Source organism: Tamandua tetradactyla, chromosome 11 (assembly GCF_023851605.1).
Source record: "Tamandua tetradactyla isolate mTamTet1 chromosome 11, mTamTet1.pri, whole genome shotgun sequence".
NCBI classification, from domain to species: Eukaryota; Metazoa; Chordata; class Mammalia; order Pilosa; family Myrmecophagidae; genus Tamandua; species Tamandua tetradactyla.
In genome coordinates, this window is record NC_135337.1 from 92,879,197 (window position 1) to 92,951,285 (window position 72,089).

A 72,089-nucleotide genomic window follows, 5' to 3' on the forward strand; every position below is an offset into this window, starting at 1 on the left:
ATGAGGGGTGGTGGGGGTGGGTCATGAAAAGAATTAGAAATATCTTCCAAGCCATTTGCTTCAGGGCTTTCATTTGCAGTTTCATCTGCTGAAACAGGATTAATAACTCTAGGGCTAATCCCTTCAGGAGGAGGTTGGGTGGCCAATTCCTCAAGGCAGGCTGGAGGTGGGGCGGCTATGTCCTCAGGGCAGACTATTACAGGGTTATCTAAAGAAGGCTCAGCATGGTCTAGGGTTTCAACCTCACCCCCAACATCATTATCAATCCATATGTCACCATCCCATTTTTCAGGGTCCCACTCTTTTCCAATCAATGCCCTCACTTTAACGGCAGACACCATGCAAGACTGAGATTTCAGTTTACGTTGTAAAGTTGCTACTCTAACAATAAGATTCTGGGTCTGATTTTCAGAGATCTCAAGTCTACGGCTACAGGAAATAAAATTTTCCTTCAGGATACTCATAGAAACCTCTACATCTTTCAGACAGCACTTAAGCTTCTTGTTTGAAGCCTTAAGCCCATCCCTTTCACCCTTTAATGTAGACAGTGTATCTAACAGCAACCAACCAACATCTCTATAACTCTTATTTCTACAAAACTCTGAAAAGGTGTCAAAAACATTATCCCCCAGAGTCTGGCTTCATACAAGCGAAGCATTAGGTGAATCGAATGATGATATTTTGACTATCTCCTTTGCCAACTCAGTCCATGGATTGGGAGTGTCATTCTGATTATGGGAATCAGAGTCCTTAGTGTCTCTGAGCCCAGTCAGAGTAGAAAACCATTCATAAAAACCCATATTTAAGATTCTGTTCCTTAAGAACCACTCCTGGTACCAAGATGTATTAGTTAGGGTTCTCTAGAGAAACAGAATAAACAGGGAACACTTGAAAATATAAAATTTATGAAAGTGTCTCACGTGACCGTAGGAGTGCAGAGTCCAAAATTCACAGGGCAGGCTGCGACGCTGATGACTCCAATGGATGGCCTGGATGAACTTCACAGGAGAGGCTCACCAACCAAAGCAGGAATGAAACTGTCTCCTCTGCGTCCTCCTTAAAAGGCTTCCTATGATTGGATTTAGCATCACTAATTGCAGAAGACACTCCCCTTTGACTGATTACAAATGGAATCAGCTGTGGATGTAGCTGACGTGATCATGACCTAATCCTATGAAATGTCCTCATTGCAACAGACAGGCCAGTGCTTGCCCAATCAGATGAACCACAACTTGGCCAAGTTGACACCTGTCCCTAACCATGACAATTACACAGATATTCCTTTTGAGTTTATGGTTTATTGGAGTGGCTGAAGGGAAGTACCTGAAACTGTTGAGTATTCCAGTAGCCTTGATTCTTAAAAATGATTATGTAGCTATATAACTTTTACAGTGTGACTGTGTGATTGTGAAAATCTTGTGCCTGATCCTTCTTTTGTCCAGGGTATGGACAGATGAGTGCAAAACGCAGATAAAAAGAAGTAAATAATAGGGGAGATAAGGAATAAAATAAACTGGGCAGATTGAAATACTAGTGGTCAATGAGAAGAAGGGGAAAAAGGTACTGGATGCATGAGTTTTTTGTTTTTTCTTTTTGTTTTCTTTCTGTAGTGAGGCAAATGTTCTAAAAATGATCATGGTTGAGAATACACAACTATGTGATCACATTATGAGCTACTGATTGTACACCATGTATGAGCTGTATGTGCGTGAAGATTTGTCGATAAATATATTTCTTTAAAAAGCTAAAGAATAGGGATCTTTTTTCAAGCCAATGACTAGTTCTATCTTTACTTGTCCTGCAGTATATGAAATACTGTACCAAAGTATTAAAAGACATGCAATATTTTATTGATAAATCTGTTCTTTAAAAGGAATACGTTTTAGGATGTCATCATTTTGATTTAAATCTTGTAAATGCTGATAATATGCACTGATTATTATATACTTAGTGTATTAAGGGGTCACTTTTTGCTCACATATATTATGTGGCCCATTTACAATAGGTTTTTTGATGATATTAAAACGGTAGTTTATGTCAAAAAATAATATATGAAAGAAAAAAGAATCAATAAAGACATAAAAATATAACACATCCATAAAAATGAGAATAATACATAACGAAAAAACAATTATAGTACTAATAAAAATATATAGAAAATATATTTTAAAAGGAGGAAAAGAAAAATGAATATTAGGAAAAATAGTTAAACACCTAGGCAGGTAGGGAGTTGGCCTGCTTGTACTTACCCCATCTCCCTGACAGGTGGTGCTGCTGAGGCACCTTCTCCCATCAGGCTCTCTCCTCCCAGACTGTAGCAGCTGGCTGACACTTACCATGTCTCACCAACAGGTGGCGCGCCCATGGCTCCTCCTCCCTCAGACCCACCCATCCTGATCTGAAGCAGCTGGTGGGACTGGGAAGCCAACCAGTGCCCAGGGGATCAGCTGACCTCCAGCAGCAGCCTCTGTCGGGGTGACTGCTTCCAGCTCCTGAGGGCCTGGCCCCCATGGTGGATGATGGCTTCTGCCTCCAGGCTCCCCACCAGTGCTCTCAACTGTGGACCAAGAAGGAGGGATTTTCCTAGTCAGCTGCTGGGACAGGCTGGAGCAGAAGGGTGGTCAGTTCCCTCCAATTACGCCTCCCTTTGTGCTGCAGCCTGCCCTTGGTGGCAAGCATGGTCAGCTGACCCACCCCACTCTCCCTATCCCCAAGACCCCCCCCCATGTCTCTCCTCTCCAAAACTCCCTAGAGACCATGTTTGGTTACTCACACCCCAGGGTCACGGTCCTTGTCACTTTCTCCCCACCCCCTATCTCATTCCATGGAGCAGGAATGAAAACATTCCACTCTGCTCCACCATCTTCTCAAAAGTCCATGTCCATGCTCTTTTAATCCAACCTGGTTGCACATTGGATATTTTGGTTAGGTTGTTTCAACTGAGGTGTGAAACACCCAATTCAAGGTGCATCTCTTGGCACTTGCTGGAGCCCTTTAAGAGAGAAAAAATTAGAAAGCAAACACCCACAGAGACATTTTGGAGGATGAGCAGATGCACCTTCTCATGTGACAGTGGGACACAGATGCTAGCAGCCTTTCCTCTTAAAAGATTATTCCTTTTTGATGCCTTAATTTTGACATTTTCATGGCTTTAGAATTGCAACTTGAAACTCAGTAAGTCCCCATTGTTAAAAGCTAGACCATTTATGGTGTATTTCACCCTGACAAACTGCACAAATCAAAGCAGTAGTCATTGATAATGTAACAGAGAGCAGGGCCATCATTTTAATCCACATAGTTTGAAGGATAAGGATCTTTGACAAATTTATCACAAATGAAATATCCTTTATGGAATAATGAAAATAATGATACTATCAAAGATTAAATGTTCAGGTGGTTTGGGTTTCTATCAGAACCCCAATTATATTTTGTATGTGCAGAAAAACATTAGACATTGGAGACTAAATGTGGAATATTACATTTAATTACTTGGCAATGCTATTTCTAATTGTGGCCTCCTACTTAAGTAGATAAGCACAAAACATGTCAGTGTGTGCACAACCTTTGATAAATTATTTTTTTCCATTAACATATACCATGAGGCACCTGGTTCTATGTGACAGAGTCATCGATAGATACTTAATTTTCCAGATTTTCAAAGATTTTATAAGTGCCTGATTTAAAGTACTTAAGCTAAATATTATATATTTTACTGCTGAATATTCATGCAGTGGATTGTGAATTTACACTGAACATAGAAAATATAGAGGGGTCATTTTTTAAAGAAAATTACAGACAAAACAGCTATTTATAACATTAAAGTTAGAAAGAGTGAACCCTCAAATATAGATAAATTGCACAATATCACTCAATGAGCTGATAAAAGTATCATGACTTAGTTTCCAGGGTATTGAATCATAATATTCATGAAGACTTCTGTAATATTAAGGCAAAATATCCAGTTATGAAGAGAGCACTTTTCAGCAGAAAAGTGTGATCTAAGACCTGCTTTATGTCCTTATTTCTAAGACTGTAGATTAAAGGGTTCAGTGTGGATTTGATGAGCATATGCTTGACTGAGGTTATTTCACTTGGCTTGAGTTTTGGGTAGTAGGAGAACTAAATACACTTCAAGACCTGTATCATAGAAGAAGGAAACTACTGGGAGGTGAGAACCACAAGTGAAAAAGGCTTTGTACTTACCCCCCACTATGGAAATTCTCAAAATGAAGGGTACAGCTTACAGTAAAAGAAAAGATCCCAGTTAGTGGAATAATGCCTAGAAGTCCAAATATAAAATACATCCCTGGGTCATGAAAGAAGGTGTCAGAACAAGCCAGTTGTGCTACCTGATTAGTAGTTCACAGAGAAAGTGGGAGGTTTAAAAATCTATAAAACAGATAGTAACAAAATTACAAAAACAAGTAATGGAGAAACCCAAACACTCGATAACCCCTATGCCAGCTGCAACAGGCCATTCCCTTAGGGATCTTGGTTACTGTATAGTATTGTGGGTGATGTCAGACTACAAATGCTCATATGCCCCCATGGCCAAGAGGTAGCTACCTAATGATCCCCCCAAATAAAGCTATATCTGAATCAGGCAGACTTTGTGGATTGTGACTTTTGTCTGAGTCTGAATGCTCACCAGCAGCTTTGGAAGAGCAGTGCAGGTGAGACAGGTATAGAAAAAAGAGAGACTGGAGAGGATGAGGAGTCCCAGAGAGGATGAAGAGTTGGTGCACATACCTTGCACAATGAGATAGTTCCCAGCGAAGTGACTGGGTACATGGAAAGGAATTGCCCAACAGGAAGAAGCTGTAGATTTGCTTCTTTTTAAAGTTGCAGGAGGATAAATTCTGGAACACACGTTTGGTTTCCTAGATCTGGGTACCCTGTAAAGAGACAAAAGTAATGCAGTGATTTTAAAGTACAAGTAATTATTTGGTTCGTTTTTTAAACTTTTTTGACGAATTAAATACTACTATACAGGATTTAATTATCCATTCTATATGAATGTATAATTAGCTATACATTTAGCTAAAAATTCAGGGAAACGTACTCTATCATCATTGTCCTTCTGCCATGGAGTAGACAGTCGGTCCCTTATACCAAGGATTTTCCTCCATTGAATCTGTTTGACTTTCTTTTGGTCAATCAACAAATATTTTTGACTAATCACTTTCTCCAACAATTCTTGAAGTCCTGGGAACCAAGTAAAGTTAATTTAAGATTCCTTGACATTAAGGCATTATATATATATGTGTGAGACAAGAATATCAATATATCATAACTGTTATTTCATGTAGTGATGATTGGTTTTAAGTAAAAATTCATATTTTTTTCATAGTGAACCCCTAAAGTTACTACAAATAAAATAACTTCCAGGTATCATGCCAATACCTTCAGTACCCATGAAGATAATGTGGCTCACGCAGATATCATTATGAATGTGTCTGAGTTCTCCACTCCAGTTCCCTCCTGGAATAGAGGCTGATGATCCACCAGGAATGACAGGGAGATAGAACCACACATGAGGCCTTGGAAAGACACAAGTGTATATTCTCAATTGGGTTTATTAAAGTTGACTTGAAAGGTTATAGGAGAAGCATTTACCTTTTCTGTGGCTTTAGGAGATGAAGCCCCAAAAAGTCTCATTAATGAAAAATTCTTTGGTCTCTTTGCTCCCTGAGAGATTTAATTCTTTGGGACTGAGAGAGAAAAACACAATCCTTGTGCTATATTTACCCATGCTCATGGGTAAATTGACCCTTGGAGACAATTTAGGAGCACAATGTATATATTTTTTATCCATTTAGACTCCTTTTCTTCCAGAAGAAATTAAAACCTTTAACTGTGACCTCTCATGTTTCAGGGTAACCAGTCATTGTTTATCCCATTCATGATTCCCAATGGAGACATTTTTATAACTTTTTATTTTGAAATAATTTCACAATTTCAGGACAATTCTAAAAATGATACACATCCCTACAGCTCCACAATACTCCAACCCCCAGATTGTCATATCTCAAATTTTGACATTTTGCCACATATACTGTGCTATTCTGTCTCTTTATCTATCAATCTACCATAAATCTCTCTCTTTCTATTTACCCACTTGTCATCATTATCAGCATATTTTTCTGAATATTTGTGAATAGTTTGCATGTATTACTTGAATGCATGATACTAACATATATATTTCCTAAGAATAAAGATATTTACTTATATAATTTTCTTAATTGCCATTTTCAAGAAATTTATCATTTATCTTAATCTTCTCCTCTGTATTTCAAATTTCCCAATAAATTTTGAACGTTTTTTCCTCCATTCTTAGATCCCATCCAGAGTTACGTTTTGCATTTAGTTGTCATTATCTCTTTAGCTCCTCTCATTCTTTTTCTTCCTTCTGTCCCTCCTTCCTTCCTTCTTTCCCTCCCTCTGCCTCTTTCTTTACTTCTTCCTGCCTTCTTTCCTTCCTTTTTCTCTTTCTTTTTAATTGTGGACAAATATATACAACATAAAACTTTCCATCCCGATGACTCCAAAGCATACCTTTCAGTGGGATTCGTCACATTGACAACATTGTAAAAACTTCAGCATTTTGAATAAAGCTTAATAAACATTCCTATCCAATTCTCTGTGTGTACTAGAGATCTTTATTTCTCAATGTGTCTTCAGTCAGTGAGGTGGAGTCCTTCCCTCTCAACCTGCAAGGTGTCTGTTAACATTTCCTGTAGAGCTGATCTCGTGGTGAAAAATCCCTTAGCTTTTGTTTATCTGGGAATGTCTTAATATCTTTCTGATGTTTCAATTAGAGAAATTTGGGTTTACAGAAAAATCATGCAGAAAATGCAGACCCCCCAAAAATCACCCCCCAAACACCCACGTTTTCCCTATTAGTTCTTTGCATTAATGTGGTACCCTTTGTTACTATTGATATAATAGTATTGTTATAATTATACCAATAATAGTGTCCATAGTTTATATTAGCCTTCACTGTTGAGGTCATACTGACTTAAGGTTTTGTCAGTTTTTAAAATATTCTAGTAACATACATAAAATCCATAATTTTGCGTTTTAATCACGTTCCAATATATAATTAAGTAGTATTAGTTGCATTCACAATGTTGTGCTACTATCATTACTATCATTAATGGAGATTTTCCATCAACACAAACAGAAACTTTACACTATTTAACCGTGAAAGCCCCTTTCCCGATGCCCACCCTGCCCCCTGTTAAACTATATTTGAGTATCTGTCACTACACTTGCTAAAGCAACTTTTGATTTCATCAACTTTGTTATTTTTTTAATCCTCTAATTCATTTATTTTTTCTCTAGTCTTTGTTATTCCTTCTTTTTCTTTACTGTGGCTTTGTTTGCTCTTTTATTTTTCTCCTCCAGTTGTTAGGTCAAATGTCTGATTTGAGATATTTTTCATTCTTTTTCTGTGTGTAAGCATTTAGAGCTATGAATTCCCCTTTCTGTGCTGCCTTTGCTGCATCCGATAAGTTTTGTCATGTTGGGTTTTCATTTTCATTTGCTCAAGTATTTTGTAATTTCTCTTGTGTTTTTTATTCACTGATTGGTTTTTAAGAGCCCACTGTTTAATTTCCACATATTAGTGAATCTTCCAGTACTACTTTTGTTTTTCATTTCTAGATTCATACCATTGTGATCATAGAAGATACATTTCATGATTTCAATTTTTTTATTTTATTGAGAATTTTTTTGTGACCTAATGTATGATATATCCTGCAGAATGTTCCATGTGCATTAGAGAAAAGGGTGCATTTCCTTGCTAGGTCATGCTCATATCTTCTATTTCCTTTTAGATATTCTCTCTAGATATTCTGCCCATTATTGAAAGAAATGTATTTAAGTATTCCATTAATGTAGAACCATCTATTTCTGCTTTGAATACTGTCAATATTTGCTTCATATATTTTGAGGCTCTGATGCTAGGCACATATATATTTATGATTGCTGAATTGGTCTCTTTATCATTGTGTACTGTTATTCTTTTTCCCTAGTACAAGTTTTTTTTCCTTAAAACTTATTTTATCCAGTATTATTGTAGCTACCCAGCTCCTTTGTTGTTACTATTTCTGAGATACATATTTTTTTCATACTTTTGCTTTCCATCTACTTATGCCTTTGGATTTAAGATGGGTCTCTTGTTAACAACATATTTTGTCATGCTTTTAAAACTTCTTAATCCATTTACATGTAAATTAACTACTGATAATGAACAAAAACTCTTATGCCATTTTATTATTGTCTTTGTATTTTATAGGTTTTTCCCCCTCTTCTTTTCCATTAATGCCTACTTTCACATTTTCTTAATTTTTTGTATTGTAGCTTGCAAAATGAGCTCATTCATGCTTTTTATAAACCAAAAAACTCTATCTCCAAATTTTAGGAAACATTCATTGGGAACTATAATTAACAATTAAGGTCTGACCCATGGTAAAATAATGCTTGGAAGAAGGTGTACTAAGGAAGGTGTGACATATTGGACAACCAATTACAGCCAAGTGCATAAAATTTGCAGAATAGAAGTTCCTTTCTGTTGGATTGCCTTACTCATGGGAATCAAATTGCTCAGAGAATATATTAACAACAGAAATATTGATTTAATGAGTAATTATTATAATTTAAAGTGTGAGAAAGCCTAAATATGGCCGCTATTCCTCTCATTGACGGCCTTGCTATTCTAGGAAGAAAGACATTTAATGCGTTCCTTCAGACAACCTATACATTGTGTCTCCTGCTTGTCCGTCATTACAGCTGAGTTCAGCTTCACACAGAGAAGAAAGAACCATGAAATTAGAGGCTTAGATAAGTTTTCTGAGCACCTGCTGTATAATACAGGTGTGGAGGCATGCAGAGCTCTCAGAAGTTGAAGTCTTGTGGTACAAAAGGGGATAACTTGATAGAAAACTTCCATCACATCAAAAATCATACACAGTTCTGTGCCATTCTCTCTCCTGTTCTTTCTCTCTGACCTGGCTCTCAGTTCTGAGTGAGTGTTATCTCTCCTTCCTTCATTCAAATTAGTCTATTCTGAAGTCTCAGCATCTCTCAATAGTTTCTCACCTAGCCATGTTAGTCATTTTTCTATAGCCATTACAAGAGGCTTCATTCTCTCTTCTCAGAGATGCACCTGCATTAATTTTCTTGTAAAATCATGCTTATTAATTATTTTGGTAAAAATTTTCAATCGTTATCTGTAACTAGGTCTTTAAAGATATTCATTTATCTTCTGATAGTTACTTAATGTTTCTATTCTTTAATAGTCATATTTGTAAAGTGAAGATTATAGTAATATCTACTTTATAGGACTATTAAGAGGCTTAAGTTAAAGGATGCAATGAATAGGAAGCATTTACAAAAGGTTTCATATCTAGTGAACACTGATGACATGTTCATTACTTTACTTTTCTGTAAATACATTTTCGTCCATTAAATTAAAAACAATTGTCGTGGTGATAAAATGAACTAATGCATATAAAACATAGAACGGTGCTTGGCATGTGGAAAGACCTTTATAGATTTTAGCTATTATAATTATGGGAAGATATTCAATCCCTCCTCCATGTATTTCATATTATGATAACATGTGAATTAATTGTCTTTGTTGTGATAAATGATTAAAAGAATGCATATGAATGTTACTGTTTTCCCATACTTATTTTGTATATTAACTGCTTTAGTATAAATGTAGATCATTAAAATAGGTCTTAAGCTAACAATGTTTTATTTGCATCCAATCCATTATGAGCAAATAAATTGGTTTTCAGTACTTACGATCATCTTTATTTTTCTATTTATAGTTCATTTGTTGGAAATCCAGACTCTTGACAAATGATATTGTTGACCAAATGCTTACTTTTCTTCTTTATAATTTAAAGGGAAATTTTATAGTTCCTATCAAAGGGTAACACCTGGATATTTTGGAAGATAAGCTTCATTGTTTACTTAATTATGTTCCTCGTTATGAATTTCTTGTCATCCTTCTTGAATTGCTTTGGACATTTCCATTTTCTCAGGGATCAGTTATGTTCCTGGATCTTTCAAAATTTAAGACAAAAATATAAATAGTATTATCTTTCAAAAGATAGCATTTTCTTATATCTTTGGTCATTTGCTTCTTTCCTAACTTTAAGCATTCCTTTTCTTTCTATTTCTTTCCTTTAATTAAATTTCTGTCTCACTTTGTGTATTTATTGGTTTGACGAAGAAATTGACTCCGGAATTTATTCTCCAGTCCTTCAATTCTTCTTCTTTTTAATTCATGTAATTCAAAGTTATGTATTTATTTCCTCCTACTTTCTCTGTTTGTTTTTTAGTCTCTATTAAGAACATCTTCAAGCTTTCAAGGCTTTATTTCTTGAAAATAGAATATATATATATGTGTGTGTGTGTGTGTGTGTGTGTGTGTGTGTGTGTGTGTGTGTTAATTTACAGATTGAAAAATAAACTAGAAGGAAATTAATCTAAAAGTCAAAATTATCAGTCCTCATCAAAAATGATGATTTCTGTTAACATTTTGTTATTCTTCTTTCCTTTGGGTTTGTCCACATAAATGATTTGGTTTGAAAGGTATGAATGTTGACTTAATTTCTCCAGAACAGAAAAAACCGTGAACCACCATTTTAGAGTACTATATGAGAATGCTATTTGTAACTCTATATAATGGAATTTTTCATTCTTATTTTATGAGAAGATCATTCCTTAATTCTCTCCATGAAAATTACATCTTGTTTAATTTCAAATTCATAGATAGAGTAAAAACACAAATGCCAAGAATATTTTTCCCTTTTGTACATCTGCTTTCATGAATTTAATATGCTATTTTCTGAGTAATGCAAATATTTATCTTATTTTAGTAATGGCTTTGTATTTTAAAAGCATTATTACTAATCAATTTTGTTTTGCATTTTAATTTTCCAAGCAGCAAAATTTATCATTCAATGTTTCTCATGCTTATGGTCCAAATATTAACAATTTCTACTCTCATGTTTACCAAGGTCTTGATTTACAGTAGTCACTTTTCTCTAAAATTAGATTTGTCCCTATATGCATTTATTTTAGCTATATAATCACCTGTGCTTTTTTTTTGATAGTGGGCATGGTCTCTAGATTCCCGTTTATGGTTTGCTATTTACTTTGAATATGTAGAAACAATGTAATAGTTTTTCTAAATGATTAATCAATCATAAAATATTTATGTATAATTTTAGAAAATTAAGTTAATAAAGAATGAAAAATGCAAGTTGCCATGATAAAAAATAATATATCATAAATCATGGTGAGCAACAAATTAAATTGCCAAGCTAGAAAGTTTCCACTAATGTCAGACAAAAGGCCTTTGCAACTCTTATGATGTTTAAGGTTTTCTTTTGAATGTATATTGTTTTGGGGGTGAAATTTGTATGACTAAAATTAATTATTTTAAAATGTGTAATTGAGGGGCACTTAATACAATCACAACATTGCAACCCACGCTTCTATTAAGTTCCAAAAATTTTCCATTGTCCAAACATTAACCCCATACTCATTAGTAGTCACCCCCCACTTGCCCCTTACTCGAGTCCCTGACATTTAATGAAAATAGAATCTTATTTTCATTAACTCCAGTTTCTAGAATCATTTTTGGTTACTTAAATATGTAATATATATAGGATGTGTTTTTATTAAAAGTAAAAGGGAATAATTTTGTCCTAAAAGACTTGTTGTTGCAGAATAAGAAAGAAGAAAATATAGAATGAAACCTGAATATAGAAAGGTAAGAAAGTTTGCAGAAAATGAAATTAATTTCTTGTGGTCAAAGTTGGGTAAGATTTAATGAATGTATACATTTTTAAAACCTTAATATCAAATAATATATCGATGTAAAACTATAATTTAGAAGAAGTTTTCTTGTCTTACAGGACTGTTTGTAGTAAGAGGTTATAAAATGTTTTTCTAACTTTTTTATTGTATAGTATAACATAAACACAAAGGAAAGAAAGAGAAAAGCAATAGTTTTCAAAGCACTCTTCAACAAGTAGTTACAGAACAAATCCCAGAATTTGTCATGGCGTCCCATACCATCCTCTCAAATTTTTCTTTCTAGCTGCTCCAGAAGATAGGAAGCTAGAAGAAATAAATGTTTTTTTTTATTATCACAATTGGCTTCTTTTTCTTTTTTGTGAAAAATAACATATATACAAAAAAAGCAATAAATTTCAAAGGACAGTGTAACAATTAGTTGTAGAACAGATTTCAGAGTTTGGTGTGGGTTACAATTCCACAATTTTAGGTTTTAAATTCTAGTTGTTCTAAGATACTGGAGACTAAAAGAGATATCAATTTAATGATTCAGTAATCGTATTCATTTGTTAAACCCTATCTTTTCTGCATAACTCCACCGTCACCTTGATCTTTCTATCTCACTCTTTAGGGGTATTTGGGCTATGGCCATTGTAACTTTTTCATGTTAGAAGGGGCTGTCAATAATATGGGGTAGGGAGATGGAACTAGTTGATGTTCTGGAGAGGTTGAGCCCTGTAGGTTTCAGGACTTATCTGGTCCAGGGTCCAATCTGGGGGTTGTAAGTTTCTGGAAAGTTACCCTAGTATATGGAACCTTTGTAGAATCTTATATATTAACCTAGTTGCTTTTTAGTATCGGCTGGAATGGTTTTTTGGGGATTGGCAAGTTATGATAGGTACCAATATCTAACTGAAGCTTGTATAAGAACGACCTCCAAAGTAGCCTCTTGACTATATTTGAACTCTTTCAGACACTGATACTTTATTAGTTACACTTCTTTTCCCCCTTTTGGTCAGGATGCCATTGTTGATCTCATAGTGCCAGGGCTGGACTCATCCCTGGGAGGCCTCTCCCATGCCACCAGGGAGACTTTCATCCCTAGATGTCATGCCCTGTGTTGTGGAGGTTGATGATTTCACTTGCAGAGTTGGGCTTAGAGACACTGAGGCCACATCTGAGCAACAATAGAGGTCCTCCAGAAGTAACTCTCAGGCATACATGTAGGTAAGCTAAGCTTTTGTGCTACCTGCATAAGTTTCACAAGGATAAACCTGAAGATCAAGGGCATGGACTATTGATTTCGGTGTGCTAATACTTGAAACAGTATTACGGGTTTCCCTGATGGTAAAGCTTAATAGTTCCATATTTCCTTTCCCATCCCTCAAGGGACTTTGCCAATACTTTTTGATTATCTGCTTAATATATTCTAGGATGTATCCAGGGATTACACTAAGCTATAAAGAATTAAAGGTCCTCATTCTTATTGTGGGCTCCCTGTGTTTCAGTTGTTCAAATGAGCTATCTAGACAGGTTGAGTTAGATTATATGCTACAGAAAATTTAGGTTCTCAACAAAATAAACCTTTCTTCCTTTGGTCTCAAAAAGCAGGTGCAGTTCTAAAATATAGACAATGTCATCCTAACCCCTGTGTTCTGAATTACAACATGTATTTTTTTTTTAATAATCAGTGTAAAAGGCAGAAAGTCTGCATTTTATCAGAATAACTTCTCATACTTTACATTGACTTTATCATGTCTTTGGCTGTTTAAAGGAAGTCAAGCTTTTTCACTTGAACTGAGCATTTCCTTAACTTTAGGTAAATAAGAAATGAAAGTTTGCTTCCCAGTGATGCTTTTCCTGAATTAACATAATAGCCAACTGAACATCAAGCCCTAAGGAATGTCTTTTATTTCAAACTGTTTTGGAGATTTTCCACAGCCTCTTAGAGAATCACGGATAATTTATCCTTTCATCTTATAAAAAGTGCTAAAATTGAAGCTCATTTAATATTTTATGAATTGTATAGGAAATGTCAAATTAAAAAAGATTTTCTCACCTAATGTTGATTGAATTTGTATTGATAAAGTATTGTTCATATAAATATTTAAAGATTATGTAAAATTCCTGAAGTCTTAGAAATGTTCTCACAGTCCATGTTTCTGATCTGTATGATATTAGACAACAATATAGTGTTACTAGTCATGGTTTTAATTATTTTTAAGATGTTATATGTCAAAGAAACAACAAAATTTCCTTGTCAGTTGTATTGTTTTATTCTAATACTTCTCTAAAAGTGCATGCATACTACAGGGCACAAGCTCATCTTCAACAAAAGGAACAAGAAGCAAAGCAATTATATAAATTGTGTTGTATCTGTTAACTAACATAACTCTAGTAGAAACATAAAAGAAAAAAATTGGAACTCTGTTTTAACCAAATTGCTTATATATTTAAACCAGGGTCCAGATATTGCACCTGTTGTATCCCCATTTGAGTTACTGGCATGGCCAATGTCTATGGTCCCCAAATCCATAAAGGAATCAGCCACATATTCTGGCCTTCCTCCAAATGTGGATCGAAACACCTTGCTAATCTGGACTAAAATTTAGTACAGCTCTGCTGGCCAGAAAGGGCTCAGTTGGTTTGGCTCTTTATTGGAAACTGAAGACTTATCTGCCTCCAGACTGGCTTTACTGCCTTGTGCCAGAAGGTGCTATGAGTCAGTCCGATGGAACCCTGAAGCCCATTTTCTTCTTCTCAAGAGGTTGAACACTGCTACAATAGGAAGGATGCACAAGAAGTATTTCCACTGGGGAAATAACAAAGAACGTTATGTGGCTAGAACCTAAAAAGAAGCAACTGGGACCAAAGTCTACTCCTATGGAGGGACAACATGTGTGGTACTGTAAGTACCCACCCGTTAGTGGCAGATATACTAGGCCCTATGAGGGAAAGTTCTACAGTAAATTAGTCATAGGAGAAGTCCTTCTCATTGCGGTATGCACTAAACATTTGTGTTTACACCTCTCATTTTTTTCCTGTTTGATCTGAGTTCATGAAATGCCTTCCTTGAGGAGCTAAGCTAACATTCCACAACCAGATTGAGTGTTGGGTACACAGATATGTACAGGCTTCAGAATGTTTTTCCACCATCTTTAGCTAATTGGAGTAATTAAATAATAACTGTACATCACTCTTGTCCTCAAAGATGACAAGTACCCAATTCTAATATTTTCTATAATTATTCTCTCTCTGTCCAACAAGTTATTTCTATTTTTAGAGAATATATCAACAGGGCCTGTCCATTTGTGATATCTGTTTGAGACAGGTTAACTTTGATGGCTGTCAAATATGACTTCTGAAGCACCAAAACTCCTTTGTATATTGAAAGATACAATGCTTCTGATTTAGCTGTGCACCAACACATGGGACACCCATCCACACTAGAATATAATCAAAGCATCATCGAATAGTAGTACATATAGATAAGGAAGCAAAATTATTTCTGAACTCCAGAGCATATTTGCCAACCATGAAAGCTAGTTATATGGAACACACTTTTAACCATACCTCTTTTATAATTGGACAGGCAGTTGGATCTTAGGGTATCATTTTTTTGTGCCAGAAATCTTTCATAAAGATTTTAAAATGCGCCCCAGGATCTCTCTGTACTACAAAACTGTTTAGGACTAAGAAGAAAATGTTCTCTACCATTGTGGGACCCTTACTATTTTTCTCTCTAGTACTGGAGGTTTAGATGCCCTAACACAAGTAAATTCCTTAGCTAATTTCACTGCTCATGCTCTTAAAGATACTAAATATAGTATAAGTCTTTGAAATTGAGAAACTAAATAAGTGATAAAAGTAGTTTTGGAAAAAAATTGAATGGCTTTAGATATGCTTACCACTGCCCAAGAGGACAAATGGAATGAGCACTAACTATGACATGTTATTGCAGGAGCTTAAATCAACCACAAGTTGATTTGCTTGAGCTTCTGCTTTATCCAAGGAGTGATGAGGAGGAGAAATTTGCAACCGAATTAAGTGGTCATACCTGGGAATTTTTGTGATGATTGTAGAAGCTTCTCCTCCTGTGAAGAGGGGAGACTGTAGCAAACAAGTCAAGGCCAGTGATAGAGTCTGCTTATGGTCACAAGATGGCCCAGTTATTGCACAAATATCCTGTTCCTACAGTTTGCTGGCATGTAGCCTCTCAGAGGTTATTATTTTCAAGTGGCTGCCCTATGGATGGGATGATTTAGTTTAGATATTTTGTGAAATAGACACGAAGATAGGATTAAATGTAGAAGAACTTATTGGGGAAATCTGTGAGGATAATTAGCAGGAAGCAGGAGTATTCATTGAACATTCAGAGAATTTAATACATATGTAAAACTTTTGACATGAGCATGGGATGGAGAGAGTTTGGCAGTAAGTTACGGATTGCAGCAGAGTGATCAGAAAATTTCAACCAGGATTACTGGGATTCTATAAGTCAAAGTCATCCATAGGAGAGGTCCAACATCTGACATGGATGGATCTTAAACTGTTTCATATTCATTCAGTGGTGAGGAAAAACCCGTGAGAAGCACCTACTCAGTAAGATGTGCTGGTGGAAGAGTGGGGTGGCCACTGGAACAGTCAGTCAGCCATGCTCTCTGCAGCAGGAGATTTGAGGGACACATTTTTCCTGGCTCCAGCATTCAACGTTTGCACCCAAATATCTTCCCCACTCAGGTTGGGAGACTATCACCTCTTTAGTTCCCATGAGCTTTTCATTCTGGGAGGAAATTGAGAGGGAAGCTGCAACTTCTGGTGCTTCAGTGGGTCTTGAGATTACAGTGGTGCTCGTCTCTCTTCCCTCCACACTCTATCCTAAATACCCCTCACCCACAACTTGGCTTCAGGAAGACTTAGTGAATCACCTGGTGGAATGAATCAAAACTTTATTACTGACAGTTCTTTACACTTGGCGATCATATCCTTTTTTAATTTGAATTGCATGTATGTGTTAATTCATAGTTACAATGGAGCCAGGGGGAACCAAGAAAAAAACAATGAAGATTTGTTGGGTACTATGTGTGTTCTAATTTGACAAAACTATATAAAAGCAGTCCTCCCTGCTTCTGCCCAGCAAGGTCAATTACTACTGACAAGATGTTGACTTCAGATATTGCAGATGCAGACAATGGAATATTATTCAACAATAAAAATAACAAATTGCTGATACATGCTATAATATGAATATTCCTTGAATACATACAGCTAAGTGAAAGAAACAAACTAGTGATGTATCATATTATTCCACTTTTATGGCATTTCCAGAATAGTCATTTCTAAAGAAACGTATCATTAAATTAGTGTTTGCATAGTCCTGGGTAGTGAAGGAGAAAATAGGGAATAACTACTTATGAATATAAACTATCTTTTGGGGATGATGAAATGTTCTAAAATATATTGTGTTGGTGATTACTGAATTTTACAAATACACTTTAAAAAAACATTGGATTTTAATGTAAATGTGAAGGAGAAAATTCTTGAAGGAGCAAGAGAAAAGTGTTTCACCACATATAAGGGAAGCCAAATAAGACTAAGTGCTGATTTCTCATCAGCCACCATGGAGGTGAGAAGTTAAGGGTACAATATATTTAAGAGACTGAATTTAAAAATTCCCATCCAACAATTTTTTATCCATCAAAGCTGTTCTTCAAAAATGAGGAGGAATTAAAAATATTCACAGATAAACACAAGCTGAGAGAGTTTGTTCAAAAGACACTGGCCCTACAAGAACTACTTAAGGGGCTTCTGTCAGCTGAAAAAGCAAGCAAAAAGTGAGAGGCCTGGAAGGGTGTACAGAAATGAACAATATCAGCAAGGATAATGAAAAGAATAAAAAGAAAAAGATTAGATCTGGAAATGAAATTCAAAGGATAAAAGTGAGTACTGCTTTTATAATAACAAGATTGAATGTTAATGGATTAAACTCTCCAATCAAAAGATACAGATTGGCAGAATGGATCAAAACTATGATTCTTCCATATGTTCTTTATAAGAGACTCATTCTCAACATAAAGATACAAGTAGGTTGAAAGTGAAAGAGTGGAAAAAAATACTCCATGCAAGCAATAACTAAAAAAAGCTGAAGTAGCTATACCAATATCAGACCAGTCAAAAGAGATAAAGAAGGATACTGCATATTAATAAAAGGATAAATTCAACAAGAAATAATTACAGAACAGATTTCAAAGTTCAGTATGAAATACGATTCCACAGTTTCAGGTTTTTCCTTCTAGCTACTCCAAAACGTGGAAGTTAAAATAAATATCATTATAGTGATTCAACAGTCATTGATCTGTGAAAATATAGAGAGAACACAAATCTTTCTATTCCAACACCAACAAGCATACAATATGGAAACATATCTTTAAGGAGCATGATGTATAAAACCTGCTCAACTGTTTAGAAACTGGTAGATAAAAAGATATATAGACAGATGATCCCTAGATATTTAAATAGAAAGGGAATTATATGGTGAGGTGGTTTAACAGATGGATGGATAGGTAGAATACCATGTCTTCAGAAAGAGTAGGGCACATTACCCAGAGACTGGAAGATTCTGGTGATCATCCCTCTTTCTGAGAGGGTTGAGCCAGTGCCTTGGAACTTGCACATTGTCCAGCTGCCACCCTAAAGCTTGAAGAAGGTAGGGTCTAGAATTTGATTGTAACACTTGTGCTTGATGAGAATGGAGACCAAAGAATGGACATCACCCTAGGTTTGAAAGTTTTGGAGCCCTTACACCATTGTTTGGAGAGACAAGGACTGCTTCACAAGCCCTCAGAATGGGCGGGGCTGATGCTCCATCCAAGCTCAAGGACAAAAATCATTCTGTAGATGACTCTCAGACCCAGATATCTAATGAAGTTTGCCTTGCAGGTTTTTTGAACTGTTTGGGACCAGTGATTCTTGTTTGGTTTCTAATTTCTCCCTATGGCAACAAGAATTTATATCTTATGTCTGTCCTTTTGTATGCTAGAAACAGATAACTTGAGCTTAGTTTTACAGGTCAACAGTTGGAGGCATGCCACAGGACAGTGATTTTGATGAAACTCTGTACCTAGTATTGTTACTGAAATGATTTAAAGCATTTGTGATATGTGATGGAATGAGGGCATTTTGAAAATAACAAAAGCATGACTTTCTGGGGTTCTGAGGGTAGAATGTGGTAGTTTGAGGCTGTGTATTCCCCAGGAAAGCAAGTTCTGAATGCTAAGCCATTCCTGTGGTTGTGGGCCTATTGTAAGTAGGAACGTTTTGTGAGTAAGATCTTAATTTGAGATGTGTCCCATCTCATGTAGGGTAGGTCTTCATTCTCTTACTCGAGTCCTGTACTAGAGGAAAAAAGACAGACAGGAGATACAGATAAGTACCCCAAAGAGGCTAAGAGAGAAAAACCAGAAGCTGAAGGCAATGAAATACTGGAGAGAAGGACAATCAGAAGAGCTCAGGATTCCTCCTAGCCAGTCTTCACAGAGAAAGAATAACTTTTTTGAGGCAGGTTAGATAAGGAAGGAGAGGGGATGGAAGTGACCCTAAAAAACGTAACAAAAGCTCTTTTTGGCATGCCCTCATCTAGCCCCCACTCAGTTCAGCCCCTGAAAAGAACCAATGAAAAGTGCATCTCATCATCATCAATCCCTTAATAGCTTAATGAGAGGGAGAAGGAACCCTCTGAGAGATTGAGATGGATTTAAATTCATAATTCAGACCCAGGCCACACTCTTAACTCTGTGATTCTTACCATACAAATTTTAACTAGCAATAGGACAGAAAATCTCTTTTAGCTACCATAGTATTTCCTAAACAACTCCTATGCAATAGGTTAAACTATTTTAGCACCTTACTTATAGAAGGTGAGTGAACAAGTTATTTGTAACAGTTTTTCCATGACCAGTGAGAAGATTTGTGTTTTGAAATAAAGGCTGAGAAGGCTAAGGATAGTAATAAGGATGTTATTTTGATGTTGTATCCTTGTTTTATAGGCAGGGTCCTCAGATGATTAAGAAAAAACTTTAAAATATTTTACATTAAGAACATACTAACAATGTACGTTATTTTTACAGTAGAAAAACTATAGTTTTGTGTGAACAACTGCCTTGCCATAAAAGCTGTTTTTTATTTTTTATTTTGAAATATATAATAAACAGACTTACTAAATGTGGTCAGCACTGACTATGATACTCAGAATTCACTTTCATAAACTAATTTTTACCACTCTCTATATTCCTTCAGCTCTTAAAGACAGCAATGATTATAACAAAAAATCAATTGCTTGAAACTTTCTGTCACCTTCTATATCCATTCTACCTATAATTTTTATTTGCCCAGACTGTGTATAATCAGAAATAAATTTGATATTAAATTTACAAACCTTTTTTGGCTCATATACTTCCTTCTAATAGCAGTATTCATGAAGGAAGAAGAGACAGAGATAGTATGACAGAAGAAAATTTATTCTTGAATTTGGAACACACCTATGAATTTATATACTTTCTATTCAGAAAACATATATGATTACACTAAAATACACCTAAACATCTCTCTCTCCAGCCAGCATGGCCAGCAATCTCACCACCCTCCCCCTCTCTGCATGGGACCTGATTCCCAGGGTTGTGGACCTTCCTGGCAACATGGGACAGAGATCCTGGAAGGAGCTGAGACTCAGCATCAAGGGACTGAGAAAAACCCTAGAATGAGCTGAAAATTAACATCAAAGGATTGAGAGAACCTTCTCGACCAAAGAGGGAAGAGTGAAATGAGACTAAGTGTCAATGGCTGAGAGATTCCAAACAGAGTTGAGAGGGTATCCTCGAGGTTATTCTTATGAATGAAGTAGATATCACCTTGTTGTTCAAGATGTAGTGGAGAGGCTGGAGGGAACTGCCTGAAAATGTAGAGCTGTGTTCCAGTAGGCATGTTTCTTGGTGATGATTGAACAATGATATAGCTTTCACAATGAGTCTCTGTGAGTGTGAAATCCTTGTTTCTGATACTCCTTTTATCTACTATATCAACAGAAGAGTAGAACATATGGAATAAAAATAAACAATAGGGGGAACATATGTTAGAATAAATTTAGTTTGAAATACTAGTGATAAATGAAAGCAAGGGGTAAGGGGTGTGGTATGTATAATCTTTTTTTTCTCTGTTATCATTTTATTTCTTTTTCTGTTGTCTTTTTATTTCTTTTTCTAAATCGATGCAAATGTTCTAAGAAGTGATGAATATGCCACTTTGTGATGATATTAAGAATTACTGATTGTATATGTAGAATGGAATGATATCTTAATGTTTTGTTTTGTTGCTAATTTTTTATTAATAAAAATGCTTTATTAATAAAAAATGCTAAAAAATGCCTAAACACTTTTTGTTCTCTGTTTTAATAATGTTTTAAAATTACAAAAATTTTAAAAAGTACATTGATAATTAAGTTTTCAAAATATACTGTGGTTATATAATTTGTCCCAAGCTTAAATCCAGGAAAATTTCTCTATATTTCTCAAATATCTTTTATTTCAGTTACTGAAATTTGATTAGATTTTATTCAGTTACTTCTATTACAAGGATATTTACCTTTCAATAATGATCTGATTATTACAGTTACTATTGCAAATGTTTTATTGGAGAAAAATATTAAAAAACATGCTATATCCTGTAGCATTTTTTTATGATTACCATTTTTAATTTCCAGGCCAGTAAAAAAAAGAATTTTAAACCACACCCATTTTTCTGTGCTTAGCCCTCCCCCATAACTGCATTAGGTGGTTAGGTTTTGGAGCAGGGCTGGATTGGACAGTAAGAAACTCGGCTTGTTGAGTTTAGATTTAGTCTGCAGGTGTGGGAGAAGGCTCCGGGGAGTACTATCTTCTGGCTGTGTTTTAGAAGTAGTCACGACTCTACTGGGTGGGACTGCCTAGGGAGGAGGGGGAGCGGAGTTAGGAAAAGGTTTGCAGAATTAAAGGAAGAGTTAGCAGGGAAAAGAGAAGGAGTGTTGGGTTCAGAAATAGGTTGTTTCAGGAGAGGAGAATGGAGAATAAGATTTGATAAGTGGAACAAGTTTGGCAGAGAAAGAGAAGGGCACCTGCACAAGCCAAAGAAGGCCTGGATATGTGGGACTTCACTTTCCAAGACACTGATAGTGATAGTCAATGTCTAGAAGAATTTTTGGTTAAGGCTTCTGCCGGGATAGCTTCAGCTGGGCAGACACTCGGCGAGCTGATAGTCGCCCGGCAGCCTTGCGGCCAGAACCCTGGGTGGAAGGGGGCGAGCTCGCAGGGTGTAAACCTTGTGGTAAGCAAGGCCTAGCCGTCTCGGCTAGGGGGCTAAAGGACTTGAGCCAGAGGCCAATTAATCAGCACAAAGCTTCTTTATTGTTACATAGTATAAGCTATGAGTACTGAGGGAGCTCAAGTGCGCAGAAGACCCCGAGCTTTTAGGGAGCTCAGGTTATATACAGTTGCACTGGGGGAGGAGTGAGGGAGGGGGCAGAGGGTCCGGGGAGCCAATCACACAAGCTAAGAGATAGTTGCCAGGTAAAGGCTGGAATTAGGCAGGAGCAGTATGAGCAGGTGGCAGAACAGAGAAGTGGAACAAATAACAGGAAGGCTTGTGGTTTAGTGGTGAGCTACGGAAATGGGCGGTCTATGACAAGAGGGGGAAGGGGGAACAGTGAACTAGGTGACAGGCTTGAGAGACAGGGAGAGAATATAGAAATGATTAAAAATTTTTTAAGTATGGCTAGGCTCCAATCCCTGAGAAATATGCCACAGGCTTCCATTTTCTGGCCAAAGTGACCTGTTATCTAAATTGTGCTGTGACCAGGTGTTGTTGCTATGGAAAATTAATCTCGTGTCTTAAATCAGCAGCAAGCTAAGGACTGCCCATTTCCCGTGATAATGGATAGGGCAGAGAGAAACTCTCAGTCTCACATGATTTAGAGTTTCAAGTCCAGAGAGTATGTGGAGAAGTGGATGGAGGCATCCCACCATCTCACTTGCCCCTAGGGTCCCAGACTTGGCAGAGGTAAGTGTCCTCTAGCACTAGGATTTCAGATATGTTGTCTAGGACAACAGAGAAGGAGAGTGTCAGACAGGAAAGAGGACAGTGTTTTCCTTATCCTGAGATGATTCACCTGTGTTGGAGCTGAAGTCAGGCATGTGGGTTCCATCCCTCCTTTGGAGGTTTTGTCTCCATTCCCAATCCCAGGTCTCAACATGAAAATGATAGGTTTCTTGACCCAGAAGTAGGAATAAAGACCAAAACTCAAACAGATGAGCTTTATTGTGAGGCTATAAACAGGTGGATTGAAGCCTAATATGGTAACAGCCCTGTACAGGGGAAGGGCTACAGGTTCTATAGGATGGTTGGCAGGGGTAGGGGAAGGAAGTGGTGGACTTTCGTTGTCTAGCTTGTGCGTGAGAAATTGGTAGGCTAAGTAGGGAGTTATCACAAGCTTGTACTTGCTGGGGCTGTAACTACCGAAGGGGGCATGCCATACAGTCTATAAACGCTAAGATTGCCTTTTGTTCAGGGCTCAGACTTTCAGAGGTTACTCAGCTGAGCCCTATGGCCATAGCAAATAAAGCCTGCTTCCCAAAACTATGGATCCTTAGTCTTAGCCTGTTCTAACTTCGTGAAACATTCTTGGAAGCCTGTGGCCACATTCCTGGTTTTCATGCTACATCTCTGGGGGCTCGTCTGGGATATGAGGCAGGTGTACCTTCATCTCCCTCACCCATGGCGGTAGTAGCACTCTGACTGGAAACCTGACAGAATCCAGTGCTGGCGGTGGGGCATTTCCCCATCTCTCAGATTCCTGTACTTCCTGGATGGGGCGCCTGTCACCACCAGAGTGGCAATGGATCCAGGACAGTTTCTGGAACCAAGTTTCTGGAAGCACCACCCATCTGTCTGGTAAGCACCCAGGTGCATCCGTTTCAGCCCACTCATAAAAGGCTGGGGGGGGGGGGCCTGAGTGGACGGGGAGCCTGACCAACTCCCACAGACTCTCTGAGTACCAGTCTCCAGTTGGAGGACCAGGGGAAATGGAAATCTTCAGGTTTGGTTCTGGAAAGGGCGGTGCAGGGGGAGGGTTGGAGTGTGTGTGTGTGGAATTGTGTGAATGAAAGGAAGTCCTGGGCTGTGCACTAGACTGTGAGTGAGTTCGAATTCTGCAAGTTTGTGGCAATCCTCATATGGCTCAGGGTGAGCAACCCTGAAAAGGGGGGGTGGGGCTGGCTGAGGGGTTATGTGCCCAATGTCCCCATGGGGGAGCAGCCAGATGGAAGGAAGTGACAGTTTGTTCAAAATCCTTTGCTGTTTGTCTACAAGCTCTCCCACTAATCACTGGTACCACAGATGTGAGAGGTGAAGTCAGTAAGACATGGTTGAAATGCATGATTTCTAATTTTAAAAAAAGCTTTTATTAATGGCTGGGGAATCAAGTTGACCCCTGACTGACTTAGGAAACTATGAATTAAAGTGGACCACTATTAGGAAGAATAAAAATAAGATATTTTCTTGTATTACAGCTTATCATTACTCTGTCTTATAAATTAAATCTTACACATTTCAGAGTAAAAGGAAAACATCTAGGTAAGGGTTTTAAAATTGGTTTCATGAAAAGGATCTGTTCTGTACAATTAATGTTGCCATTGTGTAACCTTGGTAAAACAAACAAAACAGTTAAAACGTGCACTCTATCTGGGGGGACTGGCTATCCTCTCAGAAGGAGGTGTACTTTAATAAAAATATCTAGGTCCCAGGAAGCTCCTCTTGGTCTCTAGCCAGTTCCCAGAGGACCAAACTGGGCCTAGTCACACAAGCTAATTGGAATTTGGCCACTACTATGTGAAGATATCATAAAAAGAAGAAAGAGAAAAAAATCTTATGAGAGAGGGACAACACCTCATCAAAATCTTATGCTCTGCTAAGTATCTTAACTAAGGAGACTCTGAATGCTGTCCCCAAAATTGCTATGGAATTTTACAGAGAGTTATAATGCTGCTTCTGAAATTCTCCAGGACTTCTCTTCAGGTGGTAATGCCATCTTACCTGGTGATGTAACTATGCTCTATTTTTTGAAGACTTTCAGTTGCTAACTTTTAATTATTTTCTTTACTTACTTTCCTGGTAAAATCTATTTTTATGTCACTGAATTCAGTGTTGTCCACAAATCCAAACCTATAAATTAAATGGTCCCAAATATCACGTTGTCGTTTATGCACAAAATTGGCACTGGGAACAGGATTCGCATTTCAGCATGGCTTCATAATAGTAGAGGTCAATGAGACAAGCTTTAAAAATTTATGCAGAAACTGTGGAGTATGTTCTTCTAAATATTGTGATGCTTTATTAGGGCCATATCTGATAAATTGAAAAGTGTTGGTTTCTTGTATTTTTGTATGCAGAATCGTTTTAAATTTAAATATTTTGTCTCCCTGGGTTATACTTTCTGGTGCTTTAAGACATTTGGGAATTTTTACATCAGTAGGCCCTCTTCAAAGTTTACTTAAAGTGAATTAACAGTAAGCCATGGGCTTTTAACATAGATTAGGAAAGAATGTCATTTTTTCTGGGAAAAAGATCCTCTAAGCTCAAAATAAAAAAACCAAGAAATCCCAGGATGGGATAATTTACCTTACTCCTCACTTGCAGAGGAATGAGCAAAATGCACAGGACTCTGTAAAAACTAGGAAAATAAAATAAAACAGGAGAAGCCTATTTGGGTTGTTGGTGTCTAGAAAGCATACCATGAAAAAAAGAGAAAAAATAACTGGAACATATGAAAAAAAGAATGAAATATGTTAATATAATATAGAAATGTATATAAACAGAAAAATAGAGCAATCTCTGAAAAAAAATAATTATGAAAAGGAATTGGTAGAACTACAGGAAAAACTGTAAATACTGCAGGATCAAAATTTTGTTTTTGAAGAAATCATTTTAATTATCAATCAATAGCTGAGAGGGGCACAGTCCATATAGCCCAATAGAAATACAAGAAAGATAAGGTAAAGTAAGCAAAGGAAAAGTGCATATGGTATTAGCCACTGCCACTGTGATTAGAACCCTGATAAGTGGGATGAGAATGTATAGAATAAAGTAGGTAATAGAAGTATTTTAAATATAAAAGGTTTGTCAGGAAAAGAAAAAAACATTAATTATCTGGATGGTCAAAATTGCTGATGCAGGGGCTGAAGGAGTGGTGTTGGACTATGCAGATTGCATGAAATTTATAAAAATTGGCACCAACCCCATCACATAAACTGCTTTTTAAAAGTTTAATCAGCAAACTGGAAAAAGTTCTATCTTTCTGGCATTGGTTGCACGAAAGTTTAATAAGCAATGCCCTGCTGACACTGTGGCTACAAAACAATCAACTCTGGTATGCTTCATAAAATGGGAAAGCTGGAAAATATGGGAGACTGGAATACAGGGAAAGGAAAAGCCAAAACCAACAAACAACAAAAATTTTTATATGTTGGAATTTCGGTTGTGCTTTAACTGGAGTGTTTTGGGTATTGAACATTATTCTAACAAATTTAGTTTTGATAATAACTGTTTGTGATGAAATATTTGCTTGAGGTGGTGACTTGAGTTTGAAGGATATAAAGGATTTTTTTTTGCTGAGAGGAAAAAGAGAATAGTTTTGTCCTAACATGAAATGAATGGCCATTGCAGAATGAAAAAATGTGGGACAATGCCTGAATGAACATAGTAAGTTATCAAAAGTTTGTATAGGGGAAATTATGGTCAAGGTTAAGAAAAGTTTTAAATGAACTAAAAGGAGAGGTATTAAAAACAGTACTCAAACTCTTTAGCATCTACCCTCCCTTACCTGAGGTCAAACCAGGAAACATGATATGGGTAAAAAGCTGAAGAGGAAAAAATAAAAAAAAAAAGAGGCTCACTCCAGTCTTAATAGAAAGGTTCTTACCATGTTGTTTTAGTAATCCCAGCAGTTGTCAAAGCTGTGAAGAGCATCCTATAAATTCACCACTCTCAGGTCAACAGGGCCACTGCAGCCCACCCCTGCGAGTGCACCCCTGATCCTGAACACCTGTGATGCACCATCCTCCAGGAGGCACTGTGCCCTACTCCATCGCAGCTGAGATGAGCTGACTAGACCAAGACTGAGGCCGGAGTGACCACCATTGCCCTGCTCTAGTTCACCAGAAACAGCTAGTCAATGCATGGCTGAAGGCTGAGGAGACCTCCGAGCCCTGCCCCAGTCACCCCGGAAGCTGACTGATCTATGCAGGGCTGAAAATTAGAAAATCAACCCATGGACATCCTGGTCTGGTGTGTCTGTGGACTAACTGTCTTTTCTTGTTCTTTGTATTTGTCTTTCGTCTAGCAGTTTCAGCCCTCCTGGAAATAGGTCTCCTAGATTTCTTTCTGAAAACCAACTTTACTCTAATTTGATGGAATCCCTCTTTCCTGGATAACTTCCCCCTTCCTAACTGCTCCTCAGAGTGTGTGTCTCCATTCCTTTCCTGAAGCTGATTGTACATTCATGTTGTGGCACTCCCCATAGCCAGCACCATGCACCTCACTCCTCTGTTTCTGCTTGTAATGGTCATAAGCCCTTCCAAGGGAAATAATGCATGCCAGGCATATTGGATAAAGGTAAAAACTATAACCCGTATTCATGCCAGGTCTGTTCTCAAGCTTGAATTATTCTGTATAAACCCTAAAGAAAGATGCCCCAGTATACTATAATCCCACCTCACCAGGTTCAGTAATGCTGTTTTAGTTACTCTAGGAATGCAAAACTGAGAAGGCCTCCTAGGAGCTGGTGCTAACTTTATCTCTTGCCCAAAGTTACGAGCTAAGACTTCACTGAAGAAAAAGGAAAAACCATGGGCTCCCAAAAACATGTAACCAAAGCTAATGCCCACCAGCATGTGAAAAAACCCCAAAGCAGGTACTGGGCATAGAGGCCAGGGGGCATAAGCTGTCAACGAGACAGATCAGACCCTCTCAGGGGTTGTTACTGCTCCCTCACTTGCACACATCATACCACCCTGTTTGGCCCCAGAAGATGTCTGGTTAGCCAAAGATTGGTAAGATTCTTCAGGGGAGGAACAACCTAAGCCAGGCACAATCACAAAGAGGCCATCAGGAGAAAACTTGAGGCCAACCGAGGGAGGACACAGACCTTTACCAACCCAACTTCACAAGGGCCTAAACCCTGCATGGCTACATTGTTTTCCATGCCCAGCTCAGATCAGAACATACCAACACCTGCAGCAAATAAATAAATAAAATTAAATATAAATGATGTTAAAACCCCTCCCTAAAAGTGGGGGTAAGCATTAAAGGGGGGAAAATGTAGCAGGCAGGCCTCCCCCTCTTTCTGCTTTAGCTGTGCTCTCTGTGGAAAATCTCCAAACTCCCTTTCCATGCAGGTAAGTGAGATAAGACACATTCCTGGGATAGAAACCCCCTCCCCTAGCCTTCAGGAACTTGTGAAGATGCATGTAGGCAAGAGAAGACATCCTTGCATTGGAGGCCCCTCAACGGTTGAGCTCTGGGCCATTCTCAACTTAAATCAGCCAATTGTTTACCTTGTCTTTAACATGTCATACAGTTTATAAAAGCAAAGGTTGCCTTTTGTTCAGGGTTCAAACTTTCAGAGGTTACTCGGCTGAGCCCTATGGCCATAGCAAATAAAGCTGCTTCCCGAAACTACAGATCCTTAGTCTCAGTCTGTTTTTAACTTTGTGAAATGTTCCTGGAGGCCTGCGGCCTTGTTCCTGATTTTTGTGCTACAATTGTAGCTGCTGGGATTGTAGCTGCTGGAGGGCTGAGGTTGGATAAGGGGAGCTATCACAGGAATTCAGTTGCTGGAGGGTGGATGCACAGACAATCATGGGTCTTCCATTTGAGCTGTGGCAGGTTTGGTTTTACAAGGGACCTCCTGGAAGTTGCAGGTGGGGGGAGTTTCTTGGAATGTTTACTAAGGATCAGTTACTTCATTGAGGCCTTAACCTAACAATTTCATTATACACAGAGAGAAGTTACTGCATAAAGAGTTATATAAACGAGATAGACTAGGTTATATAAACCAGATTGGTCTCCCCCAATTCTCAGTTAGAGCCACCCTATTGGGTGAATGCTCATACTGTATACTGTATCAGTCCATCACAATGTTAGATACTTTCAATGAAAGAAACAGCACCAGACAATGGTAAATCAGCAATAATGACTTTCTTTGGGGGCTGCCATAACAGGGATAAGTGAGTAGAAATCATCTTCATTAAACAAAAGGCATCAAGCTTTTTTCGTAGGACCGAAAGTGTGTTGGAGCAAAAGCACTGCAAGATTAAAAGGGGTATTGTTCAGTGGGATAGGCGAGTGAGATTGCAATTTGGTTTGTATGGTTCCATTAAGATGGGTGAGGGATTTACTGATGTTGTAATTAGGGCCACTTGATTGGGAATGTTTTTCTTTTTGTTAATTAGATTTCTTTAGTCTGCAAGCATTGAGAGAAAGGAGGGGTATTTGAATTTAATAGGTGAAGAAGTTATAAATTAAAGGAAAGAGATTCACAACTCCCTATGGGCTACCTTTAAGGAGATAGGATTGTCAGAAAGTTTCCATTCTATTACTCTTGTTTTTCCCCTAGGGAGCTGAAATTTTTAAAGAATAGAATGACAATCATTTAGTTAATGAGACTTCTACTCTCTGGTAATGAAAACTTTAAATAGGCTCCCAATGGGTCTCAGCAAACACCTTGGGACTTCCAGCAATATAAATTAGGACTTTTCAGGCTGGGCCATCTCTGTACTTTCTGGGGAAAAGTTATTATAGGAGAAAATGACATGGGTGACCAGGATGCCAACTAAAATAGTTGATGTATCCAACTGAGGTCTGCATGGGAATATTAAAGAGTGGAGGAAAACTTATTAAGTCCAAGTACTAGTGAGATAGTAAAGAGCAGTAAGTTATGTGTGTTCCCATACCAACAGCATCAGCAACACCTGGGAGCTTATTAGAAATGCAAATCTTGGCTTCCATCCGAGATGTAAAGAATCAAAAACTCTGGGGTTAGGGTAATTATTTGTGTCATAATAAGCCCTCCCAATGAATTTTTTGCACATCTAAATTTTGGAATAATTGTCTTAAGAGATTTATTGAAATGTTTCCAAGAGGAACCAACTCAAACCTGCATGTTTGGAAGATTTGAGCCCTTTCTGCCTCTGAAAGTTTGTTTTTGATGTTAAATGTTTTATCCCTTTTTCTTTTACATCCCACTGCATTTGTTTAAATTATAATAATATTAAATGCTTATAGTTAATAACAATAAATTACCAAGATTATATAAGATGCTAACAATAATTATGCATAACTGTATGGGAGGGAATATAGGAACTCTTTTTAATATCTTCCCAATAGATATGTAAATCTGAAATGTCTGAATATTTGAAGAAATAAAGTCTACTAAAAAATGGAATGAAAAGAAAAAACATATAGCTTCACTACCCTGAACATAGGGATTTGTGTAAGATGTGCAAAATATTGGAGAATTTTCACATCAAAAGAGAATTGATTTCTGTAGATCAGAAAAGCAGAAATATTAAAACATTTTAAATTTATGAAATAATCCTGGACAATTATGAATGTAAAATTGAAATGATCCACTGGGACTTCATGGCAACACAGTTGTACATAGAATGACTACCTATGGGGGAGCGTAGTGTTAAGGAATACACTTCGTGGGAATTTCCTGTCCCAGTATAGAGGTAAGAAATTGAACACTTGCACTTAGAGAAAGATGGGCTGTGATCATGAGATCCAAGTTGTACTACATACATCATTTGAATTAAAATCTTGAACAAAGGAGTTTATGCTTGCTACTAATTTGATACATAGTCTCCTGTTCCACCAGAAACACCAAATACATTGAGACAGGAAACCAAATGGGATTTTCAGGATTTCAAGTGCATAGAAGCTAAAAAGGAGATAACCAATAAATTAAAGAAAGTCTTCAGGTAGTTTGCAATTTTAACCTCAGTATTATTGTATAACTTCATGAATTTAAGTGTATCACCTCAGTGTTACTGTTATATAACTTTATGAATTTATGTTTATCATTTTATGCATTTATGCATATTACTCTGTGCATTTGTGTGTATCACTCTATAAATTTATGCATTCCTAGAGGTGTATAATTGCAAGCTTTCTTGAAGGAAGAAAAGCAGAATGTCTGCAGGGCTGTAAATCAAGTCCAGACTTGCTCAAGCATGTCCAAAGATATCAGTGTGCAAAGAGGGAGGCTGCCAGGCTGTTTCTTGTCATATCCAGGAGCTGCCCTTATCAAAGACAAAGGAGTACAGCTAAGGGCCAGGTATTAACTCCAATTCTGCAAGTTCTGTCTCTGTATTTTTCCAGTGTTTACCACCCATTCCCTTAGTTACTCTTGCCTTTCTCAGTAGCCTATATAATCTAGAAACAAAGAATATTTTGGGCTCAAACATTGGATGGAGAATCCTCTGGACCTAGAAGCAATAAAGTTTTGTCCACTTCTCAGAGGCTCAGATGCTTTCTTGGATGATCAGAGCTTTCCCTACTTCAGTCTGGGTATTTGTAGATATTTTTGTTGTTTGATTGTGTAGACTTTATTTATTTTAATGAGATAATTTCATTGACATCAGGCACTGTTGTAGTCAATTTATTACTGTTGGTGACAGAATATTAAGATTTTACTGTTAACTATATTCATAGTTTGCTGTGGGAGCATTTTCCCACATACCATTAATATTAATGACTTGTAAATGTTTCAAATATTTTCTCTAGTCCTTGAAAGAATGTATTTATATTTGTAAGATAATCACAGTTTTCATGAAACACAGGATTCATTGTGTTATGCATTCCGATGTTTTAACTTCTAGCTTTTCTGCTGGTGACATACATAATGCTACACTTCCCCTACCACATTCACATGCAATTAAGCACTGTTATTTATACTCAGAATAATGTGCCACCATCATCTCTATCCACTTCCAGACATTTCAATTCAATGCAGCTAAAAATTATGCACATATTAAGCAAATGCTCTCTATTCTCTAGACTCATTGTATCTCCTGTTAACTTTTATGGTAAATTTTGTGCTTATGAGTTTACATATTATAATTATTTCATATTGGTGAGAGCATTTAATATTTGTCCTTTCGTGTTTAACTTATTTCACTCAAAATAAAGTCCTTAAGTTCCTATCATGTGGTCATATGCTTCAGGACTTTGTACTTTCTTACTGTTGAATAATATTCCATTGTATGTATATACTATATTTTGTTTACACATTCATTGGGTGATATACACTTGGGTTGTTTCTATCTCTTAACATTCGTGAATAAGGCTGCTATGAACAACAGTGTAGTGGGTTTGCTATATTGTAAGGGAAAATTATACTTATCTTTCTGAGGAACTCAAACCATTTTCCACAGCCACTTTACCATTTCACATTCTGACCAGCAATGAATAAGTGTTCCTATTTATCCCCATCCTCTCTAACACTTGTAGGTTCCTGTTTGTTTAGTAGTAGATGTGGGGTGACATCACATTTGATTTTGATTAACAGATCCCTCATAGCTAGTGAAGACGAGCATCCATTCATATGTTTTTAACCATTGTATTTCCTCTTTCATTTAACGTCTTCTCATTTTTTTTCCTATTTTTAAATATGATTGTTGGTCTATTTATATTGAGTTGTACGGTTTCTTTATATGTTCTGGATATGAAACACTTATTGGATATGATGTTTCCAAATATGTTCTCACATTGATTCAGCTGTCTTTTCATGCTTTTGGCAAAATCCTTTGAAGCACAGAAATATTAAATTTTGAAGAGTTCCATTTATCTATTTTTCTCATCCATTGCTGGTGCTATGGATGTAAAGTCTAAGAAACTACTGCCTATCACTAGATATTGAAAATGTTTCCCTTACATTTTTTGCTACAATTTTGTTGTATTATTTTTTATATTTAGGTCTTTCATTCACTTTGATTCTCTTTTTGCATAGGGACTGAGTTAGGGGTCCTCCTTCATTTTTGGTTATGAATATCCAGTTTCCCAGAACTAGTTAATGAAGAGGCTGTTCTGTCCCAGTTGAGTGGACTCTGGATCTTCGTTGACAGCCAATTGATCCTAGATGTGAGAATCTATTTCTGAACTCTCAACCTGTTTGCATTGATAAATTATCTGTTTTATTCCAAGTCCATTCTTTTTTTCACCAAGATAGCTTTGCAATATGCTTTCAAGTCAGGAAGTGTGAGTCCTTCCAATTCATTCCTCTTTTCCAAGATGTTTTTTCTATTTCAGGGCCCTTATCCTTATTAAAATAAATTTGATAATTGACTTTCCCACTTCTGCAAAGTAGGCTGTTGGAATTCTGATTGTTATTGAATTAAGTCTGTAGATCAATTTGGTTTTAATTGACATCTTAACAACATTTAGCTTTCCAACCCATGAAACACAGAATGTCCTTCCATCTATTTAGGTTTTAAAAATTTTTTATTAGCAATTTACTTTAATTTCCCGCATATAGGTGCATTATATCAATGGTGAAATTATTCTTAGATATTGATTCCTTTACTTGCTATTATAAATGGATTTTTATTTCATTAAATCCTCCAAAAGGTCATTACTAGTGTATACAAACACTACTGACAGTTTTGCATGTTTAACTTGCATCCTGCCACTTTGCTGAACTTGTTTATTAGCTCTACTAGCTTTGTTGTGTGTGTGTGTCTGTGTGTTTGTGGAGGGCGGTGGGGGGCTCTCATGCCACTTGCAAATATGGACAGTTTTACTCTTTTTCCAACTTGGATGTATATTCTTTATTTTTCTTTCCTAATTGCTCTAGCTAGAACTTCTAGCACAATATTGAATTGTAGTGGTCACATTTGGCATCGTTGTCTCATTCCCAGTCTTAGTAGGAAAGCTTTCAGTCTTTTACCATTGAGTGCAATGTTAGCTGTGGTTTTTAATATATGACCTTTATCATGTTGAAGAAATTTCCTTTGATTCTTACCCTTCAAATTGTTTTTGTCAAGAAAAGGTGTTAGATTTTGTCAATTTATTTTCTGCATCAGATGAGATTATCATGTAGTTTTTTCTTTTTGATTTGCAAATGTGGTGGATAAATCCATTGATTTTCCTGCATTGAACAACCCTTGCATACCTGGGATAAAACCCACTTGGTCATGTGTATAATTCTTTTAATGTGCTGCTGGAAGTAATTTGTGCTCTTGTCTGGGTGATGCACAGTCCTCCCCTCATCTCTAGAGTGACAGTATAGTTATTTTAACAGTTTCTGCTGGTCTTCTAGGTGTTTTTAAAAGAGGAGTAAGCCCTGCCACACCCTTTTCTACCATCTTCTTAGAAGTTCTCTCCATAAGTTTTAATATGTTGTGTTCTCCTGTCTAATTTTCTCAAGATCTTTACTATTTTCCCTTGCAATTTCTTCTTTGACACATGATTGTTAAAAAGAGTGCTATGCAACTTCCTTATATTTGTGGGGTTTCCTATTTTTCTCCTGCTACTCATGCCCAGCTTTATTCCATAATGGTCAGAGGAGATGTTTCGTATGATTTCTGTCTTTCCAAATGTATTGAGACTTGCTTTGTGAAACAAAATATTGTCTATCCTAGAAAAAGATCTGTTTGCTCTGGAGAGGAATGTATATGCTACTGTTTTGGACTGCAGTGTTTTTTATGACTTTCAGGTCTAGTTCTTTTATCATATTATTCAAGTTATCTGTGCCCTTATTGATCTACAATCTAGATGTCCTATCTATCGATGAGAGTACTGTATTGGTATTACCAGCTATTATTTTAGTTCTCTGTGTGGTAACTGCCACAGAAGGAGAGAAATTTTTAGTTCTTTACTGCGATTCATCACTCTCTTCCTTTGCCTCTTCCCTGAATGCTCTGCAGTATTTTTTTGGTCTATGGGATTTCAAAACAGTAGTTTCAGACAAAATGGTGTCTATTTCTCCCTTCAGTTTTACCAGTGTTTGCCTCATTCATTTTGGGGCACCATCGTTAGGTGTCTAAATACATGTAATTGCTATTTCTTCTTGGTGGATTGTTCAATTTATCAAATCATAGCATTCTTCTGTGTATCTTATAGCAGCTATTGACTTAAGGTCTATTTTGTCTACTATTAATATAGCTACCCCGGTTCTATTTTGATTAAAATTTGCACAGAATATCTTTTTCTACCCTTTTACTTTTGACCTATTTACATCTTTGGGTCTAAGGTGAGCCTCCTATAAACAAGTACTAGTTGCAACATGTTCTTTTACTCATTCTACCGATCTGTGTATTCTGATCGGGAAGTTTAATCTATTAATATTCAACATGAATGCTGTAAATGCAGTACTTACTACAGCCATTTTGTCTTTTATTTTTTCTAAAAACGTTTTCATTGTATAATATAACATATACACAAAGCAAAGAAGGAAAAAATAATACATTTCAAAGCTCTCTTCATCAAATAGCTACAGGACAAATCCCAGAGTTTGTCATGGGCTACCATATGATCCTCTCAGATTTTTCCTTCTAGCTGCTCCAGAATATAGGAGGCTAGAAGAAATAAATCTTTTTTATCATCACAAATGACTTTTTTCCATTTTTGTGAAAAATAACATACATACAAAAAAGCAATAAATTTAGAAGCACAGCACAGTGCAATAATTAGTTGTAGAACAGGTTTCAGAGTTTGACATAGGTTACAATTCCACATTTTAGGTTTTCACTTCTCACTACTCTAAGATACTGGAGACAAAAAGAGGTACCAATTTAATGATTCAGCAATCATATTTATTCGTTAAATCCTATATTCTCTGTATAACTCCACTGTCACCTTTGATCTTTCTATCCCTCTCTTCAGGGGTATTTGAGCTATGTCCGTTATAACTTTTTCATGTTGGAAGTGGCTGTTACTAATATAGGGTAGGGAGATGGAACTAGCTGATGTTCTGAAGAGGCTGGGCCCTCTAGCATTCAGAATTTCTCTGGTCCAGGGACCCATCTGGAGGTTGTAGGTTTCTGGAGAGTTACCCTAGTGCATGGAACATTTTTAGAAACTTATATATTGCCCTAGTTGTTCTTTAGAATTGGCTGGAATAGTTTTGGTTGGGGTTTGGCAAGTTATGATAGGTAGCAATGTCTAAATTGAAGCTTGTGTAAGAGTAACCTCCAGAGTAGCTACCTGATTCTATTTGAAGTTTTTATTAGTAATTTAATCACTTTACTAGTAATTGGGATGTTGAGGTTTCTATTTTCCTAGAGTCACTTACCTAGGATTAGCAGGTCGTTTCTGACTCTAAGAATCTTCTCATTACATTTAGGCTATTTAATTTATTGGTATAGAGTTGTTCATGATAAGTTTTTATATTCTTCATTTCAGTGGGATCACTAGTAATGCCCCTTTTTTCTGATTTTTATTATTTCTATCCTCTTTCTTTATCAGTCTAGCTAAATGTTTACCAATTTTATTGATCATTTGAAAGAACCAGTTTTTGGTTTTGTTCATTCTTTCTTTTGTTTTTTGCTTTCTCTTTCATTTATTTTCACTCTGATCTTAATTTTTTCATTATGCTCAATTTGTGTTTAGTTTACTCTTCATTTTATACTTCTTCCAGTTTTGAGGTTTGGCCTATGATTTAAGTATTTCCTTGCTTTTTAACATAAGCATTTGGAATATATTTCTCTCTCAGCACTGCCTTCATGGCATCCCATCTGTTTTGGTATGCTGTATTTTAATTTTCTTTTCTCTGTGTGGTAACTGCCACAGAAGGAGAGACATTTTTATTTCTTTACTGCAATTTATCACTCTCTTCCTTTGCCTCTTCCTTGAATGCTCTGCAATATTTTTCTGGCCTATGGAATTTCAAAACTGTAGTTCAGACAGTTCCTATCTGTTTAATAGTTGACTTGGTCAAAGGTTTGAGTTCCAGAGTTCAAAACTCTATCATCTCCCCTGAAATTTACCAAAACATATTTTAAACATTGTATTCAAATTGACTGAACCCAGCACACAGTTGTCAGTCAACATATATTCCTGCATTGAGTGAATGGATTTCTCATAAATACTGTAGATTACTTGACTTCTTGGAAAAAGAAGTTAGAGTGGATAAATAGATCTTATTAGAGATTGCACTAGGAAAGCCTTAAGATGATGAAGTGCATAAACTAAATATAGAAATTAATTTATTGACTGCATAATATAAATGAATGTATTTGGCTTGCATAATAATACACGTTTCTGTGAAAATTAATAATGTTTTATTTGATTTCATTGTACTCACATCAACCCCAAAGAACTGGGAAATGAAACATGAATTTCAGAATTTCTTCTTCAGGATTTTCAGAAGAAGCAGAATTGCAGCCCTTATTCTTTGGGTTGTTCCTAACCATGTCCATGCCCACCATGATTAGAAACCTCATTTTCTTGTTGACCAGCACTGAACTCACATCCCCATGTATATTTACTTCTTCCTGTCTAAGATATCCTGTTCTAACATTTGCTCACTTCCTTACCAGCCCAAAGATCGTAGTGAATGTATCAACACAGAGCAAAAATATTAAACTGCATCACACAGATGTACTTTTTAATACCCTTCATAGGATTAGATATTATCCTCCAGACTGCAGTGGTTTCTGACCAATTCCTCACCATCCACCAACCTCTGCACTATAAAGTCATCATGTTCCCCTGTATATATGGACTGTTGATTCTGGAGTCCTGGAAGATGTATATGTATCATCCTTTTTTAAAAAATTTTAATGCTGTTGTGGCTGTCCTTTTGTGCACAGATTGGCTTTCTCTTTGAACTCAACCAGATTGGCCAATTTTCCTGTTCTGAGAACTTCATCAATGACAAAGTGATGCATTTTGCAGTTGTTCTGGTGGGTTTGGATCCCTTTTTTCTTAGTCTAAGATGCATTTTCACAATGGGATCCTTTTCTCTTAGTCTAAGATTGCATTTTCCCCTATAAGTATCTCATCTGTTCAGGGAGGTACAAAGCATTTTTACTCAAGAATATCTCTTCTTATTATATCCTTATTTTATTGTACAAGCATGGGAGGTTACCTTAGTTACGTTGCTATGCAGAATGTATATTTGGGTGGAAAGACCTTGATATGACACACTATATTTATGTTCATATTGAGCACCTTCATCTAAAGTCTGAATAATAAAGACATAAAGGGATCACTGAGAAAATTCTTTGGGGAGGAAGCCATAATATGACATTTCCTTGCATCTGAAGAATGTTCTGTAATTGCCCTCTTTTTCAGTTCAATATGCACACTGCCTGCCATGGTACCTGGCACAGGGTAGTAGATGCCTCTTGAGTGGATTCTACACGTTTGAGAAATTTCAAAAAAGTTTTATATGATATGGCCTTAGAGTACACACTGTGATTAAATATGATAAATAAAATTTCCAATCATATATTGTGTTACTGTAGAACATATTTTTTGTTGATAACTTACATTCACTTATTAAAGTATGAAAGCTTGTGGTACATATGTAAGAATGTTAATTCATCGAGGTGCAGGAATACTGCTTACTCTATATTATTTAATTGCATCATTTCTAATTTAATTTGGAAGTGTTGAGTACTGCTTTCAAGTGTAATTCCTTTTATTTCTCTTAGCAAAATATAAACATGTTTTCTAAAGTCCATCCTAAACATCAAAGAGAAGGTAAATGAATACCCTATTTTACATTAATTTCTTGATCTAGTTAATGTTAAAAAAATTTTCAATTATCATGATCAAGGATCAAAGAGTGATCATCCCAAGTGACCAGATTCTTGTTTCTTAATAATTGTGAAAGTGGAGTCTTGTGATTTTTGGCTAGAAAATCCTTTCTGCACAAATATTAAAGTCCTTCCAACTTATCTTGGTTACTTGAAAGGGAACCTCAATTGTACTCATCCCTTAGTAAATTTGTCTGAAATAAATTTGAATCATTGATCAGGATGAATGCAGCCAATATCAAAGGACTTCCAAAATTGAGAATTGTAAGGCTTGGGTTGATTACCAACAGTTTTGTCCACATTAATTATTGCAATATTTAGCTATAGTTGCATAGCAACCTATCACAGAAATAAATGGCCTAAGATAATTACTTTCTCATAACATGGGAGTTTAAAATGAGATGTTCTTGTGGATTCAGTTAAGTTTCTTATGAGTCTGTGTGGGGATCATGGGCCCAGGACTCCCCTCTATATTGAGAACATTCTCCTCCATATTGAGAGAATGTAATTTTACATGGTTCTCTACATGACCAAAACAAACATTAAATAATGTTTGTTTATCTTTGGGGGTAAATAATGTACAAATGGTATCATAAACAAGAGCTTGAATCCCCTCCATGCTCATTGTTGATAACAAATCCCTGTGTCAAGAGACATTACAGAAACTCTGTTCTCACACCCTTGTTGTAAATCCTTATAAAACTTTACTCACCCCACCCATTTGTGCAGCTTTAACTTTCATTTCCATGGCTGGTCACCACTGTGGAATTACTCTCCTGTTCATAAGTCCTAATTAAAAGTCACGTCTACTCCATGCTTGATATGTCCTTTGGACTCTGAACTGCCCTGATCCAAGCTGTCCAAGAGCTGGTTGGAAAAATCTATGATTAGCTGTGTATTATGTGTTGAGAATTTTCTGATCATGGCTTGGATATTTAACATGTTGGCTATAAGTCAAGTGTTAGGTCTAGTGTCTCGGATGGGATGACTGCCTTGCTTTCTCTATATAGCATGCTTCTTCAGCAGGCTAGCCTAGGCTTGTTCAAATGGCAGATACTTATTCCTATGAAAGAGAAACAGAGACATGCTAAAGCTTCTTGAAGCACACTTTCACTTTCATCATATGCTACTTGTGACAACAAATGAAAATCATCAATTAAGCCCTGATTCAATGGTGGAGACATAGACTCTACTTCTTCATGGGAGGAGTCTCATGATCACATTACCAAAGATATTGCTTCAGAGAAAGGTAGAGAGTTGGCATAATCTCTGGAAATATTCTTCCAACAAATGAATTTCAATTCAATATATTCTTATTGTGTTCCTCAAGTGTCAAACCTTGAGGGGTGACACTTATCACTTCCATTCTCCATCACTAAATGTAACTCTTGGAGAAAGAAGTGAGAGTAAAATTATATGTTTAGTGAGCAGTGATAGACAATTTATTCCAGAATGTCAAGGTTCCCCAGATGTAAATATTACCTCCCTGTACCTCACCTCAAAATTATCAACCATAGGCTAAGAAGAAATTAATCCTTGTCCTTTCAGATACCTCAAATAGTTCAGGGGCTTCACATCTAATGTTTTGATTCGTGGAGCTAGAAAAATATTTCTTCCTTGAAGCCATCTTGATATATTGTATTTCACTTTAACAAATTAATAAGGGCTTCTATTCTGGTATTGGTAATTGAGAGCCTTGGAACCTGCTGGGAGGAGGTGGCATTTCGTGTGGAAATAATAAACAGACTTAGGAATTGAACAGTGGAAGATGTTTTGAGATATTAGGTAAAATCACCTGGAAAGGCATGGACCCATCTTTGATATTAGGCAAAAGCTGTTTGTTCTCTTCTCAACACACATAACTGCCAATAGAAAACATTGGGATTTTAAAGAAAAAAGAGATGAATGCCACACATAAAGCAGGAGAGCAGATGGCCTATCAGCCCCAAAATATGCCTCCCTGAAGAGTATTTGCAAAGTCCCCTTCAGGAAATGGTGAGAATGGGAGAATATTCAACTTCCCCAAGTTGAATTCTTGATATTCTCACAAGCAGTGTGGACAATCAAAGCTATAGGCTGAGCCCCCAGTCTTGGGGCTTGTTCATATGAAACTTAACCCCACAAAGGATAGGTTAAGCCTACTTAAAATTAGGTTTAAGAGTCACTCCCAAGAGAACTTCTTTTGTTGCTTAGATGTGCCCTCTCTCTCCAGCCAATACAACAAGCAAACTTGCCACACCCCCTGTCTACATGGGACATGACTTCCAGGGTTATGGACTTTCATGGCTACATGGGACAGAAACCCCAGAATGAGCCGAGACAACATAAAGGAATTGAGGAAGACTCTAGAATGAACTGAGATCCAGCATCAAGGGATTGAGAAAACCTTCTCAACCAAAGGGGGGAAGAGTGAAATGAGACAAAGTGTCAATGGCTGAGAGATTCCAAACAAAGTAGAGAGGTTATCCTGGAGGCTATTCTTATGCATTGAGTAGATATCACCTTGTTAGCCAAGATAAAATGGAGTGGCTGGAGGGAACTGCCTGAAAATGTAGAGCTGTGTTCCAGTAGCCATGTTTCTTGATGATGATTGTATAATGATAAAGCTTTCACAAGGTGACTTTGTGATTTTGAAAACCTTGTGTCTGATGCTCCTTTCATCTACCTTGTCAACAGATGAGTAGAACATATGTAATAAAAATAAATAATAGAAGAAACTAATGTTAAAATAAATCTAGTTTGAAATCCTAGTGATCAATGTAAGGGAGGAGTAAGGGTATGATATGTAATTTTTTTTCTGTTTTCATTTTATTATTCTCTTTTATTTTTATTTCTTTTTCTGAATTAATGCAAATGTTCTAAGAAATTATCATGATGATGAATATGCAACTATGAATGATATTGTGAATTACTGATTATATATGTAGAATGGAATGACCATATATCAAGAATGTTTGTGTTTCTTTCTTGTAATTTTTTAAAAATTAATAAAAAATTGAAAAAAACATGCCTCCCTGAGTCTGAGAAGTGTAATGTTTTTATGGATTCAAACAAGGGGATAAGTCGCTGTTACCATTACAGTAGTAAATATAAACAGAACTGAGAGAAGATTAGGGAAACCATTATAATAATAGGTATACACAGGGCTGAGACTAAGCTATAATAACCATTACAATCGTAAGTATGCACAAGGCTGAGACAAAGCTAGAATAACAATTAAAATCAAAAGTATAGACAAGGGTGAGACTGGTTGAGTCTCAGTAATTTCAGGTGTTAACTTCTGCCTATTCTCCAATACAGAAAGAAAAACAACTATTTGGTGATTCAGTAGTATAATAATTTGGCAATTCTTAATATCTTAGGTACATCCTGAATATGAGGTTTAAGGGAAGATGGGGATAACTGGAGACTGAATGGTTTCCAACAGTTGACATGAAGTAATGTTGCACATAGTTATACAATCTTTCTTTGCTGGTGAACATGCATTTTATAGCCATCAATACCTGATTTACACAGAAAATATATCCCATTCATTGCTTCTTCATCTGGTTCCCCATGTTTTGGTTTCTTCTCTATATTAGTAGTTCTATTATGGAGGCCTTCTAATTTTTCACCGGAGTTGTTCATGAGAAATAATTTTTAAAGGATAAAATACAGTATCATTGCTCTGATTATCATAAAATACACATGAAATATAACCATTTTGGCCTACTTAAAACTATTTCCTTAGTGACACCTGTTAAAAGATTCTAAAATATAACAAAAATAAGTTAGCTAGTTAGGGATGACATTCAATTGTACATAAAAGACAGTGCAATCCAGTTATATTAAAGGTGGATTATTAAGGAATTAAGGATCAATTTAGCCACATCTTAAAGATTAAATTTAAAACATTCAGTGCTACTTTGACAACTCAAATGTCATTAAAATTCATTCTTCTTTTACTTTTCTCAACGTGTGTTTCCATTTCATAATCATGGTGTGCTGGTTGAAAGGATGTATGACCCTAGATAAGCCATGCTTTAATCAAAATCCCATTTCATAAAGTTTGAATAATCCCTATCCAATACTGAATGTTTGACACTGTCATCAGATCATCTCCCTGGAGGTGTGATTTAATCAAGCATGGTTGTTAAGATGAATTAGGGGAGATATGTCTCTACCCATTTGTGTGGTCTTGATAAGTTTCTGGAGCCCTATAAAAGAGGAAACATTTTGGAGAATGAAAGTGATTCAGAGACAGCAGAGCAGAATGACATAGCCATGAGAAGCAGAGTCCACCAGTCAGCAACCTTTGGAGATCAAGAAGGAAAACACCTCCCAGGGAGGTTCATGAAACAAGACGCCAGGAGAAGAAGGTAGAAGATGACACCATGTTCACCATGTGTCTGTCCAGATGAGAGAGGAACCTTGACCGTGTTCACCATGTGCCTTTCCAGATAAGAGAGGAAAAACACACTCACCTGCAGTTTAACTGATAATTTAAGCCATTCAAAGGTAAAATTACAGGCTAGAAAATGCAAAGCTTTATAAACAAGAGTGAGTGCGCAACAAATCCCAAAGTAATACCCAAGATTGTGTTGCTTTTAAATAAATAAAAGTGGAAAAAGTCAAAATGATGGCTGAAGGGGGCCAGAATTTCTGGCTTTCAGTTTTCTGAGCCTTGCAACATTGAAAGTCCTTGGAATATGATATACAGAACACACTACAGTTGTGTTGTCAGAGCAGGAGAGCTTTAATACTTCATGAAGATTATAAAAAAAAGTGTGAGATTTTCATATTTGAACAAAAGGACAGCTTCAAATTTGTCAGAGCCTCTAGCAAGGAGATTGTGACACTGAGCACCAGAATCCCAGAACACACAGGGCTGGGGTTCATGATCTCTGCAGAGAGTGGGGGATGAAGTATGGTCATGAAGCTGCCATAGACCATTAAAGTTAGAATGACATTTTCCAGGTGTCCAAAAACAGTGAAGAAAATATATGGCTGAAGCAGCTTGCACATGTGATAAGTGTGTTTGGAGGTTCAGCAGCAGCCTCTGAACAGAGGAAAAGATGGAACAGATATTTTCTCTGACGACAACTGGGAAAGGAAGAAGTACATGCTCACTTAGAGTTAGAGCCTGAGATGATGGCCAGGATTATGAAAATGGTGCTGATTAGGTACAAGTGCGGAAACAGGTCAAAGAGAATGAAATGAATCTCTGACATTCCTGAAAATGGCAACATTCTGAAACGTGTTTGATTTCATGATCCTATGTGGCTGAAATATCCGACAGGACAGAAACAGAGACTCGTTAAATTGTGAACACACTATCATAACAATAATGTGTTTCACTTCAATTAGACATGAAATATTTAATATAACACTACCTTTATATTATTTTCTTTTGTTAAGGAATCCTACATTCTCCCAACCTTTCTTTTGATATCTAGTACTCTAATCTTAGAAATAAAAAAGTTATAAATTCTATGGCTACTCACAACATGATCCATTGTTCAGCAAGACCATCATGGTACAGGAGCTGTTTAAGAATTCAAATAACATCCCTAACTGAAACTTAGTGAATCAGAATCTGAATTTTAACAAGATCCCAGAGGGATTCACATTCACATTTAAGGTAAAGTAAGGCATGTCTAGAGCATTTAATTTCCTTCAGATTTCAGGTGTATTTCCTGGTGGGGACAGACTTTAGGAAGTAATAATTTGATATCAGGCATGGCTAGCTGGACCAGAGTGATGCCTCTGGAAGTTATATATATATATATATATATATATATATATATATATATATTCCTTCCTGGATGGGTGGGCTGCAGGAGTTCATGGGATAATATTTACAGTTTCTTGGGCCTCAGCACTTAAATCTTCACTTCCGATTATCCAATAAATTTGTTTCAATATTACTGATTATTGGCAAACAGACCTAAAGATATAGGAATTTTTGCTGATCAATAAATTCCCATAGTGTATGCTTGGACCAATATTTGAATCTATAAGCACCGGAGTAATTCACTTTAGAAGGAGCATTTATTTTTTGTTCTTTCTCTACTCTCTATAGAGTGGTCTAAAGAAACATTTTCAGAGTCCCTAAGCACACATGTATTCAGGCTCAATTAGACCTCAGTATCTTCAGTCAGAGGTATGAAAATGATACCATAACCCACCCACCTCCAAATTGGACATCTCAGGAGCATTGCAAATACTCCTATTTTGAAGCCTTGATTGTGAGTACAGAAACAGGTTAATCATTGTGTTTGATAATTGTAATGATAAAAGGTGAACAGCCAACTCACTGCAGATCTCATGAGGTTTTCTCTCACTTCCCAAGGGACCAACATCAGGTCCATGTCCCACATGAACCAGGAGAAAACATGAATGATAGTGTCTTGAGGTTAGAAATTTTTCGGTGGTAGAGATTTTTCTTATGCAATTCATATATTATTGATTTGTGAAAATCAAAATGTCTTCAGGGACATTCCAAAAGTTTAATATGGAAATGAAGGTGGCATAATATGGTGACTTGTTTCTTTGAACCATCAAAATCATCATGAGGAACTTCTCTCAAGCCATGGCTGTTGGGGTTTCAAACCTTTACTAACAGATCATCAGAACGCTCTCTTCACTAAGTTGGGTACTGTGCCTCCGACTCAGGTGAAGATTTCTTCTGATTTTAATCCAAACTCTGAATAACCAGGCCATGAAAAAATGTCCCCATCTCCGAGATTCTCCAAAATGAGGTTATTTCCATGTGTGATGTCTTGAACCTACATTAAGAACTATTTCAGGAAGTTTGAAAGTCATTGTATGGTTCCTTGAAAAAGAATTGGCTAAAACATTGTTCATTACATTACACAGTGTGAAATTTTAAAAGGAATCAAGGAGATCAATGCAATTTTTTACTTGTATCAGAAAGAATCCTGCCTGTGTCTATTAAGTAAATAGTTTGTTTACTGAGATGGATAAAATGAGTTTTTCCAATCAACCTTTGGTCCAGGTATACTGCTCAATATAGCCAATCTCCTCATCCTTACTAATATTACTTTAATTTAATTGGTAGGTGGTTGTGTGCTCTGAAAAATACCATTATTTTCCATTTTCCCTAATAATTACAGTCAGTGAGATTTAAGGAAAACTATTGAATGGGAATAGTGGAATGTGCCTTAGAAAGCCTTTCCTCTTTTATTTTTATTTTTCCTGCTTGGAATTTGCCTAATGGCATTGTAATTCTCAGAGCTGTTGTATCTTAGAAAATCAAATATAGTGGATGGGGGAGGAGTAAGAAAAAATGATAGTTTGTCCTCGTGGTGGTGTGGAACTTTCAAATAGGCCCGTTAATATACAAAAGAGAAAAATAACCCCTAATATGATTAATGAAACTTTATTTATCTTTCCCATTAACAGAGCTAGATCCCAGCCTATCTTTTGAGTGTTTTCATTGCATCCTTATTTTCTTTCATTGTATCCTTATTCCCTTCATATAGGGTATTGTTCTTTTCCCCATGCATTTTATGAGTTCCTTAAAAAATTTGAACCATGTTATTCAATTAATAAATGAAAGAATAAAGATATTTTTTATAACAACAGATATTTAGTCCTGGACCTTAGCACATCATTTTTAATCACTCTTCAAACATTTTCTGAGGTCCCTCTTTTAATCACTGTTGAGTGAAGAAACTAATTATAGGATGTGATGAATGTTTCCAGGGCAAATCAGCCACAAGCTGGGAAAGGCTGGTTGAACCCAAACCTGACTGATTTCAAGGTATGACCTTTCTCACCCTGCTGTGCTGCCTTGCTCAAGCATTGCTTCATAAATAACAAGAAATGCTAACATTGATGTAAAGCAGAATCCCAAAAGCAGAGGAACTTAAGACTAGAGTTGATTCTTGCTGTGGAAGAAGAGAGGTCCTTGTCCTTTTCTCAAGAATAAGTTAAACTGAAAGGGGTTAGAGGGGATGGGCTGAAAGAAGCCTCTTCTGAGAAGGGACATGGATGGTGCAGGATGTTGAATCCATCTCCTTTCACTATCTCATCACCCCTGAGTATTTCCCAGAACTCATGATTTATAAAAATGTACTTCCCTCCATACCCTTTCCTACAGGGCTTATGGCACTATCTTGCTTCCCAAAATGGCCTCAGTAGATAGGCTTAGCTCTATGGCCTTCCCTTCCTTAGAAAATAGGTGCATGAGGGGCAAGGTATCGGTATCCAATGTTGTCCTTATGAAGGGCGTGGATATTTTGATGGGGCACAGTAAGCATGCTCTTACCTGTGGCTGGTGTGCTGAAGGGGAGCAGTGAAGGGAGAATTTACAGTTTCTGAGAATACAGCAAATGAATTCTGAGAGCCACAATTAAATACATTGTTACTTTTTTTCTCTAAGCAGCTGAGCTCCCTGGAGGACGAGAGCACATAAATGTAAAGAAATATTTCTGAAAAATTGGTCCCCATGGGTTCAGTTCTGTTGTCAGATGTATTCATCAGCTACCAATGGGACCCTCTCTCTCCTGCAAACTACCCTCTATTCTGAGAACACCACCTTTCCCGTAGGACATATCTCCAGAACTTCCCCCATGAGCCTCTTCAGCTATTGTGAGCTACACTGAGCCCTGGTGTCTGACTCAGAGATGCAGCAATGGACCCAATCACACTCAACCCAAAGGGGATCTTCTCAGAAACTTCCTCCTGATATCTCATATACTATGTAGATATTCTAGGGAAAATGGATGGGTCACTGCACTTGGGGAGGATAAAAAAATTCATTTTTAGAATGTGAACTTTATTCTAAAAAGTATTTTTTTTAGTTTACATAAAAATTTCAGAAAAGCAAAATGTTCTGTTTTGGGTTACCAATATAATTTTCATTCTACACCTTCCCTCAGGTCTGCTGATTCTGTCTTTGCATTTGGGGTATCATATTCACATATTTAAGTTCGTATGAGATAATTTTTATAGCTATATACTCAGATAGGCTATTCTGAACATTCCTTTCCCATGGGAAAGTCTACATTGGAAATCATATTAGTTGTTGACAATGACTTAAAGCAGGGTTGGAAAACATTTGAGAACATTTTTAGTTTTGGCACAAAATATATTCTCAATTGAAACATCTTTGTTTTGCAGTTCTATGCTAATGCACCTGGAAACAATATGTAGAGGAATGGCATGGTGGTTTTTATTGTTGACTGTGGCTGCTGGAACAACCATAAACTAGGTAGCCTAAAAGATAGGATTTTAAATAACTGGTATTTTATTTTCTCACAGTTCTTCAGGCAAGAAATCTGCCATCAAGCTGTTGGCAGGAAAGGAAGAAGTAACATTTCCTGTTTTGAAATCACATGATGTTATATAAAGAAAACACTGACAAGTCCACTACAAAGCTCCTAGAAATAATAAAGGAATTCAGCACCATTGAGAAGTTCAAGGTCAACACCGAAAGAGCAGTAGTGTCATATTCACAAGCAATGAACCATTGGAAGAAGAAACCAAGAAAATAAGTTGGTTCAGAATAGCAACTAAAAGAATCAAATATCTAGGAAAAAATCTAACCAAGAATGCAAATAACTCATATGCAGAACATTAAAAAGCCTCATTAAATGAAATCAAATGTTTAATAAATATAACAGCATTCCCTGCTTATGGATTAGAGGACTAAATATCGTTTTGATGTCAATACTACCCCAAAATAATTTGTAAATTTAATGCAATCCATGTCAAAATTCCAACAACCTTCTTTGCAGATAAAAAAGCCAATCGTCCAATTTATTCTGAAGTGTAAGGGGCCCTAAATAGCTAAAGCCATCTTGAGAAAGAAGAATAAAGTTGGAGAACTCACACTTCCTGTTCTTAAATCATATCACAAAGCCACAGGAATCAAAACAGCATTGTTGTGGCACAAAGAAATATAGAGCAATGTATTCAGATTGATAGCTCAGAGATTGACTCTCACATTTATGGCTAACTGACTTTGAACAAGGTGTCAAACTACTCATTTGTGAAAGAATAGGCTCTTCAACAGAAGATGCAGGGGAAATTGGATTTCCATGTACAAAAAAAGGAGGACCCCCTAACTCACACCACAAACAAAAATCAACTCAAAATGGATCAAAGATCTATATATAAGAACTAGAACTGTCAAATTCCTATAAAAAACATAGGTTTGCATCTTCAAGATCTTATCTTAGGCAATATTTTCTTAGAGTTAACACCTAAAGCACCAGCAACAGAAAACATAGCTAAGTTGGACTACACATAAAAAAACTCCTCATGCTCCTGAAAGGATTTCATCATGAAAGTGAAACAGTAGCCTACACAATGAGAGAAAATATTTATAAACCATATATCTGATGCATAATTACTATCTAGTATATAGTAATAAATTGTTAAACTTAACAAGAAAAAAAAACAAACAACCCAATTAAAAAATAGGCAAAAGACTTGATCAGACATTTCTCCAAAGAAGTTATACACATGACCAGAAAGCATAAGAAAAGATGATCAATATTGTTAACCGTCAGGGAAATGCAGATCAAAACTGCACTGAGATGCCATTTCACACCCACTACAATGACTGCTATTAAAGCAACAGAAAATAATAAGTGTTGCAGAGAAACAGAAACACCTATCTATTGCTGGTGGCAATGTAATATGGTGTACCCACTGTGGAAGATGGTTTGATGTTTCCTCAGAAAGCTAGATATAGAATTACCATGTGACCTGGTAATACTAGGTACATACCCTAAAAATTGAAAACAGGGACTCAAACAGATATTTTCACACCTATGTTTGTGCAACCATTATCCACAATTGCCAGAAGATAGAAGCAACCCACTATCCATGAATCAGAGAATGAATAAAATGTGGTATATACTCAAAATTGAATATTATTCAGCTCTAAAAAGAAATGAAGTCCTGAAACAAGTGTAACATAAACATACCTTCAAGACCTCATGTTAAGGGAAATAAGTCATGCACAAAAGGACAAATATTTTCTGATTTTACTTATTTTAACAATAAGAATTAGTAAACTCAGTGTCAGTATACAGAATATAGTTCACCAGGGGAAAGAGGGTTCTTAGGGAACAAGAAGTTAGGCCTTAAAATGTACAGAGAAACTTTTGGCAAATGATGGTAGCGATGGTATTACAAAATTGTGAACTGCAGTTAACAGCTATATATATAAAAATCTAAGAAAACATTGCCTAATATAAGATTTTAATATATATATATATATATATATATGATTAAAGGGGAAATACTAAATTATACATATTATAATAGAATAAAAATTTGGCTAAAATCCATGGAATTACACTGTACAAAAGGTCAACCCCAAATTAAATCATGGTCTTCAATTAATACTAGAAATATAAAAATGGGCTGTCATCAAAGGTAACAAACATTCTGCCTGATAGGGAATTTGGAGGTGAAGACATATGTTGAATACTATATTTTATGCATGGTTGTTCTGTAAACTCATAGGTTTGGTAAGAAAGGGAACAAATTATGTGGAAAGGTCGAAGCACCAAATAGATAAAGCCATTTTGAAAAAAAAGAATGAAGTTGGAGTACCCACACTTCACAATCTTAACATGTTTTACAAAGCCACAGTAGTCAAAACAAAATGGTATGGGCACAAGGGCAGTCATATAGAAAAATGGAACTGAATTGAGAGCCCAGAAATCAACCTTCAAGTTTATGGTCAACTGACTTTTGACAAGGGGGTAAAGTACACACAGTTTGGAAAGAATATAGTCTCTTCAGTTAATGGGGCTGGGAGCATTGGATCTCCATGTGCAAAAGAAAGGAGCATCCCTACCTTACCTTGCACAAAACTAAGTTCAAAATGGATCAAAGATCTAAATACAAGGGCTAGAACTATTAAAGTCCTAGAAGAAAATTTAGGGAAGAATCCTCAGGACCTTGTGTTAAGCAGTAGTTTCTTAGACATTCCAAATAAAGTACATGCAATGGCAGAAAATAGTAGATAAATGGAACCACATCATAATTAGGAATCATGTGTGTCTCAAAGAATTTTATGATGCAAATAAAATGACAACGTAAAGGATGAGAGAAGCACCTATCTGAAAAAGACAACGTATCCAGAATATGCAAAGAAATATTTCAAGGTAAAAAGAAAAAGATAAACAACCTACTTTAAAAATGGGCAAAAATTCTTAATTTACATCTCTCTAAACAAAATATACAAATGTCCAGAAAGCACATGAAAAGATGCAAAACATCATTACCCATCAGAAACATTTAAATCAAAACGAAAATGAGATAACATTTCAGATCTACCAAAATTCTAATCATCCCAATTATTTAGAATAATAATTACATTATATTTAAAACATTTATTTTAAAAACATTTATTGTAAAAACACAGAAAATTACAAGTTTTGGAGACGATGCAAATAAATAGGTACTATCATTCATTGCTGGTGCCAAGATACAATGCTACAGCTGTTATGGAAAACTATACAGCAGTTTTTCAGAAAGTAAATTATACAACTACATGACTTGGAAATCCCAGTACTTGGTATATACCAACAAAATTTCTGTCACCCAGATAAGTAATAGATGTAGTGGAACAACAATGAAAACAGATATTTTAATGAACCAAAAAAGTTCTACACATATTATTTAAAGAACCATGGTGGGAGATACCAATTCTACACAAATTGATTTTTATATCCAATCCAATCTCAATCAATAACAACTTTCTTTCCATAACTGTAAAAGTCAATCACATATATTTGGATGAGTGAGGGGCCTCATATATTCAACACCATCTTCAAAAATAAAACCAATCAAGGATCAGCTTGTCTGTGATGCCTTCACCAGCTTTTCCAGGAAGAGTCAATAACTTTGTCAGGATTGCAGTGTCCTGGCGTATACTGCATTTACTTATTTCATTATCTCTTCCTTTAGACTGTTAATCCCTGGAAATAAGTAAAAATAACATATTCATTTACTTTACATAGAATGTCATTTAGTACTTAGAAAACAGTAAATGCTGTTTCCAACAAGGTGAGCATGTATCTTGATATCCATTTTTTATCATTTAATTTTTATTTCGGTAACATTAAAACATATACAACATGAATGTCTGGAAGGACAAACAGTTGCATGAAATTATGCATGCCAGTCATGTGGGAGGAAGGAGAAGCAGTGAAACAAGGTGAAATGCTGTTTAGAGATGGAGAGATGGAGGCACCATAATTGAGACTCAACACCTTGGGAAATACATAAAAGACAAAAGAAATTATAGTGTATCCAGAATATCCATTGAGAATCTTGGATGATGAAATCTTCATTAGGCATCTTGCAATATTAGAGAGTATGGCTTAAAGAGATGTGAGTTCCTTCTGGGAACAAGGCATGTGATGGGATACAAGATAAAAACCCCAATGTGATCTCCATGCATGCCACAGGCATAGTTTTGCATTCATTTTTTTTCTCCCATAGTTCCAGAGAACGATATCTCTCAGGGCATAGTGAGACAAAAGGATATTTCATTAATGAGGCTAATGGGAATTCAGCCTTTGAAAACATGGTAACTGCAAATCCTTCTCCTATATCATCTCAAGCCTACTTTAAAAATCTCAACTGAGGGGAGTTAACCGTCGTGTCATCTAAGAGCCTCATGAGTGGTTCTATCTCCAGGCCCTTCCTGGAAACAGAGACTCCAACTTCACCCATCAGCCAAGAAAGAATTTGCATCAGTGAACTCATTCTTTCTTAACAACCTTTGGGTGAATACAGCTTATTCACACATTATGTAGTTATTCGGTGTGGTGAATGGGATTTATTTTACTATTAGCAACTTTAGGGCTTCAACAAGGAAAACAAGTTAAAGATTTCTCAGATACCAGTTCTATCTCATGAAAGTCCCTTATTTAGAGGGAGATTCTGGATACACTAAACTCTATTCATTCTCCAATCTTTCTCTTCAGGTGTTGGTTCTCAAATACATGGTTTTCCTCACAATCCTACTTCTCCTTCTTTCCCAGTTTCCCTTTTTCCCTCCAGCACAAATTGGAAAGACTGCTTCCTGTTGTTCAGCTATTTGCCCTCTAAGTCATTCAATAAATATTTCTCAACAATTGCTGTATGTTAGTCAGTAGTTTATAGTCTGTGAATAAAGAAATGAATAAGACACAGCCTCCCCTTTCAAGGACCTAACAGTCGAACAAGGGAAGACACAGGCAAAATGAATAAATTCAATATTCTGTGGTAACACTGTAATCCCAGTAGAAAATATCCCAAAGTAGTTGGATCTTCCTGAGGGGTTATTAGAGCGAATCTTATAATTTTACTGAGTGTAAGTTTACTGAGCCCTGCTTGAGATGGATTTCTTGCAAGTTGAGAAAGGGTTTGACAATTCCTGTAAGAGGCACCAGGGGAGAAAATGCAGGAGGACCTCAGAATCTCCTTGCTTGGGCTGATATCGATAGTTTGCTGATTACTGGCCATGCATTGTGTAAAATGTCCCTCAATTGGGATTTTATTTCATTATTCTCATATTTTGATGGGTTCTATGGGTTTTGGGAAGGTGATCACAGCTGTAAATCATCATTTTCATAAAATCATACAAATCGTGCATGTTATGAATGTAACTAATCACTGCAGATATTTACCTGGATTAAATGTTAAAGTCGTTTCCACTGTAGAATTGATTTTTCCATGCTTTCTATGCTGTACAATTTTTAAGTAAATCACTGTGCATGCCACAATTCAGGAAAATAGAGTAATGCACCTTTTCCTTGACAGGGGATGTTTTGTAAATGATTTCAATTCTCCTGCAGGCAGAATTTGTCACATTCATTTATTCATTCATAAAGTATTCGTTTTATATTTTGGATTTAATCTATTTATTTATTTACCTACGTTGTTTATGTTGTTCTCATATTGTTTCAGATTTGTTTATCTGTTGCTCTTTCGATTGCCTCTTCTGCCTGAAAGTTTCTCACCTTTGTAGGGTTTTCTGGGAGAACATCCTTACTTTCTGGCACCATACGAACCTCCAGGCTCATTCCGTATATTTCCTGCTGCCAAACTTCAGTCATTTCGTTCAGATGGAGAGTGTCATCAGTGTTTCTGTTGCATTTGCTAATTGTGCCCTCTAAATTGACAGAACGAGGAAATACATGCATGTATTCTAATTAGTGTGTACACGCATGTACATAAATATCTATAAACATTCATTTTTATATATATATTTTATGAGTCAAATCTTTTGCATTTCATACTATCTTCATTTTAAAATAATTTATGTTTTAGAATGTATTTAGACTTAAATAACTTATGTTTTAGAATGCATTCAGACTTAAAGAGATATTGAGAAAATACAGCAAATTTCCATAAACCTGCATTCTTTCCCTTATTCTTAGCACCTCTCATTCAAAATATCACAGTATATTTAGTTGTCATTTCAATGCAGGCTTATCTTTTGCAAAACAGTATCCTAGAGTCTCCTTGTTTCCAATGGTATTGATAGTTTGATCATTACTGGTCATCAATTTATAGATTTTTATAGATATTTATGGATATGCATATACACACTAATTATAATTCATGCATATATTTCTTGTGTCCTTCAACTTAGAGGATATATATATATATATATATATATATATATATATATATATATATATTGAGAAAGGGTTTGACAATTCCTGTAAGAGGCACCAGGGGAGAAAATGCAGGAGGACCTGCATATATATATATATATATATATATATTATATATGAGTTCACAATGATGCTAGTCTCTCTTGTATTATCACATAAATTTTTCCAGCCTTCTCCCCTTGGTTTTCTATAAAATCCAGCCCCAACCTTGAGAACTCTGTTCCCCACGATCTGCTCTCCGATTCCTCATTGCTCAGTTCTAGTGTACACATATGGAAGTATTAGAATTGTCAACCAATACCCCTCTTGGATATGACTTTATCATATACTGTAAAGTTTCCTTGTGCATTTTCTTTTGCATTTTGTTTTACAACTCTACCCATTTCTGTAACTTTTATCCTTCATTAGATTATATCATATTTTGGAATATGGTTAGATTTTTTTTGGACACACTGCATTTCCTCCTCATATTCCTCCAAATATCCGAGATGTCTTTTTAATTTCCACTCACTAACAGACATCCTCTCTGTTGTTAATGCCAGTGGGACTTGACAAATATGTAATGACTGCAGTATCATACAGAATAGTTTCATCACACTCAACCTTTCTGGATCTTACACATTCAAACTTCAATCCCTACACAAAACTATCCAAAGTCCTGGCATTTGCTGTTATGTTTTATTAGTAGTATAGTTTTTCTCTTTCCAGAATTTCAAATAATTGGAATAAAATAGTATTTATACCTTTCAGACTGACTGTGCTTAATTAACAGTACGCATTTGAAGCTTCTCCAAATATTTTTTAGATGATTTTCCTTACTCGAAAGTAAGAAATATCAGATAGTCAAAAAAGAAAACCCAAAGCATCCCATATCTCTTATCACCTCCTGCTATTGGTCTCTGTTATCAATTTGGCACACTTGTCACTATTCATGAAAGAATATTAAGGTGTGACTGTTAAGCATAGTCCATAGACTGTAACAGATAACTTTTCTTCATAAACCACTCTATTGTTAACTCTTTTTACAAGTGTCATACATTCGTATTAGCACATAAAAGAACTTATTTATAGTGTAAATAGGTGAAAGACATAACTCTGAAAAAACTTTTTCAACTAAATTCACCCACCATACAGCACTGTTACTCATTATCTTAATAATGAGCTTTCCTCACATCCATCCATTTCCAAGTATTTAGGTTCAACCTCACTAAAAAGACTGGGCATATCAGGAAATTGCTCCCCCTTCCCTACCTTCTGTCTATCTCTAGGTACATTATATTCTATGTTCTGAGATCCCCTAAGCTTACATATTCTAGTTAGTTCATATCAGTGAAATCATACAGCATCTGTTCTTTTGTGTCTGCTTTATTTCACACAGCATTGTTTCCTCAAGGTTCATCCATCTCGTTTCAGGCAGCAGGATGCCATTCCTTTTTATTGTCACTTAATATTCTATTGTATGTGTATTCAACACTTTGGTTATGCACTCATCTGTTTGTTAGGCACTCATCATACTTGGGTTTTTTCCATCTTTTGGCAATTGTGGATAACATTTCATGAACATCAGTGTGCAAATGTCTGTTTGTATCACTATTTCCAAACTTCTGGGTATAGACCAATTAGGGGAAATGGCTAGTCAGAAGACAACTCAATATTTACTTTTCTGAGAAACTACCAAACTCTCTTCTACTGTGACTGTACCATTTTGCATTACTGCTAGCAGTGAATAAGCATTCTTACTTCTCCACATCCTCTCCAACATTTGCGGTTTCCTATTTGTTGACAGTCATTCATATAGGTATGAGATGAGATCTCATTGTGATTTTGATTTGCGTTCCCCGAATAGCCAATTAAGATGAACATCTTTTCTTGTGCTTTGCAGCCATTTGTATTAGGTCTTTGGAGAAATATCTGTAGATGTCTTCTGCCCATTTTATACTTGGGTTGTTCGTCCTTTTTTTGTTAAGTTGTAAAATTTCTTAATATATGCTGGATATCAAACCATATCAGATATGTGGTTACCAAGTACTTTATCCAATTGTATTGGCTACCTTTTTATCCCTTTGACACAGTCCTTTGAAGCAAATAAGTGTTGAGTCTTGTGAAGTTCCCTTTTATCAGTTTTCTTATTTGAGCGCAAGTTCTAATAATTCACCTCCTATCTCTAGGTCTTGAAGACATCTCCCTATATTTTCTTCTAGGTGTCTCATGGTGCTGATTCTTATATTTAGGTTTTTGGTTCACTTTGAGATAATTTCTGTATAGTGTGTGAGCCAGGATTTCTCTCTCATTCCTTTGGCTATGGATATCGAGTTCTCCCAGCACCGTTTACTGAAAAGACTATTCCATCTCAGTTCAGTGGATTAGGGTGCCTTGGCAAAAATCAATTTGAACGCAGACCTGAGGGTATATTTCTGAACTCTCATTTGAGTTCATTAATGAATATGCCTATCATTGTGCCAGTACCATGCTCTTTTGACCACTTTGGCTTTATGAAAAGATTTAAATTCAGGAAGTATAAGCCTCCAACTTCACACTTCCTTTTTGGGATGATTTCGGTTATTTGAGGCCCTTTCACTTCCAAATACATTTGATGGCTAAGTTTTCCAGTACTACAAAGTAGATTGTTGGAATTTTGACTGGCATTGCATTAAATCTGTAGATTAATTTGGGTAGATTAGATATATTGATGATATTTAACCTTCCTATTCATGAACATGGAATGTCTTTACAGCTACTTGGGTCTTCTTTGATTTCCCTTAGAAATGCTTTGTGTGCAGGTCTTTTACATTTTTGGTTGAGTTTATTCTTAGATTTTTTTTCTTTTTATTGCTGCTTTGAATGGCATTTTTTTCTTTCCTTTTTTTGGTGAGTTTGCTTACTGTGTTAGCTGGAGAGGTTATTTTTTTCTTAATTGCCTCATCAGTTAGCTCATTATTATTGTATAGAAACACTACTGAATTTCATGTGCTTGTTTTGTACACTGCCACTTTGCTGAATTTGTTTATTAACTCTGATAGGTTGGTCATAGATTTTTCAGGATTTTTGAAATATAAGAACATGTCTGTAAATAATGAGACTTTTACTTCTTTCTTTCTGATTTATGTCTTTTATTTCTATTTATTTTCTAATTGCTCCAGGTAGAACTCTTAGCACAATTATGAATAACACTGGTGACAGTGGGCATCCTTGTGTTCCCAATTTAGAGGGAAGAATGTCAGTCTCTCACCACTGGGTACAATGTTGATTGTCGGTTTTTCTTATGTGTCATTTATCATACTGAGGAAATTTCCATCAATTCCTACCTTTTAATCTGTTTTTACCAGGAAAGGACGCTGAATTTGGGCGATTGCTTTTTCAGCATCAATCAAGATGAACATGTGATTCTTTTCTTTTGAATTGTTAATGCGCTATATTACATTAATTAATTCTCTTCTGTTGAACCACTCTTGCATCTTTGGAATAAACCCTACTTGACCATGTTATATTATTCTTTTAATATGTCGTTGGATTCAATTTTGCAGGTATTTTGTTGAGAATTTTTGATTCTATATTCATTACGGAGATTGATCTGTAGTTTTTCTTTTGGGTAGTATATTTATCAAGCATAGTACTAGAGTGATGTCAGTTTCATAGAATGATTAAGGTAGTTTTCTCGCTTCAGTTTGGGGGAAGAATTTGAGTAGGAATGGGGTTCCAAACATTCTTGGAATGTTTGGTAAATTTCCCTAGTGAAGCCATCTGGTCTTGGGCTTTTCTTTGTAGGAAGATTTTGATGACTGATTTTGATGACTTTCTACTTTGATTGGTTTTTTGAGGTCTCCTACTTCTTCTCTAGTCAATATAGGTTGCTCATGTGTTTCTAAGAAACTGTCCATCTCATCTAGGTTGTCTAGTTTGTTAGCATACAGTTGTTCAAAATTTTCTCTTATGATTTTTTTTTCATTTTTAGGGCGTCTTTGGTAATGAGCAGCCTCTCATTTTTGATGTTATTTATTTGGATCTTCTCTTGTTTTGATTTTGTCAGTCTAGCAAAGGGCTTGTTGATTCTTGTTCTTCACAAAGAAAAAAAATTTTGGTGTGATTGATTCTCTCTATAGTTATTTTGTTCTGTAATTCACTTATTTCTACTTTAATCTTTGTTATTTCTTTCCTTCTGCTTTAGTTTGTTGCTCTTTCTCTAGTTTCTTCAGTTGTTCAGTTAGGCCTTTGGTTTTAGCTCTTTCTTCCTTTATTAATGTAGGCATTTAGAGCTATAAATTTCCCTCTCAGTACCAGCTTCACTGCATCCCATGGGTATTTATACGTTGTATTCTCCTTTTCATTGTTTGCCAGATACTTACTGATTTGGCTTGCAATTTTGTCTTTGGCACACTGATTATTTAAGAATGTTGCTTAGCCAACATATATTTGTGAATTTTCTAATTCGTCAGTGATTGTTGATTTCCAGATTCATTCCATTATTATTCGAGGAAGTCTTTTGCATAATTTTAATCTTTCTAAAATTATTAATACTTGTTTTGTGCTCCAGCATATGATCTATCATGGAGAATGTACCATAAGCACTCGAGAAGAATATCTACCCTGCTGTTTTAGGGTGCAATAGTCTATATTTATATGTGTTAGGTCTAATTTATTTATCATACTATTTAGGTTCCCTATATCCCTGTCAAAGGACTTGTCGTTTTATGTATTGAAGTGAGTGAGGTATTGAAATCTCCCACAGTTATTGGAGAACTGTCTATTGCTCCCTTCAGTTTTGCTGGTGTATATCTCATGTCATTCAGAATAACTTGATTGAGTTAAAAAGAATTTATGGTTGCTATTTCTTCTTGGTGAATTATTCATTATTAATATACAGTGTAACATCCTTGTCTCTCATAACAGCTTTGCATTTAAAGCCTGTTTTATCTGATATTACTATATCTACACCAACTTCTTTTTAGTTATTGCTTGCATGGGATGTCTTTTTCTATCCTTTCACTTTCATCCTATTTGTATCTTTGGGTCTAAAATGAATGTCTTATAAACAGCATATAGATGAATCATATTTTTATAACCATTCTTCCAATCTGCATATTTTTATTGGGGATCTAATCTTTTAACATTCTCTGTTATTATTGTTAAAACTGCCCTTGCTTCAAATATTTTATCCTTAGCTTTGATTTGCCAAATCTAGTATTTATCTTTCTTTTTATCTTTTTAGTCATCATTTCTATCCTCTTCTCCAAGTCTCTTTCTCTTGTTTTTTTTCAGCTGGTTGAACTACCTTTAGTATCTCTTCCAAGGCCAATGTCTTGTTAACAAATTTGCTAAGCATTTGTTTATCTGTGAAGATTTTAATCTCTTCCTCAGTTTTGAAGGACAACTTTGCTGGATAAATAATTCGTAGCTGGCAATCCTTTCTCTTTCAGAATCTTGAGTATATCATTCTACTACCTTCTTGCTTGCCCTGTTCACAGTGAATGGTCAGTACTTAGTCTCATGTGGCATCCCTCGTATGGTGCACCACTTTTCTCTTGCACCTCTTGTTGTGTGTGTCTAGTATATTTTAACTTAATCTACAGCATCATTTATATCAGAAGATCTTTGCTTTTTCTATTCATTCTTTCAAATTCTTTAGCTCTTCTAGTGGCTTTTTGAATTTGTTTTATTTCTTTAGCCATCTCATTGAAGTTATTTAGGAGATTTGCTTGAACATGATTGATTCATTGTTCCAAATGTTTTTTATCTCCTATGGATTTTTAATTTGTTCTTTTGGCTTGATCATATCTTACTGCTTTGTCATACACTGTGGGGTTTTCTTGCTGGATTTTTAACACTTATTATCTTGATAATAAAAATAAAAATAATAATAATAATATTATTTACATGAGCAAGCACAGGTAATTGAACCCAGGTCTCCAGCATGGCAGCGAGAACACAGCCACTTCACCACCATCACCCACCAAATAATGTAATTTTGATAGTAAGTTTCCCTCATTTCTTGTAAGACTTTGTTGTTGCTTGTGTGTGGTTGTTCAGTAATTCCCAGGCAAATCATGGGTGTGGCCTTATGTAGTTGGTCTTTTGAGAAGGTGCTTAAAGACTGGGCAGGAAAGCAACTTGCCAGAGAGCACTTTCCTGGGTTTCCCAGCAGATGGTGGCACAGGTACACCTCTTCCCTACAGCAGTGGCCCACTGGACAGGAAACCAACAAGGTACTAATCCAGTCAAGACTGCAGGCCCCCCTGTGCACTGGAAGCCACTGGTTCTTGAGGAGACTTTACCTTCTTTCTTTTTTGCATTTATAAAAATCTGACATGCTGTGATTATGTGTTTATATGCTTATATTATTTCTTCATCAACAGATTATGGACACTTGTTTCACATTGTATGCCCACTGCCTAGAGCATGGCACAACATCAGAAGGTGATAAGAATTCCTCAAATGAATGAATGAATTTCTCTTAAAAGTATATAATGTGTTACTGTGAATGGTATTTTCCAAAAGTAGGGTAAGGGATCCCAAATCAGATTGAGAAACACAATCAAGAAATAATTTTTGTCTGTAAATGAAATTTACACTAGATTATTAATGCCTGTCTATTATAAAATTAGTCAATCTTTCTCTATTTCCAGGTAATCACAACAACCACATGGAACCAGGAAATGAAACACGAATTTCAGAATTTCTTCTCCTGGGATTTTCAGAGGAAGCAGAACTGCAACTCTTCATCTTTGGGCTCTTCCTGTCCATGTACCTGGTCACCATCATGGGGAAATTGCTCATCATCTTGGTCACCATGATGAGCAATGAATGACCAGATGGATAGATGGCTAAGGAGATACTGGTAGATGCTTTTCCCTGTTCTGACCACACCTGGAACTTCAGAATCATCAAAGAGTCCGAGTAAAATGGTGTGAAGCTCATTTAGGGCACTGGTTTTCAGATAGGACCTAATCTGTCCCTTGGGAGACACTTGGTAATGCCTAGTTTAGTTGTTAGGGCTTGTGGCAATCCACTGGGGGAGAATGGTGGTCCACACCATACAAGGAACACTATAGTTCCCACAACAAAAATTATCCTCCCCCAAGTTTTGGTAGTTTTTATTGTTGAAAAACTGATTTAGAACAAATTCTTGACTTTGCTTAGTAAATGCTGAGACTCAGAGAGATAAAATCACCTGTTACTGTCACGTAAAAAAACTGGATAACCACTTTCACCTAAGGTAAGAGAAAAATTATAATGCTTTCCTGGTCTGCGTCCTTGGAGAAGGAGAACCAAATCCATGCTGGAGGAAGAAAAGTCCTGTACCTTCAAACCCATGCATTTGAGGAAAACAGACTGTCCAAACATCCTCTGAGCCTGCTGCTTTGTAGAGAAGAAGTGATTTAAGGAATGACAGTTGAAGACTTACAAAAGGCATCAACTCAGAAACTTGCAGTTACATAACCAGTGTGCATCGACGTCCTACACTGGCCCCTGAGGGTTGAGTCTACATGACATTCCCAAATTCCTGGTTTTGAATTCTGGTTTCCTCACTTCAATATGGTATTCAATAAATGGTACATTTCCCTTCATGCATTCTATTTGTCAGATATTTTCATTATTTCTTACAGTTCTGTTCCCACCTCCATGGTTTCTCATCATCTCTCTGTATAATAAGAGATTAGCTTGCCTCTAGTGAATACATACGTTTGGACCAGGAAAGAACTTTCTACAAGGCATATATGTGCATATAATTCCCACCACTGGAACTGGTTATTACATGCAGAAGTAAACCCAAATTTTGTACCCTCAAATATGGGATAGTTGATGATTTGACTCCCCACCACCAAGCCGAATTAATGTTTAACTATTGTTCTTCTCTCATGGACTTTGTCCGGCCTTTCAGGACTACTGTTGGTGCTCTTATTGTACCCAGCACTTTTATTACTACACCCCTTTTGCAACCTCATTTTTTTCTGCCTGGAAGGCTCTTACCTGGGACACTCCAACTCTTCCTTCAATATGCATCACAGTTATTCTCCTTTCTGATAAACTTTTGCTTTTTTTATCTGATGTCCACTTTGTCCTTCTATGAGAGGGTGGAAACTGTTTCTGCTTGTGGTGATCATTGCATTGCTTATCATGGAATATTAAATTTATTCAATTTCGTGCCTTTTCACCTCTCCTTAATGAAAGTAGCCATATCTTGCCCTTTCCTTTATCCCAGAGCATAGCTTAATGCTCAAGATGTTGTGATTTCTGATCATTATTCCAGGAAGGAATAAATGAATAAATCAATGAATGAGTTTGAACAGAAATCTCCAAAAATGGAAGAGAGGGAAAGTTGGGAAACAAAAGGAAAAGCTAAATTGGGTGCAGAAGATATACAGAAAGTAACTAAAGAATCAAAATGGCAGCCACTGCTGCTGAATTGAAAGCACACATCAGGTGAAGCTTATTGAGAAACAATAGGATACAGTTGATGCTACATGTATTTTAAAGGCCAGGGACTAATAGTGCAATAACTCGGTATTGTTAAACCCTTCCCTCTTTTTATGCATATCTGAAGATTCGGGAGATAATCCAGTTAAAAGGTCACCCTCCCTCCATGTCTCATTCTCTCTGCACTTATGGGGATGCTCTGGCTACCTCAGCTTGAATCACCAGAGAATCAACTGCTGCTCATTCTGGTCCTCTCCTGAACAATTGGTAAAGATGGAAAATCTTTCCCTAGAAAAAACATGGAAAGGGAGTTATTTCTGAGGTCTCTGGGAGATAAGGTTGTGCTTTCTCCTCACTTGTTGTTGGTTAAGCCACATTACAGCAGGCATACATGAAGCTCTGATAATATCTGAAGCTTCTGGGACTGAATTCTCATTGCATCTCATTTAGTAAAGTGCTCTATTGTTTTGTTAATCTCTGGAGACTATGATTCTCTAGAAGACAAGGGGATAAAATATATTTTTTCCATTTGTGATCTTGGATGTATATTTGGTGCTCTGTGTGTGTCTGCTAATTAACATCAGGTTTCATTTCTTAGATTTAGTCTCTAGAAGAACTGGGAGGAAGAAAAGTCACTTCTATGTTTTTGTGTGGTTTACATAATAAGGCCTGAAGTTAAAGGATTGGACCATAGCTGTTGAGTTCTCAGGACTTTGATTCAGGAATATGAAGATGGTCTTTCCTGACCCAGACTGTAAAGAACAAACCAAGGGCTTAACAAGATTTCCATTTGTGTCTTTTTCTGGTGTATTGCTCTTGGCTGACTAACAGTGCAAAACGGAATGCCTGATTATTTTAAACCCATCAGGAGACAGGTGGTGCATAAGACTGCAAATTAAATCACAGGTTTTGTGTGTGTCTGTGTGTGTGTGTGTGAATGTTTAACTCATTTTCATGAACTTGTGTGATTGGCAATGAAATCAGCTTTAATCTCCCAACAATATCAGAAGATGACTTGGTAAATATTTAAGAAAAGAGAGAATATGTCTTCCTAAACAAACAATAATGCTCTTGAAGTTATTCACATTGAATTAGAGTGGACTCAGTGTAAAAAAACACAGGCAGTGGGTATGACCTAATATTGGTGGAAGGAGAGATAAAGAAAAAAATTCAGAAAGAGCCATTTGAGCTGAGACATAAAGAACTAGTAGATGGCTAATGAAATAAAAGAAGGGGTAGAATATATTCATTTTGTATACAAACCAAATGAATCAAAATTTTTATTTTGATTCATTTTAGATAAAAATTTCATCCCCTTTCCTGTCTCTCTTACTCTCTTACTTACTCTCTTACTTACACTCCATTTCCAGAGGCATTATGATGCAGAATTTAAAGCTGTTGTGTAAGTCATCCTTTCATCATAAGGATGGAATTAAGTTTTGAGCAATAATGCTATAAAATTGAATGATAGAGTCAATGCATAGAATGCTTAGTAACAAAAACGTCAATGCTTATGACTAAATTTAGATAAAGGACAAATATTTTGTTTAGAGTAATAGACAATGTTTTATATATTTTCTATTAAAATAAGCCAGAACTCAAAACTCAGTCCTGCACCCCAATACATGAAATTATTGCACCTGAAAACCAATAATTTTTTAACTTTATTAATAACATAAATTATCTAATCATATCTAAGGTCATAACTGACTCTGATTCTATGAAAATCCAAAGAAGCATAATTTATCACTTTCAGACTTTAAGCACTAAAAACAAGGCACATCGTCTGCCCCAGAACCAATGAACACTTTATGTCTTTCCCAAAAGGAATCTTCTCAGAGTCTTCTTTATGTCTTCATTCCTAAGACTGTAGATGAAGGGGTTCAGCATGGGTGTAACAATGGTGTACATCACTGATGCTGGTGCACTCACATGTGCATGATGAGTAGCAAAAGAACTAATGTACACACCTATGCTTGTACTGCAAAATAGGGAGACAACTGAGAGGTGAGACATACATGTGGAAAATGCTTTATATTTCCCCAGAGCTGATGAGATTAAACGTATGGAGGAAACAATCTTATAATAGGAGAAAATGATTCCAATGAATGGCCCTCCACCTAGAAGTCCAGTTGCAAAATATATCACTATGTCATTGATGAATGTGTCAGAACAGGAAAGTTGTACTATCTGGTTATATTCACAGAAAAAGTGGGGGATTTCCAAGTGTGCACAAAAGGACAGCCGCAACACCAGTAAGGTTTGTAACAAAGCATACAGGACAGTTGTGATCCAGGACCCCAGAACTAGAAGAATGCATAGCTGGGGATTCATGGTGACCGTGTAGAGCAGGGGGTGACAGATGGCCACGAAGCGGTCATAGGCCATCACAGCCAGGATGAAGTCATCCAAAACTAAAAAGAGTATGAAAAAGTACATTTGGGTGAGGCAGTCTGCATAGGTTATGACCCTCCTCTGCGTGCGGATGTTCACCAGCATCTTTGGAACAGTGGTGGAGGACAAACAGATGTCGATAAAGGACAGGTTGGAGAGGAAGAAGTACATGGGTGTGTGGAGGTGGGAGTCGGTGATGGTGGCCAGGATGATGAGCAGGTTCCCCAAGACAGTGACCAGGTACATGGACAGGAAGAACCCAAAGAGGAAAGTCTGCAGTTCTGGTTCCTCTGAAAATCCCTGAAGATGAAATTCTGAAATTTGTGTTTCATTTCCTTGTTCCATGTGGTTGGTGTGACTACCCAGAAACAGAGAAAGAACATGCCTAATTTTTTTATTTTTAAAATTTTTGTTAATAAAACCAATCAACATACAATGTGAACATTCTTTTTTCAGCGCATAATTGTATATTTATCATCATGATCATTTCTTAGAACATTTGAATCAATTCAGAAAAGGAAATAAAAAGAAAACAGAAAAAAATTCATCCATACCTTACCCCTTAACCCTCCTTTTCATTGATCGCTAGCATTTCAATCTACTAAATTTATTTTAACATTTGTTCCCCTTATTATTGATTTATTTTTATTCTATATGTTTTACTCATCTGTCAATAAGGTAGATAAAAGAAGTATCAGATATAAGGTTTTCACAATCACACCCTCACATTGTGAAAGCTCTATCATTATACAATCATCTTCAAGAGACATGGCTACTGGAACACAGCTCTACATTTTCAGGCAGTTCCCTCCAGCCTCTCTGTTACACCTTAAGTAAAAAGGTGATATCTATTTAATGCATAAGAATAACCTCCAGGATAACCTCTCAACTCTGTTTGAAATCTCTCAGCCTTTGATGCTTTATTTTGTCTCATTTTGCTCTTTCCCCTTTTGCTTGAGAAAGTTTTTTTCAATCCCTTCATGCTGAGTCCCAGCTCATTCTAGGATTTCAGACCCACGTTGTCAGGAAGGTCCGCACCCCTGGGAGACATATCCCACGTAGAGAAGGAGAGAACAGTGAGGTTGGTGGTCATGTTGCCTGAGAGAGAGAGAGGCCACATCTGAGCAACAAAAGATGTTGGTGCTCTTTTGAGGGTGAGTCTTAAGTCTAATTTTAAGTAGGCTTAACCTATCATTTGTGAGGATGGGTTTCATGTAAGCAAACCCCAAGATCGGGGGCTCAGGCTATTGCTTTGGTTGTTCCCACTGCCTGTGAGAATATCAAGAATTCTTCACTTGGGGAAGTTAAGTTTCCCCCTTTCTCACCATTCCACCAAGGGGACTTTGCAAATACTTTTTTATTCACCATTCAAATCCTTCTTAGATTTATCGAGGTATCATGCTGAACAAACATACAAAATCCCATGCCCTACTCAAAGTTCCATGTACTTATGATGTTCAATTAAGCTGCCCACATAAGTTATATTAGGAAATGCACTAGTCAAATACATATTTGTACCAAATAAACATGTTTCGCTTTAGTCTCACATATAAATTATAGTTTTAAAATATTAATTACCATCTATTTTCAACACCCTGCATTATTGACATTCCTTTGTTCTTCCTCATGTAAAATATTTTTTAATTTGAACATTTAGTCACAATCATTATATACTCTCGGCATTCCTAGATTATACCATCTCAGTCTTTATTGTCTATCTTTCCTTCTAATTTCATTTTTGCCCCCAGGCCTCCTCCCTCTCTCATTCTTACATTCAGCTTCATTCAGTGTTCTAACATTATTGTATTACAGTTAGATAGTATCATGTTGTACATTTCTGAATTTTTACAATCAGTCCTGTTGCACAATCTGTATCCATTCAGTTCCAATTACCTTATATCTACCCTATTTCTATCTCCTGATGATCTCTGTCTTAGCTGAAATTATCCAAGTTCATTCATTTATGTTACTTCATATCAGGGAGACCACACAGTATTTGTCCTTTTGTTTCTGGCTAATCTCACTCAGCATAATGTCCTTAAGATCCATCCATGTTGTTACATACATCATAACTTTATTATGACATAAACACATAAGGATTATTAACTGATACATAGTTTACATTTTGGTGACAAGAAATTAATTTCTAGAATTAGTTTATGAATTTAATCCTCTTTAATAATCCTTTGTGCAGTCTCTGAAAGGGAACTCCTCAAAAGTCTCATTGTTTCTTTACCATGACTTCCCAAACACCACGAGGTCTTCTCTCATATCCTTATCTTCTCTATTAGCAATCACATACTGAGCATCCAGCAAGCTGACAGTCACATATCCCCATGCACCTTTCTATATTACTAGGTTTATTGTCAAATTACCCAACTTAAAACCTCTAGTGATTACCCACCAGTCAACTAAGCCAACATTCCAGTTTCCAACACAAGCGTGACTCTCGATGGCCAGCTTGCCAGCATCCCCTCTCACGATGGCCTCAAGCATCCTGATCTCCATGACATTAAATTTGACTTGTACCCTCCCCATGAATTCATAGTTTTCATACTCATGGCTTCTTAGTTCTGTTTTCTTCTCCCTGAAGTCTCTCTAACATTTCTATTTTACCCCTTGAAAGTTTTTCACTCCCATTCCTTCTGGAAACTCTTACAGGTCTTCAGTAGGGCATACAGTCATCTCCTTTTTGAACTTTATTCATAACATTCTCACAGGAAGATGATAACTTCTATCATGTACTGTACTTAATTTAGATATTGGATACTATCATTTTGAATTTTTAATTTAAATCCATGCCTTTTCTCCCTCCTAGATTGTGAGAATGTTGACAGATGTAGCAGTGTTCTCTGTACTACCTCCCAGTACCTGTTCCTTCGGACAATGGATTTTAAAAGTAGCTGATTAAATCTAGAGATATATACTTTGTTAAATCCATTTTGCAGAAATTGCCAAAGTTGAAAGAAACAGAAACAGTGAAGAAGGCTTATCAAAAATTATAATTGATCCTATATAAAGAAATATCATTTCAATATGCTTATATCTAGGATAAATTAACCTGGAAGCCAAAATGGTAAAAACAAATCCTTCAAAGGGTGTTAAAATACGGTACAACTTTTAGAAATACATCTAACCATGAAAAGCAATGAAGTAATATGAGGAAAGCTGATATAAGAAAATCAAAATGGAAGTCTGAATATAAAGTGATATATTAAATTAAAAGAAGCAAAATTGTCTCATTTTGAAAAGGAATGGGAGAACCACAACATATAACAATGATATATTGGACCACAAAAAGCATATGAACTTTCCCATATTCCCTCCAAATACATCTACCCAAATATGAAATAACTAATGGCAAAGAAGAGTTTTGGTGAAAAACTGCAGTCTTTGTTTGAAAGAATGCAATGAAAAACGAGTAAAAACTCTCAGATGACTTCAAGAAAAAGCTCTCTGTTTCCATCCTCTTGAACTCTATCCTACAACATTTCCTGGAATCTCTGACTCACCTGGCAGGAATCTCTAAAAGCAAGGTCCATACCTGGAAGGTCTCCGTCTGGAAGACTGATTACGAAAATTGAAGCTCTGTCACCAAACAAGACAGCAGGAGTCAGCCATCAGTTCCCCACTGGATGCTGAAGAAAATATGATGTCTTGTCAGGGCCAATTCTGCACATTCTGAGAGACACAGGCAGAATTATATACAGCTTCCCTCCAGCTCCCCTTTAGCGCATTCCCGTCATTTTCCTACAACCATTGAGCTGTTATTTCCCTGTGGAACACTGGTCTGGAGAGAGAGCAAATTTTTAATGAAGATTCTCTTTATCCCAGGAGATAAAGTTACAAGTTAGGGAAACTCAGTTTTTATTATTCCTTAACCATGAAACCTCCTATCTTCCATAGATCTAACCTCCTAGCATCTTACCCCACTAATGTCTTAAAGTATCCTACAAAGCTTAACAGAGACCCGCACCGTGATGGCATTTCTTGGTTCTCCAAAGCACTGACATGGTATGAGGATATAGACCCTGTTGTCCAGAGTACAAAGAGGAGAAATTCCTTTGACATAAAATGAAGGATAATACATTCCTTTGTTTGATGATGTTTTACTAAAACATTACAAAAGATATTACGGTAATTCCAAATAAGACCTGTTATTTGCTCCCTCAGTTATAAAGTACTTCTTTTCTTTAAGAACTACATTTTGACGAGTTTATGAATCAATGTCTAAGCCTTGTTGCCTCATTTATTTTTACCCCATATCCTTGAATGCATCTTGATTTATTTACTTAGTACATCTAATAATGTGTTTATTCATTTAAAGACAAGAAAATAAATTTAAATTCTTGATACATTTAAAAAATTTATTTTGGTAGCATAAACACAACTCAAAAATTCCCTTTTTAACCACTGTCAAGTGTTCAATTCACTGGAAATAAGTACATTCATAATGTTTAACTACCATCACCAAGATCCTTTATTAAAAATGTCCATCTTCTCAAACAGAAACTCTGCAATTATTCAACAAATAGCTACCCCACCCAGTTCTGGTTACCTATGTTATATTTATCTATGAATTTTCTTATTCCAGGTATTTTAAATGTGCAATTTTGTTACAATATTTGCCATTTTATGGCTGCTTTCTTTTACAGAACAAGAAGCTCTTCAAGTTTCATTCATGTATTAACAGGTTTCAGAATTTCATTCCTTTTTGGAAGGAATAATATTGCATTTTGCTTATATATATTTATTTGTTTATACATTCATTTGTTGATAAGCTCTCAGTGTCCTTCCACCTTTTTGCTATTGTGAATAGTGTTGCTATGAATACTGATGTACACAGGGCAGTCCACATCACTGAATTCAATTGCTTTGGGTTTATGTAGAAGTGTGATTGATGGGTCATATGGTAATTCTGTGCTTATAGGACTGGAATTTTCCATGTTATATGGTAATTCTATGTCCATGTTGGGCATGAAATTTCTATACAAAGCTGACTTCCATAAAGAATGTATCATTTAAAACTCAACGAATAATATACAAGAGATATAATACATAACTCTTACTCACCAATGTATGTTATTCAATGGATTTTGTTTTGTTTTGTTTCTTCATTTGCATTGCACTGCTGATCCACAATGATGACCATATTTCCATGTGATTATTGGTCATTTCTGAGTTTTCTTTGATGAAATGAGTGTGCATGACTTCTGAACATTTCCAATTCTTTTCTTTTTATTTTGTCTTTTTGTTTTTGAGTTGCAGCAGTTGTTTTGATATTCTGGATATTAAACACTTATTAGGTAAATGATTCCCAATCATTTTCTCAGTCCGTAGATTATTTTAACTTTCTTGAAATGCCCTTGGATGTACAAAATTTTTGTTTTAATTTTGATAAATTTATTGATTTTCATATTTTTTGCTAGTGCATTTCATGTTTTATGTAATAAATCATTGCCAAAGGCAAAATTATGAAGGATTCCCCCTATGTTTTCTGAAAGTTTTATGGTTTTAGCTCTCAAGCTGAGGTCTCTCTTCTTTGTAGGGTTGACATTTCAATATGCTGTGAGGTAGTGATTCAACTTTTTCTTTTTTTTTTATTAATTAACGGAAAAAAAGAAATTAACCCAACATTTAGAAATCATACCATTCTACATATGCAATCAGTAATTCTTAACACCATCACATAGATGCATGATCCTCGTTTCTTAGTACATTTCCATCGGTTTAGAAGAACTAGCAACACAACCAAAAAAGATTAGAATGTTAATATAGAGAAAAAAATAAAAGTAATAATAGTAAAAACAAAACAAAACAAAACAAAACAAAATAAAAACCTATAGCTCGGATGCACCTTCATTCAGTGTTTTAACATGATTACTTTACAATCAGATATTATTGTGCTGTCCATTTTTGAGTTTTTGTATCTGGCCCTGTTGCACAGTCTGTATCCCAACAGCTCCAATTACCCATTATCTTACCCTGTTTCTAACTCCTGCTGGACTCTGTTACCAATGACATATTCCAAGTTTATTCTCGAATGTTGATTCACATCATTGGGACCATACAGTATTTGTCTTTTAGTTTTTGGCTAGACTCACTCAGCATAATGTTCTCTACGTCCATCCATGTTATTACATGCTTCATAAGTTTATCCTGTCTTAAAGCTGCATAATATTCCATCGTATGCATATACCACAGTTTGTTTAGCCACTCGTCTGTTGATGGACATTTTGGCTGTTTCCATCTCTTTGCAATTGTAAATAATGCTGCTATAAACATTGGTGTGCAAATGTCCATTTGAGTTTTTGCCCTTAATTCCTTTGAGTAGATTCCCAGCAACGGTATTGCTGGGTTGTATGGCAATTCTATATTCAGCTTTTTGAGGAACCGCCAAACTGCCTTCCACAGTGGTTGCACCATTTGATATTCCCACCAACAGTGGATAAGTGTGCCTCTTTCACCGCATCCTCTCCAGCACTTGTCATTTTCTGTTTTGTTGATAATGGCCATTTTGGTGGGTGAGAGATGATATCTCATTGTGGTTTTGATTTGCATTTCTCTAATGGCCAGGGACATTGAGCATCTCTTCATGTGCCTTTTGGTCATTTGTATTTCCTCTTCTGAGAGGTGTCTATTCAAGTCTTTTTCCCATTTTGTAATTGGGTTGGCTGTCTTTTTGTTGTTGAGATGAACAATCTCTTTATAAATTCTGGATACTAGACCTTTACCTGATATGTCATTTCCAAATATTGTCTCCCATTGTGTAGGCTGTCTTTCTACTTTCTTGATGAAGTTCTTTGATGCACAAAAGTGTTTAATTTTGAGGAGTTCCCATTTACTTATTTCCTTCTTCAGTGCTCTTGCTTAGGTTTAAGGTCTAAAACCGCCTCCAATTGTAAGATTCATAAGATATCTCCCTACATTTTCCTCTAACTGTTTTATGGTCTTAGACCTAATGTTTAGATCTTTGATCCAT

At 36.2% G+C, this 72,089-nt stretch overlaps 1 protein-coding gene and 1 long non-coding RNA gene across 2 annotated transcripts; one reads left to right on the forward strand and one right to left on the reverse strand.

Moving 5' to 3' along the window:
- Window positions 1-23,279: 23,279 nt before the first annotated feature.
- LOC143649684 (uncharacterized) lies at window positions 23,280-40,904 on the forward strand. Its single transcript, XR_013159145.1, has 3 exons — window positions 23,280-23,796; window positions 26,835-27,186; window positions 40,876-40,904. It is a non-coding gene; the product is annotated as an uncharacterized LOC143649684 (long non-coding RNA).
- A 23,618-nt stretch (window positions 40,905-64,522) lies between these two features.
- Window positions 64,523-65,452, reverse strand: LOC143649253 (olfactory receptor 7A10-like). Its single transcript, XM_077119416.1, has one exon. It carries the CDS (start codon window positions 65,450-65,452, stop codon window positions 64,523-64,525), a length of 930 nt encoding a protein of 309 aa, XP_076975531.1.
- Between the last annotated feature and the right edge of the window lie 6,637 nt (window positions 65,453-72,089).

Excerpts from the sequence above, each read along its gene's own strand:
- LOC143649253 (XM_077119416.1), bottom strand. The coding sequence starts at position 65,452 with ATGGAACAAGGAAATGAAACACAAATTTCAGAATTTCATCTTCAGGGA.